The following is a 72089-nucleotide window of genomic DNA, read 5'->3' as shown; positions in this document are numbered from 1 at the left end:
CAAGCTCATTAAAATAAAGGGAAAAACTTAGGCTAGTTTTAATTTATTTATTCATTATATCCCAGTCTAGTTTTTATGAATTTAAAATCAACTACATATTTTATTTATAAATAATGTTTTTCCTTATACATAAAAAATCCTTTTGTTATTATTATGATTATTTGATTATTCAAATTTGATTAACAAATTTAATATTCCATTTTTTAGCTATTATTTTATTTAGTTTTTTCATAAGTTTAGGCTGTATTTTTCGTTTATATATTTGCTTGTAATAAAGATAATTTTATTCATTTATTGTTAAACTTAAAAAAATTATGTGTATAAAGATAAACAGTAATTTTTAATTGAGTTTGACGAAAAAGTATAAATACGATAAAATAAAATGTTTCCTTATTTATAGAAAACGACCAAAGGCTCTTTACTTGTTACACAAATTTCGAAATCAAGTGAAATGAAGTCTCCCTTAACTGTTTGTTTGTTTCTTGTTTCCTTATTTCGACATCATTTACTAAAATTGTTTTTATTAGCATTTTGATGCTAATTTTTGAGATGATTTATTGATCGTTCATTTTTAATCAAAACAATTCTATGTTTAAAATAGACACTTAAAATAACTTTATTTGATTTTAACTTTAGACCCCTACGCATGTTTTTGTTTATATTTTTAAATAGAATTATTTAGTTTTTTATATAAAAAAAATAAATAAAGTTGTTTCTTAAAGAAATTAATTAAAAAACAAGTCTGTTTATAAAAATAAAATTAATACTAAACATTTAAATGTTATCATTAAATATGTACTTCTACATACTTTTTTTCAGCTGTTTGATGATTTTTTCAAATTTTCATTTAAATCATCCTCAAAAAAAAGAGAATTAAAAACTTGTTTGAAAGATAAAACAGATGCCAAAAAGCAAAAACATTCTTTTAAACTTGGATCAAGCGGATTAAAAATGACTGGAAATGTACCAAACTTTTTCTCTTCTTTTCAAAACCAAGTTATTAGATATAATTTTGAATAAAAAGCTAATAAAAAATTTGTATAAAAATTAACGTTTTCAATTCTAAGATTAAAAAGATACATTTTTGAACGTTTCTATTTACTTACCTTCCAAAGTGATACAAAAATGTATTTTAAACATTACTGATAACATTTAAAAAAAGTTTTACTTTGTACTTAACTGATTTAGATAATAATATGTTTAAAAGTATAAGTAATATTATGTTACATTTGTTATATGTTTATTTTTATTTAGTTGCATAAGTTTCGTAAAATATATGTTTAAGGTGTTGTAAGCAAATTAAAAAAGAAAGTTGCCGTAGTGTAATTAAAAGCAAAGTTTCTCTAATTGAATTAAGTATTTTTGCCACAGATTAACATAGTTTTAATAAGAAATTAAGATTTGGTATTATTTTATCTTTATTTTTGTTTCGTAATAAGTTTTTTTATTTGCTTATATTATCGATAAACCTCATAAAACAGATTAGAATATAGTTTTAAAACGTTTTTAAAGTAACATCAAACAAAAATTAATAAGTATAATTAAGAATTAAATCTCTTTACTTTTTTCTACCTTAAACATAGTCAGTTATTATTGTGAGCTGTGACGAAATTTTTAGTTTAACAACAGATTGAAAAAACTGGAAACACTATTAGCAAAAGTAAATCTAACAATAGTTTGAAAAAACAGTCAATGAACTTAAATTTATTTAAACGTGATCTACCGAAATCATTAGAATTGAGTTCTGTAAAAAAATTCGTAAAGCCAAATGTTAGTTTTTTTCCTTTATGAATAATTTTTTAATAATATCAAAACCTAATCAAATTACATAAATTTACAACATTGTAAAGTGATTGTTATAAAAAAAAATCTTTAAATTTATTCAAAGTATTTTAATTTTAACAGTTAAAAAAAGCACAAAGTGAAATCTTCTCATCAAACAATGCATCTAAAAAGGTTACTTTTAAAGAACTCCCGAAACGTTGTAAATCATACAAATCGGTGCATACATTTTCTAAACATACTAATTCCGTTTTTGAAAAAGAAGTTGTGTCGTTCAAAGTAAGAAATGAGAACAAGTATTAAACTATTTATCAAGCATACTAGCTTTTCGACATTTCATATGGTATTTTGATGTTTTTTAATGTAATTATTGTTCAAAACAGGGATCGGCAAAATACTTCCCGCCAAGCAAAAATATCTAGCCCGCAACGTGTATTTTAATATTAAGTAATTTATGCTAGACGAGTAAAGTCAAATTTTATTCTTGTACAAATTATAAATGTTTTCTTATATTAACTCTTGAATAAAGAATAGTCACTATTTATTAACTAGTTTTTATACTGGTTTTAATATTTGGAATACAGAAAAAGAGTTAGTGAAAATCTTGATAGCAAAAATTTAAATAATATTTAGTAATAGAAATTAACTTTTAAAATTATATTAACACAACAGTTAAAAAAATTTAACATAGTTATTAATTTGATTTGTGATTAGCATAATACGGTATTGATATGCTTTTCTAAAGCGCTTAAAATTCCATTTAAGTGATATATCTTTTATAATAGAAAAAATATATTCAAGTATCAATGTATATTTGTATTGTCGGAAGGGATACTGCTGTATTTAAAAACCATTTGCAACTCTAAATCACTATATTTTTCATTTTAGTAAGTTTATTTAATGCTTAAACTTTTATAACTGTACTCAATTCTTTGTCATAAATGAAATGCAAAACTGTTGGAAGAATATTGAAATTTAAATAGATTACGACGTAATTATTCTATATTATAAAAAAATCTAGTTATTTAAACTAAAGTTAGAAACGAAAGTAAGTTAATTTATTGTTTAAAAAGCTTACTTTCCATATGCGGGTACTTAAGTGTTTTACTTCAGATTTTATTTTTTAGCATCGATTCTAAGCGATAAAACTCACCTCGAGTACACCTTTTAATAAATTCGAAGTTATATAAATAAAAACGAACGTACTCTTAATTTCCATCATTTAATTGAATGTCTACCGTGTCAAAACTCAAACATTGAGAAAAACTATTAAAGTTGCTTATTAATCTGGCTAGTTTTCTCAGGTAACTTGATTATGTTAGTCTGACTTAGACTTGTTTATTTTTTTTTGTAGCAGAACTCAAGCAAGCTTTGGAATTTTCTTTAATATAAGAATATTTTTTATGAAACTAAAGCAACTTAAAAAAAATATCTTAGATGTTATGTTCTCTTGTAACTATTATTATTTCTAAATATCCAAACTTGAATTTTTTTTTTATTTAACTCTTTTTTTCACTTTATTATAACCTCAGGTTGACTGAAGCTAGTTTTTGGTCATCCAGGTTGACTTTTTTGTTTTAAACAAAGGTCTCTGAAAAAATATCATAATTAAAAAGTAGTTTCATTCTTATATTCAGAGTATAGAAATCTTGAGTAAGTGGTTAAAATATTTATACATTTTTACCTTAAAGAAAAAGTTATTTAATAGTATATTAAATATAAAGCAGGAGTCGGTAGTCATATACAAGTTACAAGATGGATATTTTAAAACGTCTGACGCGTCGCTGCAATTTTTTAATATGAAATATAAGTAAAGTTTTCTGATTTTACGTTTATTAACCAAATCAATATGCTGAAAATGTGAATTTTTAAAAGTATAGATGTTTTTCTGCACCTTTAAAAGTTTCTGATTTTTATAATTAGAAGTATAAAATTACTTACAATTTATTAAGCGCTTCACAGAATTTTATGAATCTTATGTAGTAAAAACAGTTGTTTAGTTTTTTACAAAATGTTTACGCTCAATTGTCATAAACTATTACAAAAATTCTGCTAAACCAGAGGTCGGCAGCCTTTTATAAGTCGCGGGTAAATTTTATCAGAAAAATTTGCTCGCTTGCCGCACTATATAGAATAAGTCTTCTTAGGCCGAAATCTTTCTATAATAATCAATATAAAAATAACATTCTTAACCAAAAATATGATAAAGTAAGCAATAATAGAGTAAATATTAAACTAAGAGACTAATCGTAAGTTTTTACCCTGAAAACTTTTCTTTTGAATTAAAAAAGTACGTTGTCAGCTTAAAGGTACCTCGCGGTCTGCAGATTTTGGTTTTAATGACCGTATATGACCTTCGGGCCGTAGTTTGCTGATTCCTGCTAAACAATATTATGTAACCAAACAGCTCAAATCGTGAAGTGATCCTCGTTAGTAGAAATAAATTATTAAAGTATACAATATTTTAGTTAACTATAATTAGCAACAGATAAGTTTTTCACTTTATAAGTAAAACAAAAATAACAATTTATAGGAACAAATTTTGAAGAAATGAAAATTTTGTAGTTTGCATAATATGAGTAAATTATTAAACAATAACATTTTTGAAGTTATATTAGATTTTTATCTAAAAAAAGAAAGTTCTAGCTGATAATTTGATAATTCATTTACTTTTTTAAACTACCTTCGAACATTTTTAAAGGAGAAAAATGTCAGAAGTAAACTTTCAGATGAAATCAATATTCGTGAAGATGAAAATCAAAATGGTTATAAAGCTATTCTATTAATTAAGTCAAATTAGTATTTGTCTTTTAGATATTTACCTTATATTGTATAGTATAGTGTATATTAAATTCCTCGTTTAATTATAATAGGCATTGTATTATAAGAAAAGTATGATGTTGTCAAACGGTTTAAGTATTGCAAAATAATTGATTTCTCATTAGTTTTATGGGATTTTAAAAGTCTATAAATTTAGATAATTTGTTATTTTACATATTAATTATAATAAAAAGGGTCTATGAACAACGTGTTAAATATTGAAAAGTATACCTCGTATTAATTTTAACGGGATTTTATATCTCTCCATAATATTAACAGCCTTTTTCATGTTGAAGTTAGTCATTTCGTAGAAGAAAAAAACATGATTTCTTTAGTTTGATTTTATGGGTTTTGTTCAAAGTGCGAACTCAAGAGGAAGACTACTGTAATTAAATACATTATTTTTGTTTAAGTATATATAAGTTATAAATAGTAATAGAAATATAGATTTTGTTTTTATGAAGTTTTCCTGTAATTTTATTAAGTTGAGTTTGTGTTATAAACCCAGAAACACCTACCGAAGAAGTTTTGGATACTAGTCTCGACAGGTCGTTTATTGAAGGAGAAATCATTGATAATCAACCTTCGCAAAAAACAATGGAGTAAGACTTGCTTATTTCTATCAACTGAAAAATGTTTTCTATAAAACTAAATAGACTGACTTATTTTCAGAGAAGCAATGGATCTTGGTGTTGAAATGACACAAATAGTTGACGATTTTAATGAAGATGCGGTCCCACAAGCTCCACCCCCTTCCCAAACTACTTTTGAGAATACTAACAAAACAAACGCCCACCAAATACAAGTTTTTGATTGTGGAAGTCATAAACTATCTCTAATACTTTATATTAATTGTTCTTAACACCATAGATCCTTGAATTAGAGCATATTTTCGTTTTAATTGGACTGTCGAAATATGTTTTAGTTAATATTTATAACTCAAATTGTTTCTTTTTTAAGTTTAATTTTTATTGCCAAGTTTTTTCTCAGAATCTTCTATATACTATCATTAACAACAAACTCAAACTTTGCGTTTATAATTGAAATTAACATAATTTAGAAAAGCGAAAAGCTTATGTAATGAAAAATCTTTATTTAAGTTGTTAAATTTAACTTTTACTTGCAAGCTAAAATAGTTTGTTCATTTATTAAATATATTTTTAAAACATTGTTTTTCACTTATTTACAAATAAATCTCTTATACCTTTTTTACAGAATCCAGTTTCATCTCAGAATATTCACATTTCTCAAAGTAAGTGTTATGTAATTTAATGCATTCTAAGCTCAAAACTTTCTTTCTTTGAAAAGTTCCAATTAACTTCTATACAAAACTTAGTGTATCAAAATTTAGTATACTTTAAATTTTTAATTGGTTTGAAGACTTACTTTCTAGTTTTATTTATGTTTTAGCTTAAGATTATAATCTCAATGGATTAAATATTAGCCTAGTTTTTAAAACCAAGAAATATAGAATAATAACTTTAAATTAAAAGATGGGTCTATTAATCCTACAACTTCTGGTTTAATGGAGGAAAGCGTTGAAGATACTTGTAAATCTAAGAACATTAGCCAAAACTGCTTAAGTGTTAGTTTTTAAAGTTTCACTTTAGTTAGTGTTTTTGTAGTGGTAATGCAATCACTTTATTTTCTTCAGCCAAGTCCTATTGAAAATGCTGAATTTAAACAACTAATAACACCTTCTTCAAAAAGTTGGAATCAGTTTTCTGAAAAAGATGATGAGTTCGTTGTTCCGGCACCACCAAAATGTAAACTAAGATCGCCTAAAGACGTCAGTTGTCATAGCTCATATCAAACTAGCACGTTTAAAAACTTTTTCGACAATTCCTCCAGTCCTAACGAACAACAAAATGTCGAAAACTCAGGTTTTGAATTTTATTAGTTTAGAAAACTTTAAATTTTACAAAAGTTGTTATTTATACAGGTTTTGCTACATTGTTTTCATCTAGTGAACCTGAACAGTTGGATGAAAACTCAGAAAACTTTTCTTCGTTTAACTTTAATGCACCGGCTGAAGACCTTAACAAACCTGCTGGCTTTCCTTTTGATTTCAATAATCAAGATGAATCGCCCAGTAACGAAGGTGTTTTCGAATTTTCTGGAATGTTTGACACGTCCAACGAAGAAAAATTAAAAGGAGAAGATTTAAATTTTCAACAAATATTTGGCTCGAATGTCGGAGGTGCAAATGAGTCCAATGACCAATCAATTAGCTTTAATTTCGGTACCGAAAGTGCAGAAGATCAATCCGAAGATGAAAGTGCGCAAATAAAACTTTTTTAAAACTATGTTTTTTTTTTCTAAGTTACTTGTTTTTTGTTATGCCCTTATTTTGTTACAGAATATTTTGGAGACTTTCTAATTGTTTTACTTAGTTTCAATTTTTATTTGACTTAACGAACGAAAAATATTAAACGAAGCAGTACTTATTTAATACATACATTATTAGCCTCACTAAAAGACTCATTTATATATTTATAAGAAATCAGTTTTAGTTACTAGATTTATAAAGCTACGCCCCTGTATAATTATCTAATTTAAAATATTTCATTAGTTGTAACATAAATATTCTACATTATAGAATCTTTATACACTTAAACATTTTAATTAACTAATAACAAGTAGTTTTGATATATATGAAGGTGTACAACATATTATTGCAATTAAAATAAGAATCTTCTATACAATTACTATCACAAAAGATACTTACAAAAGCGTTTACTTTTTTTGTATAGATTTATAAAAAAGTAGTTAAGAGTTTTTAAGCATAGTAATTTATTATTAAAATTCATCCTGCAAAGTTTGAAGTTCAATTTGAAATGCTGAACTTAAGTTTAATGGGATTTCTAAAAGAAGTTATTCTAGTAGTTACAATTGTAGTGATTCAAAAGTGGTTAATAAGTTAATCCATTAAGTTTGGTGAAACTTAATAGCTCTTTTTTTGTTTTGAACGCTTTCTTCAATATGCGATAAAAATTTATAACATTTTCCTTGTTTATGTATTAACAGGGTTCGTGCGCGTCAGGCTAAATCAGTTTTTTTGAAAAACGTCAGGCTGAATCAGTTTTTTATTTAATAATTTGAGAATCTCAGTTTTTACCAGTTCAAATGCTTGAATATTTTTGATTTAAAAAAATTGAGACATCTTTTAAGATCAAATTGAGATGTCAATTTATTTCTAAATAAAGATTTACTTATCAAAAACAAAATCAGTCAGTATTTGTAAAAACAAATGCTTAAAACCTTTTGTTGGATCTCTAAATTTTTTTAAGAATCTTCATTAATATGTTTTGAGTAGATTATATACGTCATGGTTATGACAAATCATAAAAAAAAAAAAAGCTTAAACATTACAGTTTAGTTCAACTACTTGGCTGTTTGTTTGAATTTGTTTACATCAGCTGTGTTTTTCAGAGCTTAGTTGGTTGAACTGTTTTAATTTCTAATTTAAAGGCTTTATATTAAATACTTTTTAGATTAAAACTGTTAGCAGTTTATTCATATATTTTACTGATTGTTTAAAGTTATTAGAGATATTCTCAACACTAAAACTTAGCTTTAAGATATAAGTACTAAGTTTTGTGGGAGTATAAATTTTAGGTACATTTAATTTTTCTTTACAAGAACAAAATATTAAGTTTTTTTTAAATTTAAGTGTCAGCTTTTTAAATCTGATACAACATCAACAATCACTGTATTTATTTAGAGTTTAGGATTTATAATTATGTATCAATTTTAAGTACTAGTCAAAATACAATAGTAAACAATTTTTACTTATTTTAATACTCGTGTTATTTTAGCGTTTCATTTTAAATTTAAATAAAACACGACAACGCTCATCCTTTTTTTTAAATCTTCTGGTTATAATGTTTTTACTTCTTAGTGTTATTAAAACGAACAATAGTGTTTAGTAATATATTTTTAAATTAGAACTTTATTAATTATAACACTTATTTTAAAACTTATCACTGATTTTGTTATGTTAAGGGCATTGGAGGGGTGGTCAATCACCTTTTTCACAATTTAGTATTATTTTAATGAGTTGTAACTAAGCTATGAGTTGCTTTTTGCAAATTTTTAAAGCTCAAAATATTTTTGAGATAAAGCTGGTTGAAGTCAGAGACTACAATAGTACTAGTCAATACCTAAAATGACTTTTAAAGGGCATTTTCCTCATTTTGAAAAAATGTCAGGCTAAATTGGTCTCAGTCAGGCTAAATGAAAAAAATTTCGCGCACGAACCCTGTATTAACTATAGCATTTTTCGTATAAGTTAGTATATATAAACCTAGTAACAACACTATAAGTAGATTTAAATGATATCCCAATCCAAGCTACGTATGTCTAATTTACACTCGTTTAACAGTTTACACCACCCAAACTTCATTATTAATTACAATTATTTCGACTTAGAAGTTTAAAATCTAGATTTATTACTCGAAATAGTTACTGATTAATAGTTCTTATTTATTCTAGTGAAAAAAATTAGGCATCAAACTTGAGAACGCTCAGTTTCCACCAAAATAAATTCTACCGAGGAAAATTACAACTGAGTTAAGCCTACTTAAAATAATTCAAAAGAAAAAAATCAATCCAACTAGTTTAGCATTAAGAATAATTCTGATCTGTTTAAGTTTTAATCCAGCTGGTTTTACGTTGGTAATCAGGTTATATATTTAAAATCGATAAGTTTATAACTACAGTAACCTACCAAATAGGCACGAACTTCTGGTATGGTACGCACTTTTTAGCCAAAAAATGTTGTGTTCAAAAAATAAAAACAAACCTAAAAGTATTACATATTAATATACATTATAGTGAATTAATTTGAACCAAATGAATCAGATAAAAAAAACAAATTGTATATCTTACAATATTTAAAATTAACATACTTCAGTTTATTTATAGAAAATAATGAACAAGAAATTTACGTGATTTATGCATAAGAAAAAAAAATACGTTTAAGTCATAAAAATTTAGATAAAAGAATTAATGAACAGTGCAATAAAAATTTACATAACGAGTGATTGAAACATAAGTGTAAAAGGCGTAAGAAAATATAAAATAAAATTTAAATTAGTAAACAAAATGAACAGTGTATCTAACATTTACACATCCCATGTTAGATTTTGCTTTAAGAGTTATTTGTTATCTTAATTGGCTTGAAACACCTTTGTATTAGGCTTAATGAAGGTAATAAAATACCAAAATTTTCTAGGTACGCACTTTTCAATGTGTTCAAAGTGCGTACCTAGTTGGCAGGTTACTGTATTTTATTCAAACTCTTTTTTTTTGATATCTCTTAAAAACGTTTTATTATATTTAAGTGCTTTTACAATTAATTTTGAAGTGATAAAACACAAATAATACTTTTGTTAGGCTTTTATCTCCATTTAGCTATACTATGCGAGAAAACTTTCATACTAACAATTTCAGCCTGTTCTACAAATATAAATCAATTATGTTTCAAACGTTTATTTCTTTTGAAAATTTGTCTATAGACTATTTATGAACACTAGTGATACAACTAGGAATATTTATTGTGGATACACAATAGTCTACGGTCCTTCAAGCGAATGTCTTTCACTGCGATGTTATTTTATGTAAAAAGCAACTTGATCAAGGAAGCTGACAGGAAAAATTTATTAACAAAATGACTAAATTTCAATAAAAATTAATTTACCCAAACAATTTTTTGTTAACTATTTTCTTTTTTTTTTACTAAAAGTTAATTTATTTACATCACTTATTAAGTTTTTACTAAATATTTATATAAGCTAAATAAAAAAAGTTATTATTTGAAACTTCAATTACCCAGAGAAAGACAACACACCTTTTATTTAGTATTGTAGTAGCAATAGTCTTAGATAAGCTCTATCGCATTTAATTAAACAGAAAATTCTAGAATGAGCTTGAGGTAAACTTAGGACAACTTTTAAATAAATTACTACATATTATCAATATTAAAATAGTTTTTTTTTAATAGAATAAATTTCTGGAATGACATGCTTATTTAGATTTTAGGCTTTTTTCCTACTCGACCAGGTTTTTGTCCTCCATATAAAACTAAGTATTAAATTTTGCTCGGGTGCAAGACAATTCAAACCACGGTATTTCATACTTTGTTTGGTGTTTTGTGATTTTTTCGTATGATGCTTTTTAATAATTCAGTTTAAAAATTGACCATTTTTATACTTTACATAAAGATGTATCAAATGAGGGTAGCTGTCTAAATTGAACGAGCGTACAAAATTGCACGAGTTCACAAAATTGCTTGAAGATACTTTTGCACGAGCAGACACTTTTGCACGGAGAGAATTTTGCTCGGGTTATTTTTTTTTTGTTATTTACTTTTAATTTAATATTTATTTTTACTATCGCTGTTACCCCTAACTCTTACTCTCAGTCGGTAAGTTTTTATTTTTTTGTATTTTTTTTTTTACTATCACTGTTACTCCTAACCAATGATGGTAACAAGCGTCGCAAATTAAATATATCACTCTTTAAAAACCCCCGACAGTAGGATTTTTTGATCTCAAATGTAGATAAACATTTACAAAACACTTTTAAAAGTTATTGTTTTTCTTTAAGATTGATATCTCATAATCTAAATATCTTTAATAATTTAAGCAAAATTATTTTTAGTTTCATCATTAAAATAGTTGGTTTATATTACAGCCACAAATTTATACTATGTAGTTATTTCTTTAAAAGAATACAGCCTATAATTTACAACTCTCATTTGTGGACAAAGCATGCACAAAACAAAACTTATTTTTATTTACTATAAGTTATACATTCAAGTCTGTTGTAAATTTAAGAACTTATGTATTTAACTTCAATAAAAAAATTAATAGTCAATAAATTATAATTTTGAATAAATCATAATGTTACAAAATAATATTATTTTATACTTTAAAAGTTGTTTTATTCTTTTTTTGAAGTTTCAAGCTAAAAATAACTTAAGAAGAACTTCTTTTTTTTTTTGAAAAATATTAAAATAAAATTATAAAAATTTTACATTTAAGTATAAAAATAATTAAGTTTATTCTATATTAATACTTATGTAGTTTTTGTAAATATATTACAACAAAAGTAATAAAGATTAAGTAGTTTAATCTTTTAATTAATGAGTAAAAGTTAAAAATATGAGTAAAAATTAGCTATAATTTGTTACTTTAGCTTTCTAGTTACCATAGAGATAAAACAGCTGTAATTAGTGGTTTTCAAGTTTTACTATGCCTGCCTCTTACCCTCGGTTGGTAGCTTTATTATTTTTTTGTTATACTTTTTACTATCACTGTTAAGCCTAACCCTCGTTCAGTAACTTTTTTTTTTAATTATACTTTTCTGTACTTTCTCACTCTCGTGCAAAATTGTCTTCGCGCAATTTTGTTCTCGTGCGATTTCGTCCCTCGTACAATTTTGTCTGCGTGTAATTTAGACCCGTTCCCATCAAATTAGACTGTTTTTTTTTGTCGAAATTTGAGTTTGACTAAGCTTTTATTTAATCTTTACTAGGATAGCTTTCATTCAATCTTAGGTTATAATTTTCGCAGCTAGCTTTACTTTAATAAAACATTTAAATTTTTATACGTTACGACCAAGGACGTAGCTAACTCGAAAAAGATATTTATCAAAAAATAAATTTTTAATGACTAGAAAAAATTGGTAACTAGGCAAATACCATTAGATTACAACAAGACTTAATTTAGATGTATTTAATTCGTTTAGTTATTGCAACACTAAAAGTGCTAAAGAGTACATATACGTCAAAATCATATCTCAGAAAGGCAAAACTTAATACAAATGAATACTAAAAGCTAAGAAAGCAAGGGCATTATTAAGCTGAAAAATTGAAACAAAAGCAAGTTTTTCGCACAAAAGTATGTAACAACAGTCGGATTTACATCTGCAAATTTGCAGAAACGTACCAAGCTACGTGCAAGGTTACGACTAAGTAGTTACAATTGAAAATTTAAGCTAATTTTATAAAATTATTGAAGTATATAATGCTTCAAATTTAAATGAAAGAATTGGTTTATCAAAATGATATATCAGGCTTTTTTACGTAAAATATTTTAAAATAACTATAACACGAATATTAAAGTTGAGTATAACTTTATAAATCCAATAATATGTTTGTCTTATAGGAAACTCGTAAATTTTTTTTTAAGATATGGTCAGAAAATTTTTAAAACTTACTAAAATATGAATATATAAGTTTTTTTAAACTAATATTTTACCATTATCATCGTATTGATTAGACCTGAACCAATATTTTTTGAATTTACACAATTTTTTTGAGATGTGTCGATTTTATTTTTTTTTAAGAATTTAAACTGTCTTAATCTGAATAGTCATGTAACCTATTTTGGATTTTTAGGACCTATAGTTATAAACTCTTTTCAGAAAAATTATTTTTTTATTAAACAAATTACTGTTTGTATTAACTTCTCATTTAAATTAGTTTCACACCAAAGCAAAAATACTTTCATACTATTTTTCTAGCACTTATTCTTAACATAATAAACTTCTTAAAATAAAAATTAATAAAAAAACTTCGCTAAAAAAATCATTAACTTTAATAAATAATCTACGTTTAGATAAGTTTATACTACAAAATACAATTCGTAAAATAAGTGAATTAAAGCTTTACAAGCTAATGTCCAAAGGTAAAAGCTTAGTAGTTTTGTTGTACTGCTACTTCAACAAAGTTTTATACGATTTATAACATGTTAAAGTATAAACAAATATGTCTTTTATTAAAAAAAATGTAAACTAAAAAACTTTGTATTTACTTGATTCTTTTTCAAAAGTTAAATGAAATTCAAAACAGTTCTAAGGATTGATTAAAATTTAAATTAATTATGACGTAGTTATGCAAAGTTATAAAAAACAGGCTACTCGAATTAAATTAACAACGAGAATTAACTTCGTCAAATGAATATTATTATGTAAGTTATAACTATTCAAAATGTAAATTTAAGCGTTTTCTAATAAAGATCCTAGCGAAATAAGTTCACTGAATATATAATAATAACAAATTTAAACAGTACTCTTTTTTTATTATACTAACACATGTACACTTTAACGGAGCTCTGTAAAAAAGTAAATACTGTAAGGAAAGAATTGAAGCTAAAATAGGTATATATATATATATATATATATATATATGTGTTTATTAAAAATAAGAATAAATACTATAGATTATTGTAAATTAATGATTATAAATTGATACAATATATAATTTAAATTCGACTGTTATAAAATTATATAATATTTGTAATTAAAGTCTAAATTAGACAAAGTAAAGTAAAATACAAAATAAAATAACAAATCATAATATAAAGCACTCACATGAAAGTTAAATTAATACTGATTCAAAAGATTAAACCGTTGTTAAACATTCATGAATTATGACATTTTTTAATATTAATGTATAAGACTATATTGTGACGTAATTATTGATGCTTTATGAATGTTTAACAATTAGGTAGAAACCGGTCGTAGGTTGTCTCGGATACTGTTGTTGATGGTCGTGTGGTTAAGTTCATTATTTATTATTGATTTCGCGAAGCATCTCAACTTTGTTGATGATGGCCGTAATAAATACTGGTTAAAACTGATTTAACTATAATCTTACAACAAGATGACAATGTGTGAGACGTTGGGCTGTTAATGATTTAGCAGTGTCAATTTTTTCAACTTTAACCACAAACGGACGGTTCAGTACTTTGTACTTAAACCCAGTTAGGTCTCAATAGCGGTTCCTGGCGACTATGCCTGCCTGATTAGTCCTAACTACGACTCCGTGCAAAAGTGTCAATTGGTGCTCAAGTGGCACTCTGTGCTAAAGGGACGCCTTGCTTTTCTGACCCGTTACCCATACTGTTATACGTAAAATACAAATTGATGAACATGTTTCAGTATAAATGCATTTAACAAAACAAATAAAGTTGTAACTTTAAAGAATTACCATTTAAAGTTTTATTTGTATTTTTTTAAAATTATTGTTTTAATGTTTTGTGTACTTCAAAGTTTATTTTAAGCCAGAAGTCGGAGGACTGCGGGCCAAATGCCCCCTTAAAGCAAAAGTCTGCAGCCCACGACGTACTTTTTAGCTAAATGGTAAGAACTTAAATTCGGCTCTTTATACCATACCAATATATTTTTTAATGCTTTATTTTTGCTTATTTTATCATACTTTTAATTAATTCTTTTTTTTACTGAAAATACCTCAAGTAACTGCGACCCACGAAAAAAACTTCTATGTAAAGTTGGCTTGGCGCAAATTTTGCTATTGAAAATGACTCTTTAATTATAAAAGACTGCCAACCCACTGGATAAAACTTTTATTTTAAAGCTTAACTGTGAATCGATTAACACGACATGTTTAAAACAATTGAAAACTGAGGCTCTTTAAAATCAAAACAGCTAAAAGGTTTTTTAAACAACTCTCATGCAAAAAAAAACATTATTTATAATATATGAAGAAAAAAACTAAATTTGTTACATATATTTTAAACCAAACGTTTCAAATCTAATCAAGTATAGAACTTTAAAACTTCATTATATTGCTAAAAGACTTCTTCATTTTTCTTTGGTTTTCGATGGCAGTATTTTTATTTTCTAATACAACAAGATCTTCCCGTAATATTTTTAATTTTTTTCTGAAATGATCAGCTACTGTAGGATTTCTTTAAAAAAAAATTATTAGTTTAACAAACAATAGTCTCTGATATAATTAACCTTATAATAATAAAAAACTTACGATGTTTTGTTTCTTTCTATTTGCTGTTCTAGCTGCTTTATATGTTTCTTTTTATTCGAAATAACTACTTGTATTTCTTGATTACGAATTTGTTGATCTTTACGTTTGCTTCCAGTTGATTTTTTACTTGGTGCGTTTACAGCTTTTTTAACACCTCCAATTGTTTGGTTTAAAAAGTTAAAAACGCTGCCTGATTTCACTAATTCCTTTTTTTCGGATGATTTCTTTTTCAAAAAGATGTTTTGTTTATAAAAACATATATATATATATATATATATATACATTTAAGTTATTTACTTGATAAATCAAATCTTTCACACTGAGCCCACCTTAAGGGCTTTGTTAAAAAAAAGGTTTATTTCAAGATGTAAAACTTAAAAAACTCGAGTTTCGTGCTTATGCACTCATCAAAACAAGTTCAAAATTTTTATAAATAAATATATATACATATAATTAATCACATAGTGTAAAATTAAAAACAGAACATATTGAAACAGTTGTACTGTTATCAATTTTATACTTTAAACAACAAAGTATTTATTAGCCCTTTAAGTGGGCTCGGTGAAAATAGATTAGTTAATTTAATTCTGTTATACAGGATTGCAAAAGATTTTTTGTAAATTTTTTCCAGGTTTTCTGAATTTCTTTCAGGTTGTCTTGATTAGTATAACAACATTAAAAAGATACTGTAAAGCTACTTTAAATGTGTTTTTTAATGAAATATTTTTGTTTGATACAATCATTTTTTATTCTTATAATAAGTCTTTCGGATATTATCGAAGTTTTGTTGCTTTAAATGTAAAAATAGCTTAAAAATTCCAGGTTTTTTAATGAAGTAGTTCGAAATTCCAGGTTTTTTCAGGTTTTTCGGCAACCCTGTATATTAAATTAAGAAATAATTCAGAACAAAAACAATGATTTTGGAATAAACACTTTAAAACTAACTGTGAAATACCTAAAACATAAGTTTACTATGGTCTGCGTATACAAATGAACTAAACAGTAAATAAGTTAAAGTAAACAAAAAGCAAAAAAACATTGGGTTATATAAGAATTATACAATAAGTTACAAAAGACACACAATTCAAAAACACTAAATATATTTCGAGCAATTCTTATCAGTAAGAGTACAAAACTAACAAGTACCAAGATTTTACAAACTTATATAGTAACCAAGTAATCATAAAGTAATCAAGAGGTTAATAAAAGACAAAAGCAATTAGTAACAGTTAAAATCAAATAAGTCCATCTACGTTATAATTGATCTACAGTAAAACTAAACATAAATAAAATTAAAACAATCCTTATAAAATATTACGAAAATAAATATACAGTATAGTCAAAATCTGTTTGCTAACATAAAACAAGTTTACTTAACAAAAAACAAATGGCTTCTAATTGAATCAAATCGAAAACATTACCACAAGTTTTAAAAACTTTAAATCTATTCATACTGTTTGCACAAGTTGGATTATTAACTAAATGTTCTGCTATATATTAACGTTCAGATGCGTTTAAAACTTTGACCGGTATATTATCTTTATTGTCTGCAAAGCAAAAATTTTCAACACTTTTTGGTACATGCTCTTTAATCCTTTTCCTCAGATGTCTTGTCAGTAACCCAATATAATTTGCTGCACAACAGCAGCTGTATTGGTAGATTACCATACTTTTATTTAAGTTTGTTACTGGATCTTTACCACCTGGTGTTAATACTGGCTTTGAGGTGAAAACGATTCTAGGGTTTGCTGCATAATAAGTATTTCTTATTAATTGTCTAATTTTCTTTTCTAACATCTCTGAGCTCAGAATTACGCATCTAAACGTTCATCTATTGCAGAACATTTAGTTAATAATCCAACTTGTGCAAACAGCCATAATATAAATAGATTTAAAATAATTAAAATTATTACTTTATGATTACTTGGTTACTATTTAAGTTTGTAAAATCTTATTACTTGTTATCTTTGTACTCTACTGACGAGAATTGCTCGAAATATATTTAGTGTTTATGAAATTGTGTGTCTTTTGTAACTTATTATATAATTACTGGTCACTTATGTTCCATTATCTAATATAAGAATAACTTGTAAAACTTTAGTTAAATATACTTCAATAAAATAAAATCACTTTTTTATTCAAGCTTTCTTCTTTTTTCCTTTTTTGATCAGCACAATAATCTAACGATTTCCCTGGAGGCAGTATAACGATAGGTACAGGTATTTTTCTTCCCTGGCCATTTTTACCCAAACCAGAACCTTCAATGTATCTAGTTAAAAAAAAAAGTTAAAAAATACAAGAACACTTTGATACATTTGAAAACTTTTTTTTTTTACAAACCCCATTTTTTTCATCAATTTAAGCCCCATTCCTTTTGTGTGTTGCTCCCAAGCCCCTAATTCTTTTAATTCATTTACTTCGTTCGAAGGACCTAAATATAATAAATGCTTGAGTTATAGTTATTTAAACCAACACTATTAAAATAAAATAAACTTAAGGGCATAGGGGGATAAACCACTACTTTAAATTTAGTCTTATTTTTACATAATTAGATAAGCTACTTGTTACTTTTTACCGATTGTTAAAATTCAAAGGAACTTTTGAGATATAAGCAATTAAAGTTAGAGGGTTCTATAGGTTCTTTATGGAAGGCGGAAACTGAAAAAGCAAAAATTTACTATTTTACTAAAAATATATCTTCTCCTTCAGTTTTACAGCAATTGTTTTAAAACTTTTTCAAAATAATTTTTCATAAGTTTTAAATAAGTTGTAGGAAACACATTTTTTTCAATAAAACGTAAATTTGAAAAAAAAATAATTTTTTATTACTTTTTTCAAAATTCCACTTTCTACTAGTCGTTTGTAATATTGAAAAGTACATTTCCTGAAAATTTGAATTAAATTGCTTTTAAAATGAAAGAAGAAATAGATTTTTAGTAAATATTTCAAAATCCCGAGAAAATTGGTCTTATATATTTTTTATTCCATACGGTTGTATCGGAGTTTTTTACAAAACTCGTTATATAATAACCTATAGAGATTGTAGGTCAATTAAATAATAACTTGTAAGGTTATAAGGTGTAGTGTAAAACCATACTATAAAGCAGAATTAAACTTAAATTTAACTTACAACTAAATAATACTTAAAGGTATTCTATGCTACTTATTAAAACTAGTATTTATTTTGAACTTAAATCGAAAATCAGTTATATGGAAATAACGTTGTTTAAAAAGAACTTTACAATAAGAAACAATATAAATAATAATTAAGTTCAATTCTAGAACTACATCTTTAAGGTGTGGACTCAAATCTCTTCACATCCTCTCTATGGCTGGTTTATATAGCTCTCTTCCCAATTTTATTCAACATTACACCAGAAAATCTTGCTTTCTAGTTGACTGATTTTATATTATTCAATATTAAACTAAATAGAATAGCAAGTGAAACTGGTATTCAATTACAATATCTCAAAAGTTTATTGAAATTTTTTAGTTCTATAAAAAGTATCTTATAGTATATTACTCTAAGCTTTGAAATAAAAGCCAAAGTTAATTTTTGTAAAAAACATAAATAATTAATGTTCAACCCCCCTATGCCTTTAACATACCAGTTATCAAACATATACAAAATAATTTATTTATACATATTAGTTTGGTAGAAAAACAAGTGTACTGTGGGCAGATAGTTTGTATTACAACTTTTTTTTACAAAATACCAATAAAAAAACAACTACCTCATTAGATTTACAGATTAAGATGTTGTAAAAACAAACTTTTCAGAACTTAACTACCTTTATGAGAATAAGAAGTGCTTAGTACAGAATATCCGTCATTCACTTTTTTTTCTTCATCTTGAGAGCAAAGATCGTGTTGGGGTAGTACTTCGTCAATACTTAACTCAGATTTCAAATTTGTACTTGTAAAACTATTTTAAAACGTTATAATTAGTCTTATATCTTTAAAATTAATTAACCTTTTTACAAATTTAGTAAGAACTATAAACTCTTAATCAATATTAAATAACTTATTTATTTAATTTATTAAATAATTATTAAATAACTTAGAAATTAATATCCAGTTGTATTTATATATATTCTTTTTATACAGATTAACAGTTACTAAAATTGATATATAATTTTTTAGTTCTTGTATAACATTTATGAATATATTTTAAATGTAGTGTTCAAATAAATTAAATATTATTGTTTACTAATAATGAAAATTTAAAACCAAATTAGAAACCTAACAGTACACTTCATAATGTCTTCTTTGACACTTTCAATGACTGCACTTGCCCATAAACCATTTTCTTGCTTTGCCAGGCACAAATGGTTTTCTTTGAAATTGTTTTCATAATCAGCATCAATGTATTTATGCAGTTTTGTTATTTCCACTTCATATCCGTGAGAATACTTGCACGTTATGTCTTCATAACTTTTTTAGATTTTTTTAATAAAATTATGAATTTGAATGCGCAAAACTATATTTATTCTTATAAATTCTGGATATATATCTTAAATCAGGGTTTCCTAAAGTGGGCAATTAATAAAATTCAAAAGGAAAAAAATAGTGGTAGTGACGAAAACTTGAAAAGGTAATTAACCGGAAAATTGATGATTTCAAAAAAATAAATAATTACATTTCTTTCAACGGGGCGATTATGAAAATAAGTTTTGAAAACCTCGGCTAAATAGCTTTGTAATGGTTGATATAACTAGTTTAAATTAAAAGTTTTTTATCGCTATAATTACTCACGTTGCAAAACAAGTTTCAAATTACCTGCAATCATTTTCTAAAAAGTATTTACAAGGTTTCATCTTGTCCATTACAGGATTAAGAAAGAAAACAGAAACGCATTTTTCACAAATGACATTAGAAATCATTGCGTTGTGATACTGCTCACCGCTCCACTCAGTAAAGTATGGTGCTCTGCATTTAACGCCTGAAAGATCACTAGCTTCCGACAATGATTCGAGAAATTCATCATTTAGTTTGTCTGTAACAACCAAGTTTGAGTGATTCAAGTTGCTTAGCTCTTCATTGTTGGTAGATTGCTAAAAAGCAAGTAGTGTTACATTATAGTAATCATATGGTTGCCAAAGTAATCTGAAATAAACTTACTGACCATACAGAAAAATTATTAAAATTTAAGTTTACAATAAAATTTTACGCTACCTACTTCTAAATTATTTTACAGTATTTTTTGTTGCTATATTACACTATTTTTTTTTTTTGAAAATTAATTAAGTAGATATTTGTGGTCTCAACTCTCAAGTAATCACATATAATAAAGAAATTAAAGTTATAACAACTTAAAGTTTTTTATATATTTATTCTTTTAGATTGTATAAAACTTACCTAGAAAATGCACGGTAGAAAGTATAAACAAGATAAGCAATATTATGCTAAAAAAAACATTGAAACTTTTTTACAAACACGAAAATAGTTTTACTAATTGTCAAGAAAGTTTTATAGATAATTGTTTTAGTTTATAGAAATAATATAAATGAGTTACTGTAAGATTCATTGTTTTTTAGTTCAAAGTTTAAGATATATATTTAAAAAAAAACTGTACGAAATGCAAGTTTATAATTTGAAATTAGTTTTTTATCCATTATTTAGGTGAAGATACTATTGAAAATGTTATAAAACAGAACTGTTAACTGATTATAAACTGTATAAAAGTGTTATGCAGCAACTATTTGTAGTTCTTTTTGTATTTTTCTCTAAAACTATTAAAAAATCAAACTTGAATCAACCTATTAATGTAAGTTTTAATTTAAATCATAGTTGAAAACTACCAATTCAACAAAACTACCAATTAAAGTTTCTGATTTTACTAACTATGTGGCAGCAATGTTAATTGCTTCTCTAAATTAGTTAAATATATAAGTCGTTATAAAATTTAACAAAGTGCTCTAAAATTTTTAAATACATACCTATAAATACATACCTATAAATAATCACTCAATATAGATAATTTTGTGTAAATGCCTATTTAGTTTAGTTTTTTCCTAGAGTTAATATCTAATTGAAATAACGCAAATTAGAGATAGTAATAGGTGCTAAAATATTCTAAATAAAAAACTTCAAAACAAAATATATTTTAAACGAAAATATAAATTACCAATGAACTAGATTTAAACTAAATTAAATACCATATAACATTCAGCCTTTTGTTCTAAATTTAGTGTACAAAGTAGGTGATATAAGTAAGTGTAAAATTGAAAATTTTTGATATTTAGCAAAATATTAAAATACTTTCAAAAGTGTTATAACAATCAATCTACTTGCTCCTCGTCATTTCGATAAGGATCAACTTCTTCAAGAATTTTTTTCATAACTTCATCTTCCTGAGATTTTACATTTTCTTCAAGAAGCGCAATCAGCTCGATGAGTTGACTACGAACTTGGTATATTTCGTCGTTAGTTGCTCCTGTAGATATAGCAAGTTCCACCTACAAACAACAGTTTAGTAAAGCACAAAAACTAGAAAGCTAAAATTTTAGCTAAAACAAAGTTAGTTAATAGCACATTAGTACAAAGTTACAAATTCTATAGATGAATTTTCAAAATCATTAAGTATAGTTGTATTAAATGGTTACATTACAATTCAAATTAAGTAACAAAACGTTTATTAGTATGACTAAAATTTCACTACCTTACAGCAGATCTTCAGCTACAATAAATAAACGACGATCTAAAACACTTTATATATAGAGATACAATGGTAATTATAAATGATTAGTAATATTAAAAATTAATAAATACTTATAAGTATTAGTAAAAGTTAAGAAAAATTTCAAAGAAATACGACTAAACTAAATTAAGCATTTACGACGAAATCAAATAAAATAAAAAAGTTAAAAATAATCAAAAAAGAACGATATAAAAAACATAAACTATAACGCAATAAAATAAAATTGAATTAAAAATAAGACGATTTGAAGTGAGGGCACATAGCAGCGAGCTCTGTTCATTGACTCAATGATTTTTTGTTAGACTCTGTGATGGACATTCTTTCCAAGTTACATACACTACACGCCTCTGGTTTCGGGGGGTTGTTGCATGTGGTTTTATACTTGATTACCCATGAGATGTTGCTGTAATTTAAAATGTTTCTCTTCATTTACGCTAACAACGTTGTTTGGGTGAATTTGTTAGGGTTGAAGCTGGACTTATGCTGGTTGTATCTGGTCGTGAAAGATACACCAGTGGAGCCTATGTACTCTTAAGTTATGTTAAGGTGTAAATATGTGGCTTTATATATATATATATATATAAAAAGGTTTATTCAAAGATGCAAAACTCGAAGAACTCAAGTTTCGTGAAATAAAGCACAAAACAAAATCACTAATGAAGGTAAAAAAATTTTTGCATAAATAGATTATGACGTAATTTTGAAACTATCAAAAATCGTGCAAAACGGCTTGTGCAAAAACTAATCTACCAACAGACAATAAACCAGCGAAAATTCATATAACTTCAGTGAGTAACTACATATTAGGACAGATAATTGGAAGAGGTAAAGATAAAATTAAGATGCAAATTGAAATTTAGGTTATTTTAAGATGAAATTAAAACTTGTTAAACTTTAAAAGCGACTTTTTTATATGTCTACAAGACGATACAAACTCGCTTCTTTTGTTCAAACATCTTTTGTCTTTCAGTGCATATACAACGGCTGATGCTTCTTTGAGACACAGCCTACATATCGGGCTATTGCCGTCGGCTATAGGCTGTGCTCTTTTTATAACTTCCCAGGATATTTCGTAGTCAATGCCGCTGCGCTTTAAGCCACAAACATACTTCGAAAGTTCAGTGTCATTTTCATATATGCCGCCTTTAAAAGATTTTTTATGATTGGCATACCTGAATCTAAACTGAGTCGAGCACAAGCCGACATAGAACCTCGTCTTAACGCCAGAGTTAACTGTGAAGTCAACTCTGCTCAACTCGTCTCAACTCGCCAGAGCATATATGAAAATGACACTGAACTTTCGAAGTATGTTTGTGGCTTAAAGCGCAGCGGCATTGACTACGAAATATCCTGGGAAGTTATAAAAAGAGCACAGCCTATAGCCGACGGCAATAGCCCGATATGTAGGCTGTGTCTCAAAGAAGCATCAGCCGTTGTATATGCACTGAAAGACAAAAGATGTTTGAACAAAAGAAGCGAGTTTGTATCGTCTTGTAGACATATAAAAAAGTCGCTTTTAAAGTTTAACAAGTTTTAATTTCATCTTAAAATAACCTAAATTTCAATTTGCATCTTAATTTTATCTTTACCTCTTCCAATTATCTGTCCTAATATGTAGTTACTCACTGAAGTTATATGAATTTTCGCTGGTTTATTGTCTGTTGGTAGATTAGTTTTTGCACAAGCCGTTTTGCACGATTTTTGATAGTTTCAAAATTACGTCATAATCTATTTATGCAAAAAATTTTTTACCTTCATTAGTGATTTTGTTTTGTGCTTTATTTTAAACTTGTTTTGAAGCTGATGAGTGAGTAATCACGAAACTTGAGTTCTTCGAGTTTTGCATCTTTGAATAAACCTTTTTATTAACAAAGCCCTCAAGGTGGGCTCAGTGTGAAAAATTTAATTTATTAAGTTAAATAACTTAATTCTATATATATATATATATACATATATAAAATAAGGTTAATGTTTAAACGTAAACACTTTCAACTGAGCCCACTTGAAGGGCTTTTAAATAATTTATTCAAATGGCGATTTTAAAAATTCTGGAACATATGTTTCACAAAGCTTTAATTTTTCATAAAGCTTTGATCATCAGCCAGTTAAATTCAAAATAAAAAGCACTGTACTAAACAAAGATACAAAAGTTATGCAAAAAAACAAAAAACAGTATGACGTAATATTGTACATTACAAATTATATATATATATCTTTTTGTAGATACGACCGTTTAACGGACGTTGTATGACATTTGTGCAGTTGCAGAGTTTAGCCGTCGAGCTTGATTTGGATAGCAATTTTTTATTATGTGCTTGGATGTTTGATTTCAGCTTAGTATAACAGCTAGAAGTGATCTTGGTCGTGCTTTTGTTAAATATCTTGTGCAGCTTGGAATTTTGAGGAAAATACGTATTTATATGCTTGAGAAACTGTTTTCCAACTTGGGTTTTGACTGAGTTACAGTAAAGGGGGTGAAAGTATATAATGTTTCTTATTCTACACTATTTCTTACTGGGATGGGTACATTTTAATTCATCGAGTGGATGGAAGCATCTTTTTATTAAGGTGTCGTTATAAGGTTGCTTAGCAGCATAAAATTTGTTTTTGTTAGAAAATAATTTGCAAAGGCGGTTATAAACCATGGGGCTGATTGCTTTTCTTACAGGTTTTGGATTGTTGGGTTGGTTGTAGATTTATAGGATTTTGATTTTTGTTTTCTATAGGGTTGGTATATGGCTCCTCTTAAACACATAGAGATGTCGAGGAAATTAGTAAAAAACATATATTTTTCAATAGTTATTTTGGATCTGTGGGTGCTAAATATTTCCCTGATCTTTTGGATGTTCTTTCTTGTTCAAATTTAGAGGCTTTAGGCAGGACAGCTAATTAGTCGTCGCTGTATAAGCCATAAGATCCATGTTTGAGTACTTCTTACAGGTGTTCAACAAGGAAGAGTCCTACTAAATCAAATACCTCAGCCCCAATGTAACTTCTCATCGTGACGTCGAATAAGTTATCATCTTTCTTTACACAGTTAGAACCATTGTTGTCGGTAAGAATGCTTAAGCCTTATGGATGCCTTGATGTTGTCTAGGACGTTTTTGGCAACTTTACTTAGGTCTGATTTATTGGGATTTAATAATCGACATTCTACCTTACTACAAGAACGCATCTTTTACGGATACAAAAGCTTGAGATGAGCAATTTTTTAAATTTTACCTTTCATTATCCTGTTAAGTATGATTTATGAGCCTCTGTGTTTTACAGTTTTTATGCAGTCATCAATAGATTTTTTGTAGTTTTTTGTTATATTTTCATGTAGTAGGTTTTCGTACTCATTTTTATTTTTTAAATGAAAATTTCTAGTTTTATTGCTAGGGTTTACAACTTAATCAGATGATTTGATTTTCATATTGTCCTTGGACATTTGCTATTGAAACTTTGAAGTGGAACATCTGAATTGTATGTTTTTTATCATTAAAAATAATTTCTGATCGAATCGTTTTAGTTCGTCTCAATGGTTGCTGAGTGTTTAGTGGAAAAGCAGTTTGTTTTTCAAGCTTGGTTCATAAACGCCTTTGCAAATTATCCGCTAACAAAAACATTTTTGATGCCGCTAAACAACCTTATAATTAGTGATCTACCTGATCTACTAATTAGGATCCGGCCGGATCCGGATCTTTAATTTAAATTAGGATCCGGATCCTAAATATTTTAAGCTTTATGTAGTGTTAAAAAAGAACAAACTTAGAAAAATTAATTATTATATTACCACTAGTTTAGTAAAAGATGTTTAATCAAATTTGTTTAAAAAAAGCAGTGTTACTGTTAAACTATTTTTTTTGAACGCTGACAAAAAAAAGTTAAACATCGTACAAACAAGACAAAAAAAATATATCTATACATGATCTTATTTTAAATTTTAAGATATGGTTTGAAGCTACTTGTACGATTGAACTTTATTTTTGTACCTTGTATGGTGTAAAGAAAAAGAAATAAAATGTCAAAATGCTAAAAAAATAGAAAACTTTAGTTTTTTTTGTGATAAGCTAAAATAAACTTTATATACACAATTTTGAAATAAAAGATGAAGATTAACTTTTTTAGCAACTTTTTAGAGATATATAAGTAAGAAATTTAGTAAATAACATTTAATTATATCCACACGTCACTATAAAGCTACAAAAAAACCTATTCAAGCTTAAAGATGTGATAGAGAAATAAAAGTTTTTCGCCGCTCTTTGGAAGCAAACGATTTTGCCTTTGCTCCTACAAGTTACCAGCTTCAGAAAATAACCTTTTTAGAGTAAACAAAAGTAGAGGTACCGAAAGACGCTTCCTTACAAACCTGGCGATTTGTGGGTATCTTTTCTTGTTTGTCTTCTACTAAGAAAAAGCTACTTTAATTTGTTAAAGTAATTTTTTTTCAGCAAAAAAAAACCTTAATTTCTGTCTCAATCTTTTTATCAACTGAATCTTGTTGCTCACATCGAGAGTGGCTGTACTTTTTTCTGTTTCAAACGTGGAGTAGAACGATAAAAAATCATTGGCGACATAATTTGTAGATATCTGAGTTTTAGGACTATTAGGCGGTATTAGAGAATAGTGACTACTTTGACTAGTCTCACGACAACTTTGCATATTTACTTCTAATTTCAACAGCTTTTCAACCTCCTGTTTGACATTAGGAGGAAAAAGTAAAGTCGATACCGTGGATCAAAAGCTGTAGTAACTAACAACAAGTTATTATGATGAAGGTTTAAGTTTAAGCTGTTATATGTAGTATAAAACCTTCTTTTGAAAACTCCTTTTTCTTCTGCCAAGGTTGCTAAGATTGTAGAGCTACTTTGACCTGATGGACTATTCGCTTTAATTTTAAATCAAGATGCTGTTGAACACAACTTTAAAATGAAAAAATACAAAATGTATACATGGGTCTAAGTAATAAGATTATGCGGATTAATACAAAATTTGAAAAGTTTTTCTCAAAACTAGATGTCTTTTTTAAGGGTCGATTTATTAAGATTATTGTGGTAAAATAATAATAGTTTTAAAATTAAAAAAGATAATTCACAACAGTCCAGAACTTGAAATATTGGAATTCAATTGGTCAGAATTTGAAAAGTGTTTCATCTGTGTTAAACTTTAATAATCAGTATAATAAATCCATTAATCTTATACACTTTATTACTTAAAAAAACTAGTAGAAGTATTTTTTCAGTATTACTCACTTAATCATAAAATAAATATAATTCAATTGTAATAAAAACGTTTAACTTACTTGCTTTAACTGCTCTCGAGTAGAATCAAGATTTTTTCTAGCTTCTTCCATAACTTTGAACGTATTTAGAAAACTAATTCGTAAACTTAATCTTTTATGAAGGAGAAAATTTAGTCTTTGCTAAATATTACTCATATTCTTTTCAAAATAATAAAAAATATTTTATAAAACCGTATAAAATGTTCTATTTTAGATAAAATGTAAACTATAAAAAACCTTTTATAAGTCACTATTTTTCTCACTAATTTCTTTAAAAAAATAGTAATACTGTAAAAATTTTTATTCTGAAAAAAAAAATGACTTGAAATAAAAACCAGTATGTTAAAAAAATATTACTATAACAAAAACAAAATTAACATTTATTATATTGGCTAAGAAAATTATTATCAGGGTTGTAACTAGTTTTTTCAAAATTTCAAAAGTGTTTTTTAATAAAAAAAATTTTTGATGATGACAATTTTTTTTTTATTAATATGACAGAGTTTTTGAATCAAATCGAAATTTTACTACAGAACATGTGGAAAATGTTAAATTTCTAGGTTTTTTTCAAAATTTCTCAAATTCCAGTTTTTTTTGCCTAAATTGTCAAATTCTAGGTTTTTCCAGGTAAAATTACAACCCTGTAGTATAACCTTAAGCTAAATAAAGAATTACATAAAAAATACCTAAATTCTCTATTATAATAAACAATTATTTAACAAAACAAATCTAGGCTTTAAAAAACATTTAAATAAATCGTTAAGCACGTAGTAAGTATTAATATATTACAGACTTTTTTGAAATAAGAGTTAATAAATTTTGAGATCGCGGATTCTACTAGAACAACTTTTACTGAGACTTTTTCTGTAAACTTTAAATTTAACCAACTAAGAGAGTTTGTTTTTAAACATTTTAAAATTTTTCGGAAAAATTAAAGTTATTGAAAATAAAAATCAAATTACTATAATTATTTCGTCTGTGTTATTTTAAAATTCAATTTAAAGCAGTTTTTTACTCATTTATTAAACTAAGTCAACTTAAATAAGTGTGAAAAGTTTTAATATTTTTTGAAAAATATATATATATCGAATTTTTTAAAAGTATAAAATGGTTTATATTAGCATATTCTTTACCAAATAAAACAAAAATGTAAAATATGCATAAAATAATAGATATATGGAAAAAATAATTACGTTATCTTCGTTAATTCGTGTAAGTTTTATAAAACAAATCTAAATATTAATTGCTTTATTTCTTACTAAATTCTTATCAGATTGTTATTTCGGCATTCAATCAATGTTTATTAAAATGGTAAAACAAATAAATATTACTTAAGATAATGCTTTTTATATACAATGTCCTACAAAAATTAATTATACTTAGATTAACAAAATATCAACTTTAGCAATGAATGGTTCAAAATTAAAAACGGTGAAATAATTTTAACGCTAAGGAAATATAAAAGCTAATTTAACAGTCAATATCCATTTTTTAAATTAGGATTTTTTAAATATGTTGTTTAAAATCAGTAAAAATGATCACAGTATAATTTATAATTGAAAAAAAAATGAAAAATATATGCTTCTATACATATATAAATGTTAAATATTGTTTTAAGTTTAAGTACTTCTATAAAATCAGTAAATATTTTATTAATTAGTTAAATCCACTCGAAAATTATTTTTTTAAATATTTGAAAAAATAAAATAAGTCTAAAACTAAAAACAATAAGTTATGTTTAGTACATACTTTTTTTAAAACAACTGATTAATATCAAAATTATAAGATTTGTAAAATTCCTAAAACACTATATAGTGATTAGTTTAAGCTTTTTTTGTTTAAAATATATAATATACTATTTATCGAACAGTTTGAACTTAAATTAATAACTTATTAAACAGATGCTGAAGTTCTTTAAAAAAAAATTCAAATAACAAATGTCTACAAACGCGATTACATTTTGTAAAGTCTTAAACGAAAGCATTGAGACTTTATAAACATAATTATTACTAAAAAATGTTTCTTGTGCCGTGGGTAACTACTGCGAGAGATTTTACTTCAAAAGTTTACTTTCAAACAATCAAGTTGACAAACTGAGTCATTTTTGAATATAATAGTTTTTAAAAGCTATCTTATTTCTTTTTCCAACAGCTATATATTGATGTTTGATACAATTACGACGAACGGAAACTAATCTGAATCCTTGTGGGTCATTACCAAGTGGACATCCTATTGCACTTGTTACTATTATTTGAACCTGTAGTTATAGTTTTTTCAAACTTAGTAAATAACATAGTTTATTATTTAAACAATTTAAAACTACTTATTACGTGAAAATCCGGCTTTGTAAAAATAATGCAAATTACATAAGCTTTTTAGGTGTATACAGGTCTATATTTCTCTATATACACTAATAATTATTTTAAAACAATATTTTTAAGTTATTTATTTAAATATGTGTTTAAGCATATAAACAAAAGTGAAAAATTTTAAGGTTAGGAAAGTACTTACAAAAAATATTATATTTAGAATAAATACAACGCTAAAAGTTATAATAGTATGACAATAATTAATAAAAGTAAGGTTTCATTTGAAACTTTATAAACAAAGTATTTTTTAAACCTTTTTGTTTTGATCAGTTGATGTGTACACTTCATTCAAGTTTCGGTGTAAATGTCCACAAAAAATATGAAAGACATCATTGTTAGCTAAATTTTCTAAAAATTTTATATCTTCATTAGATTTTTCATCAACTTGAAATAATGAATCATGCTGGTGCAATAACAAAATTATGTGTTGGGGCTTTTGGTCCATATTACTAACACTAAAAAAAAACCATCTAAAGTAGTTGATTAATTACTTACTTTAAAAAGTAGCCAAAGTTGGTTAGTGTCAGCTGTGAACTAGAAATATAAAACTGATTGGTTATTAAAATATTTATAAAAACATGGTCTGATAGCAGTAAACTTCGTAAAAAAACACTTTATAATATCAAAAAAAAATGTTCAAGAGCTAAAGTATTTAAAATGTTTGTAAAACAATGTTTGCTACATTCTATTTGCTTTTTAAAGAAATTTTTAAGACATTTTTACCTCAAAAAATAAAACAAAAGTTATACTTCAAAAACTATTCTAAGAAGAAAATCATGTGTACCAAAACACTTTGAAAAACTATTTTAAAAATTTGATAATTAAAATTCTGGTTAGAAAAAACAATTATTATTTTATTAACTTTATTATTATACATTAAACTATGCTAAACATTTCAGCTAGTTGATTTTCTAAACTAATTTAGAGCATGACTGTAGTATGCTGGACACTATAAAACAGGGTTTCCTAAGCTCATTTTCATAATAGCCCCTTTTTCAGATTTAAAATAATAAAAAAAGATTGCTGCTAACCTTCATTACAAATACATAACCCAAATATCTAGCGAACGTTTTAAATTTCCCATCAAACATCACTCTGACCATTTTTTACTCTTTATTTCATGGTTGCCACTGATCAAGCTGAGAAAAATTTCCTGACTTTTTCCTGACTTTTTACCAAAATTTTCCTGACTTTTCTAAATCAAACTCTTAAATTAAACTTATTTTAAAATACATACTCTAGCACTTGAAACTATATTAAGTTTTCAATCTAATTTTGGTACAGGTTAAAAACAACAGTTTTTTGCTGAGTTCTATCATCAAACTTCCAGTACATCACTTAAACCATCTGTGTATGATTGATGTTTGTAATAAGCAGCTCTATCAGCAAAATACTTGTATTATTACCTTATAAACACAGCTTGTCTGAAAAAAGACACAATTTTTTAGTATTCCCTAGCATAAATGTAACTAGATAAACAAACGACATATAAGGAACTTTACAATTAAAACCTTGAATTAATAACGAACTTTCACAACTAAAATCTTAAAACAATAACAAATGTTTACAGTTGAAACGTTAAAACAATAATGAACACGTTTTTTTAGAATTTCCTAGCATAAATGTATCTAAGTAAACGAAACAACATATAAGGAACTTTTACAATTAAAACCTTAAATCAATAAGGAACTTTAACAACTCAACAAACCTTAAAACAATAACGAACTTTTACAGTTAAAACATTAAAACAATAAGAAACTTAATCAAATACTGTTTATTAAATGTATGCACTAAAATTTATTTTCTTCGTTTTTTATTAGCACTTCAACCTCTTCATCTAATGAAGATATGGTTTACTTCATCTGAACTGCATTCCGCTTCATTTTCTTGGCAGTTAGAATCATTTGCCTCATTTTATTTAAATTGCTCTCATCTGCTGCCCCTACACTTGTTGAAGAGAATATTTTCTCTAAATAATTTAGTATAAAATTTGTAACAAATAAATATACTCTTATTTACTTTAAAAACTTAAGTTACTCTACAAAATATACAAATAATAAGTAAACTTAAACTTGGCATATACCTCTCTTATAACTTATTTTTTAAATTTAAACAACTTTGAAAAAATTATAAAGAGGTAAAGTATACACATTAACTTGTTACATAAAATACTAAACTAACTGTTTAGTTATAAAGAACACAATTATTTACTTAAACAAAAAACACTTTGATTCTAAAACTATGCTAGATAAACTTTTGTGTATATATCACAGTTTCACTATGGAAGTGTCCTTGCTACAGATCATCAATACTAAAACGCTTACAAAATCTGCTTGTTCAAGTAGGGTACTTGATCAATATCTTAATAGAAAATTTTTGCAGTTTTGTAAAGGATATTTTACTTATTTATACCAGGTGAAGGCATTGGAAATAAAATCAAATATTTTTGTAAATTTCTAGGAAAATTTTGGAGTTTTTTTCTGACTTTAAAAAACTTTTAATTAATTTTTACCATTTGAAGGCTTTAGAAAACAAGGAATTTTGTAAATTTAAACTGACAAAATCTGACTTTTTATTTTTATTTTATCAAATTTCCTGACTTTTCCTGACTTTTTTTTTAAACCCCCCATTTTTTACTGACTTTTCCTGACTTTTGTCATTTTTTAAAAATTTTCCTGACTTTTCCTGACCGAGTGGCAACCCTGTTATTTACAAACTCCAGAATATATAGTGTAGGCTAGTTTTTGCTGCTTTACTAGATACTGCCACCTTGTGGCCAAAACTTGGATTATACATCGCATTTTCTTTCTTTATACGGCTGTAAAAAGTGTTAAAAAAGCGATTATGGACAACTATAGCCATTGATTGAAGAAAAAGTATATATAAACTATTATACTAGTAGAAAATAAGTAAAACTGAAATATAATGAATTACAATAAACAAATAACAACAACTTACAAATCAAAAATGTGTTTCTTGCGATCACAAATCTTAATTTCAGCAGTCAAATAAAAATTTGAGTATTATCTACAATCACAGCTAGCAGCAAGGCCGAAAATTTTACCAACAATTGAAATAACACTCTTTAATTAACAAAACATCAATGGTAGCAAAATTAATCAAAAAATTTTAAATACTGAAAACGGAGTCAAATAAGTTTCATTCAGGCTTTTAACATATACATAGTTTAAAATTTACAAAAAATCTCTAACTAGTCTGATTTTTTCAAAATTTTGAAACAAGACTCAGTGTCTGGCAACATGATAATAACTTTTTATGACTCTATTTACATTGTGGGTACATAAAAAAATATTTTACAATGTACGGTTTATATACAATGAAACACAGTGATTACACAACACTAAGAAAAATAGCAGTATCAATTAATATTGTTACTAAAAAAGAAATTTATTACAATTTATTTACATATACAACATACTATAAATTTCTAAATCATTCAAAAAATTAAATACTAAAATAATCATTTCAGGGCTATCTTAATATTTTTTATTTCATTACTATAGATTCTAAAAACGTCTACCAGATATCTAATGCGGGAGCGGTAAATACATGGTTAATGCAAAGACATGTCTTTTTATTGGTTTGATTTTTGATTCACAAGCAGCTATGTAATATCATCAACATTTAATTATTAATTTTCTTTGAGATATTTATCCCAGTACACTTTCTGTTAGTCAACCATTTTTGTTGAAAAAATACAATACAACTGTATGGAATAAAAAATTACATAGCTGATTTTTTCTTAATTTTGAATAATTAGCTAAAAATCTATCTAATTTTTTATTATAAAATATATTACTTGAAACTTTTAAGAAATGTTCCGTTCAATATTACAAACAACTTATTTAAAGCACATTTTTGAATTTATTTTATGACCAAAATTAATAAAAATCGATTTTTTTTTGTTTTTTTTTATAAAGAAAGATAATTGTTTTCTACAAGTTGTTCAAAATTTATTAAAGATTACTCTCAAAATGTTTTAAAACAATTATTCAAAAACTAAAGGAGTAAATAGATTTTTTGGAAAAAACAAGTTTTCCAAAAATAACACAAACATTTATATCTCAAAAAATGACTTTTACCTAGTTAAGCAGTAAAAACTGTATAAGAGGTAAAGCATCACAAAAAATCTTGAAAAAACAAGGTGGACCACTTATAATAGGGGAGGGCAACGTGCCTGTCGCATTCAACTTAAATTTTTGTAAATATTGGGAATGAAAATGACTGGCCTGTCAATGTTTACGAAATTTAAGTGGAATCCGGCCTGCAAAAGATAAAACTGCTGCCCGCAACCATGTAAAGCTGGCCCACTACAACAATTTTTTTAATTTACACTAGATATTCTAGAATTTGAAGTGAAGAGCCAAAAAAGGTCTTGGGTAATTGAGGAACTTTTAACTGATATGAAAATTACTCAAAATATATTCTAATTAATAGTTAACTTTATGTAAACAAATGAACTAAACTAATATAAAATCTGAAAAAAAATACTTCATTAATAGTTTTTTGAACCAATCCATCTGTTTTTCAGCCTGATGTATTTTTACCCATCGCATCATGTATTGAGAGTTTAGAATAACAAACAAAACTCCATCATAGCACATAGTGTAGTAATCCTGTCCAAAGTGTTGATTGTACCAATTAATAGTAGAATCATTTGGTTTGTTACCTATGTCATGGTTGCCACAAACCCAATAAACTGGTATCGAACTTTCTTTTAAAATTTCTTTTAAATCAACAACTTGCTGCACTCGTATGTTATTGTTAATATCTAAAAACGATATAAAATACATTAAAACAGCAAAAGTATTTTTGTTAACAAAAGGTACTTATAAAATTTATAACAGTATTTCATAATTAAAGTATACTTGTTGTATATATTAAAAAGCACCTTATAATTAAAAACTTTTTTTTTTAAATACAAAAGATAATATTTAGTTTTTGAACACTTAATTAGCTCATTATAGTATTTTGTATATACTTGTTAGTATATGCTTTTAAAATTGTTTAATATTTGTAAATAAATTAAATGTACTACAACAAGGAATTATTGTTTATGAATAGTCTTCAAAAGTAACAAATGTTATTAAGTGTTCAATTCACAGTTACAAGTATAAAACACTGGATGAATCAAGTGATGTTGTATGTGCCCTGCTTAATATTATAGGTTGATTGGTGGGATTAATCAAGAGAGGTGACTAGCATTCATTTTCAGATAGAAGGTTTTCAAGGTAGGGTCAAATAATTTACCAAAAATGCAAGAGTTCACTTATCATCTGTACAGAAGAAAAGGAAAGTTATTTTACCATTGTTAAAAAAAATTTGACTTGAAAAATTAAAAGAGTCAGTTTTCATAACTAAAAGTTTAATTGGATAATTCAAGAAAAAAATCAATTATAATCTTAAGAAATAATAATTACTGAGAGTAAACCAAAACTCTTCATTGATATCTTCAGGAATTCATAACTTATAGTAGAGATGGGCTGGGCAACGTTTTCAGTCAGCGGGCCAGATGTAAAAAAATAGTTCTTGGCTGGCAGGAGCATTTAAACTTCATTTAATTCATGAAAATTACTCAATCATTCAATGCATTTCAAAAAAATATATTAATTCTATATGACTTTTTTTTATATATCTACTGTAAGTTTCAAATCTCTTGTAAATTGTACTAAAGACTTTTTTTGATCTTTATTTTAAATACAAGAATATCTAGTGTAAGCTTCAAATTTTTGTTTAGCAAACTAGATTTACGTGCTTGCAGGGCTTTTCACGGGCTGAATTTTGTTTAAGTTTTATTAACATTGTAGGCCAGTCATTTTCACTCTGCAGAACAGATCCAACCCGGGAGTTTTACCTTGACCACCCTCATTTACAAGTCAGTGTTTACATAACTGGTAAATTTGTACAGATAAACCTGTTTGAAAACTTACCATCAAATAGTATGATTTATTCTTCTGAGTTGCTCCATTCTTGAACAGAGATTATTAAAGAACTTTTAGTGATAAATATTTATCAACTAGATTTTAAAAAAGGGTTATAAAGTCACATGATGATAAACTTAAGAAACCTAAGTTGTATGGAATGGAGAAGTTTCCTACGTTTCTTAAGTTACTATATATTGGTAGCATATTGCAGTTCTTTCAGAAGAAAATAAAAGTTGATAAGCAATAAAAGTTAAACAAAATTAAACCCAGATTTTCTTTCAACTTAGTTCTTAAACTGCTTTAAACTGCTAGAGGTTTATGTTCTTTTTGTGAGACAGAAACTGACTAGTAGTAGTGTTTTTTCTTTAAATTGCCATCCAATGCTGGGCTAGTTTTGACGTACATTTCAAACTAGCCTGAGTTTTGCTGAGATTAAATAATTTAAATTGTCCTGAGTATACTAAGTGTGTGGCAACTCTGCTTTTTTGCATGTACTAACTAATTTAGAATAAATTAACCAATTTCTTAATCAAAAATTTTCTTTACTCTATACCACATATTATCTATTACTTTTCCTAAGAAACCTATATTACCTCAACTCTTTAATTTTTCATAGATCAATTTTAGCCATTTTGTTCAATTTGACACTCAACCAAAAATTAAAATGCATTTGCACACAAGGAGATTGCAACTCTTTACATTAAAAAAAACATATTTCATATATCTTTAGGGAAAAGATAAATTTTAAATATAGTAGTCTTTTTTTTTTTGCTCTTTTAGACTTCTTACAAATGAATTTACAAACTGTGATTGTTCATATTTAAAAAATAAGCTTATTTTAAAACAACTGTTAAAAGAAACTTATAGCTTGGATGAATTATACAAAGTAAAACTAAATTGAAAAAAGGGAAAAATAACCCCTTTTACCTTAAGCTTATAAAAAACTAGTAAAAGGCTAAACTTTCAAACAGTCGTTTGCTTTAGTTGGCTAACAGCTGGGTAGGCTAACAATTTTTAAGTGCTGTCTTTTTATATGACTTGTCAAGCACAAAAAAATAACTCCAACATTTGGGGGTTTGATGCATGTTAGTAAACCCCTCCCCAAAACCCTTAATTTACTATAATTATTTTAAAACCGTAAATCTACTACAAAAATATTCTTAGGAATTTTTTAACAAAACTATTAATTTAACAATATAACTTTAATGTCTAACTGACTTGGATAAGCATTTACCATATCTCCGCCAACAAACATAAACTTAGGTAATGGATTCATTGAATTGATCATCTTTACAGCTTTCTTCATTATATATTTTTCTTCCTCCCACTTTTCACCTAAACAAATATAGTAATTAAGTACCACTTGAAAGTTAAAGTAAATATATTTTCCATTTTCAAAAATTTCATAAAACTTAAAGCTTTTCGAATTTTATTTCTGATTCTTCTCCAAAAATTAAAAGATATATTAAAAAATTTTGAATAATAACAGAAAATTCATTTTAAACATTAAATTCAAAACAAAAACCGATTTTTACGCAAGATATGTTGACGATATTGTTATAATTATGAAAAATGACAATGAGTTAAATAGTTTCTATTACGCAATAAATTCACTGCATTCAATTCAAACATTTACTCTAGAAAAACCTGCCATTAATAAATTACCGTTTTTAGATACAAAAGTTAAACTAGTTTTAACCACATTCCACATAAATATTTATAGAAAACCAACGGATACCAACCTACTAATACAATACACAAGTGTATGCCCAAAAGCATGGAAGCTAGGTCTGTTGGACTGTTATTTAAATAGAGCACTAAATTTATGTATAAGCTTTGTAGATTAAAAAAAGAACTTTTAAAAATTACAAAAATACTGTTAAAGATACTACAAATATCCTGAACCATTATACGAGCTAGAATAAATAATTTTATTTCAACCCACAAAATAAACAAATTAACTTTTAAACAAGAGCAAAAAACAAATACAGATAAAAACTCTGAAATCGAACGAAGTTCGTACGTTACAACTAATTATATAGGAAATTGCTCATTAAGATTTTAAAAACGAATAAGAACTGTTTTTGAAAAACATTGCATAATAATAATAATAATAATAATAATAATAACGATAACGATGATGATGATAACAATAATAACAATAAAAATAACAATAACAGTAACAGTAACAGTAACAGTAATAATATTAATAATAATAATAATAATAATAATAATAATAATAATAATAATAATAATAATAATAATAATAATACTAGTAATAAATTTTCTGAACACTTTAACATTAAAAGCAAGTGTTCCAAAATATTTTATGCCAATGTCATAATTAAGCATACCTGTTCTGTAGATCAGAACATCCCCTATATTTTGGAGACCTCGCGTCAAATTTTTAGAAGAGTGGCTGACCACAAAGGAAAGAATAAACGCACTGCTACTTTTGAGCATATATTAAATATTGTCAAAACTCCAATATTGATAACAATTTCAATAAAAGGTGTGCCTGAGTTGAGCTTTATAGTTTGGGAGTCAATGCTCATATAAAAAGAAAAACCAAAACTAAATACACAAGTTTCCAGAAATAAAAAAATAACCCTTCTAACTGTTTATTAACTAAACTATTCTTAGAGCTTTTTTAAGACTCCGTAGATCTGTTCTTAAATTTATTTGAGAGCAGTGAAACGCCGTTAGTTGGAATAAAGTTTCAACACAAAAACATCTGTGGTAAACTATTTTTATTAATTTTTGTTTTACTAAAATATTATCTAGTTTAGTAAAACTGCGCCAAATTTAGTTTGATGTTTTTCAACCAATATTCAAAACTGTTTAACATTTAATTTAATTTTTGAAGAAGAATCAGAAAAAAAAATTTGAAAAACTTAAAGTTTAAAAAAATACTTGAAAATGGAAAATGTATTTATGTTAAGCTGCAGTGGTACTTAGATACAGTAAAATTCCTTTCCATCAAGAATTTAAAAATATAGTATTATTGTATAAATTAGCAATTCACTTAAAATATATAGTAAATATTATTATCATTATATCAAAAATAACTTTAAGAAACTTTATAACTAAAATTTACAAAACAAAAAAAAATTATGGACATTTATAGCAAAAAAAATGAAAAAAATCCTAAAAGTTGTTTGTAGTTTAACAGAAAAATCTAAAAATGATTTCTTAGAAACTGAAGAAGGAAATGGATATCTATCAAAATAGATATTTCTTATTAGTTTGTGATTTCAATAAGAAACCTTAACAATTTTTATCTCTTAGATATAAAAGGTTACTTTAATTAATAAAAAAATAGTGAAATCTTGTAGTTTAGCTGTTAATGAGAAAACTAAGACAAGCTTTACAGAAAGTTTTAACCCCACTGTGGACCAGCAACTAAAATATTTAAAAATCTTTTTTGCATTCTAGCACATTTAGGGTTTCAAAAAAATATTTAATTCCAATAACAACGGAAGTAATACAAGATGGTGCAAGGCTACTTTAGGCTATTTACTTTAAGCAAATTTTGATCGCTTTAAGAATTAAAACTTAATAAAAAACAACTTTCACATAAAAAAAAAATTACTAATTTTCATTATTTAAAATAAAGTAGCTTTGTAAGCTTAGTTAGTAGTATTATCAACTTTCTTCAATAAAAAAACACATATAAATCATATTTTTTAAACTTATACACTCATATTAGTTTAAAACTTGTAAAAAAAATGTTGGTTATTTAAAAATATAACAACTGTAACAAACTTTAGATTCAGGTTATGGTAGTAATATTTTTTGTAAAATAAAAGTTAAAACCAAAACAAGAAGTAAACTAGTATTAAATTTCAAAGCTTAATTAAAATTATGACTATAAAGTAAAATATCAAAATTATAATTTGTTTATATTATTAGAATTGCATATCAGCTTTAAAAATCGATAGTTATGTTTTGTTTAATAAAAGAAGTTTTGGCTTACAGTTGTCTAAGTTATAGAGAAATCTCCTTATTTATTAAACAAAATTGAAAAGCCATTTAGCACCCCCTGGAATGCTGCCTCTCACCACCAAGGGGTGCAGGCACCCCTGGTTGGGAAACCCTGCTGTAGAGCAAGTTTAAGCAAAATGTAGCCCGGGAGCCGCATGCAGCTAATAAAGAGTATAAATGCCCACAAAAATATCTTAAAGTTTACACTATATATTTTGAAGATTATAATAAACAAAGTAAAAGTTTCAGGTATAATTGACTGGAAATTTAAAACTTACATTAAATATTTTGGATCTGTTATGAAGAGTAAAAACTAAAACTGTACTCTGCCACTACCAAACACATACTTACCTGTGCTGTAGAGCTAATCTAAAAATCTAATCTAATAATTTTAGTAGAAAGTGTTTTTTATAATTTGATAGTTTATAACTACTAAAAATTTACACGATATTACAAAATTAATTAAAAAAAGAGTTTAATTGCCTAACTAACTTTAGTTAACCTACTATTTAACAAAAAAAAGCATGACTTAAACTTATTTTAAAACTTATTAATTAATGCCTGATAAATTTTGTTTTAACAAGATTTTTTTATTTTGTTAAGTAATTTAATGAATACAAACTTGAAGTCAATTAAAATTTAGTAATTGAAAAGGTTTACAACTATTTTATTTTACACAAAGTTTAATTTAATTTTTGATTTTAAGTTAAAAGAAATTTGGGTCCTTTTCGCAACCTCTTTGGCCATAATAACTATTTAACACTAAATAAACATATTAAAGTAGTTTTAAGCAGAAGTATTACAAAACTACCGTAAATTTCATCATTGAATTTTGCACAAGTTAGGATTTTGAGACAACAAAACCAGTCTGAGTTTAATCAAGGTAGCCTGGGTTTATTACAAAATTTAAAAAATAATATGAGTCTAAACCAAAAAATATATACAGGATTCCCACTAACTAAAGTTTCAAAAAAAATAGGGAAATCCATAAAATATAGAAAATTTTTAGGGAAATTATCAAAAAAAACTTTAAACTTTAATTGTTACGATCATATTTTTAAGGTATAAAGTAAAATATGTCATTAAGCGTTTATAAGCACAGTTTTAATAAATATTTATGTAAGTTCAATGGCTTTTGGGCTAACTTTAGTTAAATAAGCAAACATTAGACAAATTGTATTTAAAAACAAAAACAAAAATTTATCTGCTAGGTGGTGCTATAGAGTCTCAGTTTGTACAGAGATTGCAAGGAATTTGATTTTAAAATTCTTTTTTTTTTCACCACAAGGTGTCCCTGTTTTGGCTTTCAAATTTCAATCACCAATCACAAAAAGGTTATTTCTAGGGATTTCTAGAGATTTTCACATATTTTTAATTTTTTCTAGGGATTTATAGGGATTTTTCAGAATAATGCAAACTTATAGGGATACTGGTAACCCTGTATATTATCAAGTCTTTATACTAAAAATACTAAAACTATTACAAAAGGGCTGAGTTTTTTTTTTAATCAAACTAGCCTAAGTTATCATCAGTAGCATATGTGTGTGGAAAGCATGATAAAACTTGTCAAAACTTTTTCATCAAATGAAGTTTAAAACAAGTAAAAGTATAAAAAAAGTTTGTGAATTATAAAAAATGTAAATTAGCTATATAACTTTAAGTGAAAAACTAAAAAATTGTAATGAAAATTTTATTAAAAATCTGAATAATCAATTACATAAACTAAACTTTCTGCAACTTATTTAGGATTCTACAAACCTAATTAAAATCGAATTGTTGTTCTAATCTTAAACTAAACACTTTTTTCTATTTTAATTTAATTAATTAGATTATTTTAGAACTTGGTTTATTTAAATGTAAATAATAAACCATAGAGAGGGCAGCTGTATGTCAGTTTTCAAGGTCTAAAGTATTACTCTGCTTAAAAAAATAAAAAAACTAACCAGATCCTTTTTCAAATACTTGATTAATAAAACCTAGTTGAGGATCAGTAATGTATATAAAACTAAAATTTTTCTTCCACAAAAAATTTTGAGTTCCTGTAATTAATGGAATAAATTAAGTTTTTTACTAAAATTTTTTCTTTTAATCTATAAAGGTAATCAACAACAACACTGTTTGATGACATAAACATTATCAAAGTATATAAAAAAATTAAAACTTCTTTAAATAACTTAATTAGTTATTAAGTTTCATATTAAACTTATAACTACATAATTTTAAACTTAAGTTGTACTTCAAACAAAAAGTTACAATTATTAAAATAGTATTGGATTATAAAAGTTATTAAAAAAAATTGAATCAAAGTTTTAGAAAATATATTTTAAATGAAATTAAATAGTAACATGCTAAAAAATAACTAACATTATATTTCAGAATTTGTTTTACATATTATAAAATACAATATTTATATACTGAATTTTTACTTGAATCAGTCCAGGACACAGTCAAATTTTTGTTAGTTTGTGATTCAATTACAGCATTTACAACCCATCCTCAGTAAACTTTCAATAAACTAATAGAACTAAAACACATTTATGCAACTAAGTAAAAAATGGTAAAAAAGTATACTATGACTTAGTAATTCTAAACTGTGTATAAAATCTATTAGTAAAATCCTAGAAGATTTTTAGAAAGTTATAATGATATTTTTGTATGCATAAGTAAATTTAAATGAAATGAAAAAAAAACAAAAACTTTTCAGATATAAACCTTAAATTAAAAACTATCTTAGTAAGGACTGTTTGACGTAAATTATTATTCAATAAATACTTACTGTTATTGATGAAAAACTTTTTTTAAACAAAACTTAAAGTAAGTATAAAAACCTATTTTAATAAGAAACTGTTTCTTACAAACTTCTCATCTTAACAGTTTTGAATTACTAAGTCATAGTATATTTTTTCACCATTTTTTACTTAGTTGCATAAATGTGTTTTAGATACATTAGTTTATTGAAAGTTTATCGAGGACGGGTTGTAAACCTGAAAATGTTCTAAACTTATATGTTGTGCAATAAATATTTGTAGATTTTTCAAAACAATCATTTGATTTTTTGAACTTAATATAGTAAAACTAAATGAATTGATTTAAAAAACTGATATAGAAAATTTAATTTAACTAAATAAAACAAACTTACTTTCTTCAAAGACTTTAGAAGTTGAACTTTTACAACTAAATTTAATAGCATGATTTTCTGTAATGCGTCTGAATTTATTTTGACTCAGAATTGATTTCATTAATGAAAAAAACAACTTAATCATTATTTTTAAACTATCCTGCATTTTAAAACAAAAAATTAGTAGAACAATACAATGACAAAACTAAGCAGATTTTTACTGTTATCAAACTTTATAATAATCAAGATTGTTTCATTTTCTGAAGGCAATTCAAAGCAAAATATTTAATTTTTTACTTTTAGGGAAGTATTTTTAAGCCCTAAAAAAGCTTCAAGTTGTGTTCAAAAGTGATTATAAAATGCAATTGGGTTGGTTTACTTTTAAACCTTGTCCCCCAAACTTTTTTGGGAAACAAGTCAAGTGTATACTGTAATGAAGCTAAAAAATGTGAACTATAATTTTTTAGCTTCATTCTTTTTTAATTAATCAAAAATAAAAATAAACAAGAAAATAAAAAGTTTATTAAAAGTAAATAATTTAAAAAAAAAAACAAGAAAAAATTACCAACTGAGGATTAGGGGTATAGTGATAGTAAAAAAAATAACTATTTTAAAATTTTGTAATAGACTTTCTATGAAAACTTGATGAAGACTGGTTAGAAATAAAGGAAAACATTTATTTTTAATAAAATAGTCGTTTTTGGTTTACTCTTACCATATGGAACCTATTGAGGTCACTGACTTTGATTGCTTATATCTCAAAAGTTAATTTGAATTTTGGTTATTGAGTACAAATGTCCACACTCATTTCATTTCAATATTATTTATTTTTGTATTGTTATTCATTGTTTTATTATTTACTTAACACCAGGGTCAAATTAGTGTAATTAATTACTACCTGTAAAGCTTGATGTCTTTTTTCAAAAAAACATGATGTCATTTTAACTTCAATGACATTTAATTGCTAACTATAAGATTATCAAAAGTTTCATTAAAACGGCCAAATTCCAACTGTTTCTATGATAAAAAAGCTCTTAAAAATAAGAACAAGTATTTTCACTCTATAAAATCTAAGAACGAGTTGGTAATTAAAAATTTAACATATACTTAAAAATATTTTTTAATAATTTGCAACTTAATCTTTTTAGTCTTGTAACTTTTTTAATACTCTTACAACACAAAAAAAATTAAACATTTACTACTTAATTTTTTATAATACTTTGCATGTTATTTACTTTTAATCTGTAAAAGCTCATTTTACTTTAACAAAACAAAATTATTTAGTTTTAGTATTTTTGTTATATGGTTTAATGATGATAACGGTTTAAATTGATGTGCCCAGCTCGCTAACTCATTAGAGCATTTGACTTTTAATCCAACGTTCGTGTTGTTGGTTTCTAGCCCTACATTAAAAAATTCCAGGACAATGTTGTAAACTGTATCTAAATGGTGTACAAATCATTAATCAAAGGGCTCCTTCTTAGACCAGGTCTTTGGACCAAATATTTTGAGGGTTTTTTTTGTTAAACTTATATAATAAGATGAAATAAACTAAAATGATATTACATTAAAAGATGTTTTACTATCTAAGTTGATGAGAGTTGTTTACAGGTAGTGGTAAAGTATACTTATTTGTTCCTGGCTTTAAGTATTAATGAAGTAACAAATACCAATACAAAAATAAACAAAAATAAAAATGAAACGTGTGCGGAAGTTTCTTAATTGATAACCTGATTTTATCAAGCAATTAAAAGTGTCTGATAGCTCAGATAAAACTCTACAATTTAAGATCAACTTGTAAAAATCAAGTTGGACTCCCCTATGCCCTTAATAGATGTTTACTTTATTCAGTATTTCAAGTTAAAAACAATAACCATAAAAATAAATAAAACAAATTAGTTTTTTTATCTTACCCAAACACTTTTCAAAAGTACTTACAAAAATTTCAATAAATTTCAAGTAGAAATCAACATGTAAATTTGAATCTACATTTAGTTAAACAGGGTAATACCCACCTCACACACTGAGAAATTTAGACTAGTACAGCCTGAACTTCAGAGGTCTGCAAACTCCAGCAAAAACCTAAAACTAAAAACAAACTTTTATAAAACAATAAAAAATGTTTTAGTAAAAAACTTTAAAATACCCTCTTATTTTGATAAATGTTACTTACTGACTTTTGCTTCATTATAGCTCGTTTCATCCCAATTTTGGCTTAAAATATTATTTTCTTAATGATTACTTACCCTTCGCCGATAGCGGATTCAGATTTGATCGGGAGGGAATTGTGAGGGTTGGAATGGAAGTGAGATTTCCCTAAGGTACATTAGCTAGTTTACATTTACTTAAATTGTTTTATTAAAACTAAAATTTAAATTAATTATATAAAAATAGCGCAAAACTCAATCAGAGGGAACTTATACTAACCGAAAAAAAATCTATTTAGAAAGTTTGTAATCTGTATATAGCTTGAAAGAAGAAATTATTTGTCTAATTTTACAACTGATTTTTTTTTAAGTTTTTTTCTTAATTATATAAATTTTAAAAGGTACTATTGTATGACATTGATGTAAAATTATACTCCTTTCAATTTAATCGTCTATATATCAATGCATGCATTAGAATTATGTTTGAAAACTTTTTTAATTAAAGAATCTTTTTAAAAGACGAGTTTCAAATAAATAGTAACAACAGTTTTCTTATTTATATTTTAAATTTTACTCCATATTTTTATATTCACAAATGCAAAAGAAATCAATTTTGTAATTATTAAGTGCCGTGTGCAAAGCCAGGTGAGAATGTTAGCTGGCTATTAAAAACATGTCGAGACACATACAGCTTCCAACATGTCGATTCATCTGCAACTGTCAACATGTCAAGTCTCTTGCAACTGTCCACATGTCAAGCCACCTGCAAAAGAGAGAGTAAAAATGTATATATACGATGAAGCACATCGACAAACAGGTTATTATACTTCAACTACCCTACAGAGCGGGCCCAGGCCGCTTCAACGGGGCGACTCTTCCTTTGTGGAAGTAGTTGCAGCTTTTCACGTGTAAAAGGTTTTGGTTTTTTGAAAGTGAGTATACAATTAACGTTAAAAGTTTGTGGTAAGAATCTATTGAGTTTTATTGAAACGATAGTTTTTATTTCTCGTGTGGTTTAATTGCTAGCAAAAAATTGAGAACTGCTTTAATTTTTATGTGCAGGTTTTTTGTCATCTGTATTTTTTTAGTGCTAAATGTGCACAAAAACTTTAACGCAAAACTTTCAAGTTTAAAAAAGCCACTAATCACCGCATATAAGCCGCCATACGAGCGCATGTAAGCCGCAAAGAAAGCGCATTTAACTCCAACTGGAATTATTTTTGCACTAAAGCATGAATTGCTCATTATCAGCCGCAAAGTCACTTAGACATTCATTTATTTTGCAGCAAAAAAATCAATCTTGATTAAAGTGCTCCAGTACTAGTAATAAAACAGGTTATAACTTTTGTTTCGTATTACTACTCAGAAAATAGCTTCAAATTTTTATAAAGTGTGCTGAGAATGTTTTTTTAAATTTGTGGGACTGCTGAACTTAAAAAGACCGTTTTATTCGAGTTTATATAGCAAAATTAAATCTTTTCTACAAAACACTTTCATTTCAGTTGCAAAAAGTCGTTATGTATGCGGTACCTATTCCGCCCTGAAGGTAAAACCTCCACTTAAGAACAATCGGAGCCGATCATTCCTAACCCGCTATCATTTCCAACCCGATCACTTCTAACCCGATCATTTCTAACCCGATCACTTCTAACCCAATCATCTCTAACCCGATCACTTCAAACTTGATCACTTCTAACTTGATCACTTCTAACCCGATTACTTCTAACCCGATCATTTCTAACCCGATCACTTCTAACCCGATCATTTATAACCCGATTTAATCCAATCATTTATACTCAAATCATTTCTAACCCGATCATTTATAACCTGATCATTTCTAGCCTGATCGTTTCTAACCCATTTAACTTCTTTATTTTGTTTTTATTTTTTAATCTGAATTTCTTGCAAAATCAAACTAGTCTTAATAAGGATATTAAAACAATAAAGCAATTTTAAATTTTAGTTTTTATAAAACATAATGATTTTAATGTGTTACGTAAAAAATATTTTTAGTAAAAATTTTAATTTTAGTATTAACTTAACATAAATTAAATTTATTTTTATTACGTCATTTTTTTATTTTTCATCCTACTCATAATTGCAATTAATTTTTTTTCTTTTTTGGTTTTTTAAAACCACTTTAACAGACGTTTTTCGTTAATGATATACAATTTTAAAAATTGTTTATTTTACAATATTATAAACTCTTCTTTGTAGGATTTTAAAGTAAGTAGTTATAACTATATAAAACTTTGATCTTATTGTAATTCACGTGATTATAATGATTTTTAAAAGTAAACCTCGAAAATTGTAATGTTCAGATACATAAACTTTTATGATACGGTCTAAATACTACATTGTAAGTCTGACGTAAATTTTGTATTATTGCTGACTAATGTATTAATGTTTTATACAAGCTTAGTGTCAAGTTTCATCTTGATAATTTATACAAATATTTCTCAATTTTCATAGGCCTATTAACATAATAGTATTCAAACAAACATTAAGAGAAGTTAAATACTTCTATTACATTAACTTAAAAAAAGATTTTCAGATATAACCTAGCTATTAAAACCGTTATGTCATATAACAAACTGAAATAGTATGTTACGTCGATTGTCCGTCTTGATTTCACATCATTAATAAATCCCTACTGAGTCCTAGAGCAAAAAAAAAGTCTCTAATAATTAAACGGACATGTTTATTTGTATAACAAGTCCGAGGATAATTAAATCTCGCCAAGGTAATCTTCTTCAAAACTTTCACTTAAATTTGTATATTATACGAAATGTTTTAACTACGACTTAAATTAGTACTTTAGTTGACAAATATTTCTTTAGAATTTACTTTATTATGAACAGTTGAAACAAAGTAAGTTTAAAAGAAATAAGAACTAAAAAAATATTGAAATAGAATAATTAATTAATTATAGTTAAATGTTAAATTAAATACAATTAGGAGCAAGTGTTATAAAAACTCCATCAAGTTTTTTGCTTCTTTTTTCAACTATTTTTTCAGACGATTATCAAACGCAACATTTTAATTTTTATTCATTACAGTAAAGCCAGCTTGAAGTCTATTGAAATTATTTTTGGTGTTTTTTTGCACCTCTAAATTTCTATAATTTTCTTGAGTATTTTCTTCATTAGAAATTTTAACCTATATAATAGGTTTGACAATAGAAACAATTTTTATTATTTTATTATGAGTTCTTAAGTTATATAAATTAAGCTAATAACTTATATTTATAACTCAAATTTAATGATCGCTACATAATCTAAAGTTTTTGTGTTTTTAGAAACCTGTGAAATAATAACTTTTGAAAGAATGAATGCAGCCATAGTTATCATTCAGTTTAAACGTGGAATTAGCTTTAAAACTAAGCTAATCTTTGGAAAACAATCGAACAACTTGATTATGTTAACTTGATTAAGATAAGATACTTTATATTAGAAACTATCAGTTATTTACTAAATTTTAAAACTATAAACTATTGCTTTAATTTGTATGATTTTGTTCATTCTATAGTTTGCTTTCATTAGCAGCGCCTTTCCTCTGTAATTAATATACCATTTTTCAATGTTTTCGATAGATATTTATTTGATCTGTATTTTTAATGTACTTTGGACTTAGGGTTTTAAATTTAGTGGTTAGTCAATAAACTAAATTTTTTGTTTCTTTTTTACAAATGTCTGTACCTTAATTCTAAAAATATTTATTTCAGTTGTATCAATTATACTTTGGAAAAGCTACAAAAACAATTGATAAAAAAACAATGAAATACCAAACGGTTGCACAAATGTGCAAAACTTAGCTCTAAAAGTCAGGATTATATTGTTTACAGGTTGATGTTTGAACATAAAGAAAAATTATTCATGTATAATTTTAGTTTGTTTTAATCCTGACATTGTGGTATGATCTAAAATATTAGTCAGCAATAATACAACATTTACGTCAGACTTACAATAATGTTTTTAGACCGTAATATCAAGGTTTTTGTATCTGAGTATTACAAATGTACAGGTTTATTTTAAAAATTCGCCTATGGTAAAACTATTATAGTCACGTGAATTACAACAATATATAATTTAAATATAATACTATAACTGCTTACTTTAAAATACTACAAAAAAGAGTTCAAAATATTGTAAAGTAATGATTTAGTGCAGTGCTTCTGAAATGGGGTTCCGCGGAACCCGAGGGTTCCGCGACGCCTCTCAGGGGTTCCGCGAAGCCTTTCGAAATTTAAATATTATATTAAACATTTTATGTAAAATTAGATTAGGGGTTCCGCGGAAAAGTTGAACTTTGGAAAAGGGTTCCGCCACTAGAAAAAGGTTCAGAAGCACTGATTTAGTGAATTGTATATGATTACCGAAAAACGTCTGTTAAAGTAGATTGAAATAACAAAAAAGTATGAAATAATGAAAAAAAAAGAAATTATGTGTAGCATGAAAAATCAAAAAATGAGGCAACAAAAATAAATTAAAATTATGTTAGTCAATACTAAAATTAAAATTTATACTAAAATATTGTTTATGTAACACATTAAAATCATTATGTTTTAAAGTAAATAAAAACATAATTTTCTTTTTACTGTTTTAAAAACTTTATTAAGACTAGTATGTTTTTGCATGAAATACAGATTAAAAAGTAAAAATAAACAAGTAAAATAGGTTAGAAACGATCACGCTAGAAGTGATCGAGTTAGAAATGATCGGGTTAGAAATGATCGGGCTAGAAGTGATTGGGTTAGAAGTAATCGGGTTACAGGTGATCGGGTTAGAAATGATCGGGTTAGAAGTGATCGGGTTAATTGTGATCGGGTTAGATATGATCGGTTTAGAAGTGATCGGGTTAAAAACGATCGGGTTAGAAGTGATCGGGTTAGAAGTGACCGGGTTAGAAATAATAGCGGGTTAGAAATGATCGGCTCCCATGACAGCTATATATCTTGTTCAGGGTTTACTATCGTTTCTAACTCGCTATCATTTCTAACCCGATCATTTCTAACCCGATCACTTCTAATCCGATCACTTCTAACCCGATAACTTCTAACCCGATTACTTCTGACTCGATCATTTCTAACCCGATCACTTCTAACCCGATCACTTTTCACCCGATCACTTCTAACCCGATCATTTCTATCCCGATCACTTCTAACCCGATCACTTCTAACCCGATCATTTCTAACCCGATCATTTATATCCCGATCACTTCTAACCCGGTCAATTCTAACCCAATCATTTCTAACCAGATCATTTCTAACCCGATCATTTCTAACAAGATCATTTCTAACCCGATTTAACCCAATCATTTCTAACCCGATCATATCTAACCTGATTATTTCTAACCCGATCGTTTCTAATCCGATCTAACCCGACAACTCGATCTGTATTAATATGTTAATCTATTATTGTTTCAAAAAAATAATTTGTTTAAAAAAAAAATTATCTCAACAAAGTTGTTTTTTTATTGAAATCTAGTTTATTTTTTTAAAATAAAACCTAATGTTCAAATAACTTTAGTTAATATTTAATTTATGATAATTATCGCTATTGTAAGTTTGTTGTCCTACGCTAGACCCAGGCATCAAAATCTGGGCCACTTAAACTGAATGGCACATAACGAAGAGAAGAGAATTTACATACTTTAAATTCAAAAACTACAGTTTTATTTAATTTTTTATATTAACATTAAAAAAATCAACACTTTAGTATAATACTAATTAACTTATTTCTGATTTGAAGTAGAAGGTATTTTAAAAATTTGGTTTTAAATTTATAATAAGCAACTAAAACGTCAACTTTTTCAACAATCAATGAGTTTCAACAAAACCAAACACAGCCGCACAATCTTTCATTATAGAATTAACTTCTAAATCATTTTCAACAAAAACCATATCTACAAAATTCAGCAACACATGTTGAGACGATTAAGTGAATTATTTCAACGATTTTAGTGCAACAGTCAGCAAAACAATCTGAATCACCCACTTTTACATTACAATAAAGTTCAAGGTTACTTTTACTAAATTCATTTAGAACATTTCAGAATGTCAGAATTCAAACAAACTACAAAAATTCATAAATATTTTTTTTTCTTTTTCAAACATCAACCGGATATACACATACTGACTTTTAGAGTTAGGTTCTGCACATTTTTGCAACCGTTTTGTGTTTCATTGTTTTTTTTATCAATTGTTTTTGTAGCTTTGCCAAAGCATAATCAATACAATTAAAATAAACATTATTGGAATTAAGGTACAGACAGTTGTAAAAAAGAAATCAAAAATTTAAGTTTATTGACTAAGCACTAATTTTAAAACCTAAAGACCGAGGCACATTAAGAATAGACGTCAAATAAATATCTATCGAAAACATTGAAAAATGGTTTATTGTTTACAGAAAAAAGGTGGTGCTAATATAATCAAACTACAGGATGAACATATTAAATCTTACATATTACATATTAAATCAATGGTTATAAGTTTAAAAATTAATTACTAATAGTTTCTTAAGTTAATCAAGTAAACTTAAATCAGAGTTGTTTAATTTTTTTTGCAAAGATTAGTTTAAAAGCTAACTCCACATTCAAACTGAAAGATAATTTTGACTGCATACATAATTTTAAAAGTTATTATTTCAAAGGTTTCAAAACACACAAAAGCTTTAGATTATTTAGCGATCATTAAATATGAGTTTTAAATATAAGTTATTAGATTAGTTTGTATAACTTGAAACTTATAATAAGATATTAAAAATTGTTTGTATTGTGACACCTACTATATAGGTTTAAATTTTAATGAAGAAAAAACTCAAGACATTTATAGAAATTAAGAGGTGAAAAAAACACCGAAAATAATTTCAATAGACTTCAAGCTGGCTTTACTGAAATGAATAAAAAGTAAATATGCGATGCTGTGTGTAATAATCGTCTGAAAAAATAGTTTATTAAAGTAAACAAAGAACTTAAATGAGTTTTTATAAGCTTTTGCTCCTAGTTATACTTAATTTAACTATAATCAATTTGTTATTCTATTTCAAAAAGTTTTTTTTTAGTTCTAATATTGCTTTTACTTACGTTATTACAAATCTTTATTAAAAAGTAAATTTTAAAGAGATATTTATCAACTAAAATACTAATTTAAGTCGTAATTGAAACATTTCGTACAACATATAAATTAAAGTGAAAGTTTTGAAGAAGATTACCTAGGCGAGATTTAATTAACCTCCGACTTGTTATACAAATAAACATGTCTGTTTAGTTATTATTGACTTTTTTTGCTCTAGAACTAAGTAGGAACTTTTTAAAGATGTGAAATCAAGACGGTCAATCGACGTAACATACTTTTGCGGTTTGTTATACGATATAACTGTTTGAATGGTTTGCTATCATTTCTAACTCGCTATCATTTCTAACCCGATCACTTCTACCCCGATCACTTCTAACCCGATCATTTCTAACCCGATCACTTTTAACCCGATCACTTCTAACCTGATCACTTCTAACCCGATCACTTCTAACCCAATCATTTCTAACACGATCATTTCTAACCCGATCATTTCTAACCTGATCATATCTAACCCGATCATATCTAACCCGATCTGACCCGACAATTATTAACCCGATCTGTATTAATATGTTTGTTTATTATTGTTTTTAAATTAGGGTTTGTTTTAAAAACAAATTAATCTCAACAAAGTTGTTTTTGATAATTTTAGTTAGTTTTTAAATATAATAAAATATATTTAAATATAATAAATTTATATATAATACTATAAAATTATATTAAATTTTATATAATTTAAATTTAATGTTCAGACAGCTTTTGTTAAAATTTAGTTTTTGATATTCATTGCTGTTGGAAGTTTTTTATTCTACGCTTGATCTAGGCATCAAAGCTAAGCCACTTAAACTGAATGACACTTAACAAAGAGACGCAAATTTATATACCTTAAAATAAAAAACTATAGTACTATCTAATATTTGTGGATTAACAGCAAAAAACATAAATACTTTAGTATAATATACTAGTTGACTTATTTGTGATTTGAAAGAAAAGGATTTAAAAAAATTTGGTTTTAACTCCAAAATAAGCAAGTTTAACATCAATTCTTTCATCGATCAGTGAGCTCCAATAAAACCAAAAACAGTTGCACAATCTTTCAATTTAGAATTAAACTCCTATTTCTTTTCAACAAAAAAAAAGTTCTTTTAAAAATTCAGCAACACATATTGAGACGATTTAGTAAATTATTTCAACGATTTAGTGCAGCAATCAACAAAATAGTCTGAATTACGCACTTCTTCATTAAAAGAAGTTACATAGATACTTTTATAAAATTCTTTTAGAAAATACTAGAATGTCAGAATTCAGACAAACTACATAAGCTCATGAATAAAATTTATTCTTGTTGAAATATCAATCAGATATACACATCCTGACTTTTAGAGTTAGGTTCTGTACATTTGTGCAACCGTTTGGTATTTCATTGATTTTTTATTAATTGTTTTTGTCGCTTTGCCAAAGCATAACTGATTCAATTTAAATAAACATTATTGGAATTAAGGTACAGACAATTGTAAAAAAAATAAAAAAATTAAGTGGATTGACTAACTACTAAATTTAAAGTCCTAAGCACATTAGGAATACAAGCTAAATAAATATCTATCAAAAATATTGAAAAACCTTTTATTATTTAAAGAGTATTCATTTCGGCCATCATCAACGAAGTTGAGATGTTTTATGCAATCGATAATAAACGATTTTTTCAAATTTACCTACAAACGGTCGCTTCAGTACTTCGTACTTAACCCCGCTTGTTTAAGATCACAATAGCGGTTTCTCGCGACTATTCCTGCCTGATGAGTCCAAATAAGGACGAAACCGATCGTAGGATTGTCTCGGATGCTATTGTTGTTGATCTTGCGGTAAAGTTCATTGTTTATTATTTAAAAAGGAAAGCCGCTGCTAATAAAATCAAACTATAGAATGAACCAAATTCTACATATTATATCAATGGTTTAGACTTTAGATGGTTTATTTTTGTGGTAATAATTATGTTAAAAATGGTTTATTATTTAACTGTAGTTAATTAGTTTTAAAAAAGAATTAGGAAAAGTATAAGTCTTCTGTATTCTAAAGATTAAATATTAAGTTTTGATAGTCGTCAATGTAAGAAATATAATGAGTATTGCAGCGGTTAAAGACTATTATCTACTTTTTTTTTGAAAATATTCTTTATTTTTCACAATTAATATACATTTTTTAAGTATGGAGACCAGATTGGCAAATTTAGGGCGAATTTATATGAAATACAACTTTTTAAGAATAACAATATCAGTTTCTATAAAACTTGAAATAATACACTTAATAAAATTTAGTTATCGTATTTAGTATGGTCGTTTCATTTAAAATTATCATTATAAAATTTTAAGTTCTTAAAACGAAAATGTATACTGTACAATAAGTGAAAAGTAGAGGTAGATGTTTTTAAACATTTTGAACCCGTCATTGACTAGAACTTAAACCTAATTTTCTTTCTTTTAGCCAATGGTAAATTATATTTAGAGATTAAATAAGACTTATTATATAATAAACTTAAGTATAAAAGTTAAGTGCCGAAAACTTATTATTTTGCTTTTTTTTCAAAATATGATGTAATAGAGCAAAACAAATTTACATTTATCATGAAAATTTAAAAGTTTTCAAAATTTAAAATTGCTAAAGCGGTTTCTCACGATTAATAATAGATGCTTCTTTAAAAAATTTCTTGATATCTTTTAAAAGTTAATTTGTCACAGGTTTCCAAAAACTCAAAAACTTAAGATTATTTAGTGATAATTAAATATGTATGAAACATAAGCATAAGTTACTTAATAAATTTATCTACTTTTAAAACTTTTAATAAAATTGTTTTGTCTTGTAAAACTGTAGTATAGGTTTTAATTTATAATGAAGAAAAAACTCATGACTTTTATAGAAAACTAGAGGTGCAAAAAAACACTGAGAATAAAGTCAATAGACTTCAAGCTGGCTTTACTGTAATGAATAAAAAGTAAATATGTTGCGTGTAATAATTGTCTGAATAAATAGTTGATTAAAGGAAACAAAAACTTGATGTAGTTTTTATAAAATTCTGCTCCTAGTTATACTTAATTTAATTATAATTAATTTATTACTCTATTTAAAAATATTTTTTCAGTACTTATTTTGTTTTTACTTACGTTATTTCAACTGTTCATAACAAAGTAAATTTTAATAAAATTTTTGTCAAGTAAAGTACTAATTTAAGTCGTAATTAAAACATTTTGTATATTATATATATTTAAGTGAATTGTGTAAAGAAGATTACCTGGGCGAGATTTAATTAACCTCGGACTTCTTATACAAATAAACATGTCTGTTTAATTGTTAGTTACTTTTTTGCTCTAGGACTAAGTAGGAATTAATTAATGATGTGAAATCAAGACGTTCAATCGACGTAAAATACTTTTGCGGTTTGTTATATGACATAACGGTTTTAATAGCTAGGTTATACCTAAAAATCAGGCTTTTTTACTTCAAATAACAAAATTATTTATTTTCTCCTAGTATTTGTTTGAATTCCATTATCTTAATAGGCCTATGCAATTTGTATAACAATTTGTAAAAGTTAGTAAAATAAAACTAAAATCTAACCTACTATAAACGTTAATACACTAGTCAGCAATAATACAACATTTACAACAGACTTACAATGTAGTTTTCTGACCGTAGTATAAAAGTTTTTGTATATGAATACTATTGTAAAGATTTACTTTTATAAATTTGCTTATGTTAAAATTATTATAGTCACGTGAATATATTATAAGATCCAACTTAGATATAGTTATAAGTGCTTACTTTAAAATCCTACAAAAAATAGTTCAAAACATTTTAAAGTAAACAATTTAGTGAATTGTATATTATTAACGAAAAACGTCTGTTTAAGTAGATTGAAAGAACAAAAAAAATATGAAATAATGAAAAAAAAATTTAAATTAATTGTAGAATGAAATATCAGAAAATAAGGTGGTAAAAATAAATAAAACCTATGTTAAGCTAATACTAAAATTAAAGTTTATACTAACAATGTTTTTTACTTAACACATAAAAATCATAATGTTTTAAACAAAGTAATAAAAAAAAACGTTAATAATTTTATTAAGACTAGTTTGTTTTAGAATGAAATCTAGATTAAAAAATAAAATAAACAAGTAAGATGAGTTAGAAATGATCAGGTTAGAAGTGATCGGGTTAGAAATGATTGGGCTAAACTGGGTTAGAAATAATCGGGTTAGAAATGATCTTGTTTGAAATGATCGGGTTAGAAGTGATCGGGTTATAAGTGATCGGGTTATAAGTGATCGGGTTATAAATGATCAGGTAAGATATGATCAGGTTAGAAGTGATCGGGTTAAAAGTAATCGAGTTAGAATTGATCGGGTTAGAAGTAATCGAGTTAGAAGTGATTGGGTTAGAAGTGATCGGGTTAGAAATGATCGGGTTAGAAGTGAACGGGTTAGAAGTGATCGGGTTAGAAGTGATCGGGTTAGAAGTGATCGGGTTAGAAATGATCGGGTTAGAAGTAATCGGGTTAGAAGTGAACGGGTTAGAAATGATAGCGGGTTAGAAATGATCGGCTCCCGTTTAAATACCTAGGTTATACCTAAAAATCCAGCTTTTCCACTTAATATAACAAAAATATTTAATATCTATTAATGTTTACTTGAATTTTATTATCTTAATAAATGCAAGTTGTAGAACAATTTATATAAGTTATTGTGATGAAACTTAATTCTAATCTTTTATAAAACATTAATACATTAGTCAGAAATAGTACTACATTTGCGTCAGACTTGCAATGTAGTTTTTAGACCGTAATTTAAAGTCTTTGTATCTGAATATTATAGCTGTCTAGCTTTATTTTTGAAAATTTGCTTATGTTATAATTATTATAATTACGTGAATTACAATAAGATCTATCTTTTGTATAGTTATAACTGCTTACTTTAAAATCCTACAAAGAAGAGTTCAAAATATTTTAAAGTAAACGGTTTAGTAAATTGTATATGATTAACGAAAACGTCTGTTAAAGAAGTCTAAAAAACAAAAAAAATATGAAATAATTAAAATAAATTAAACTTATGTGTAGAATAAAAATTAAAAAGTGATGTAAAAAAAAAATTAAAATTATTTTATCTTAATACTAAAATTAAAATTTATACAAAAAATATTTTATACGTAACACATTAAAATCCTTATGTTTTATAATAACTAAAAATTAAAAATATTTTTATTATTTTAATAATTTTATTAAGATTATTTTGTTTTTGCAAAATACCCTGATAAAAAAAATTAAAATAATATAATTTAGCATAATGGGTTAGATGAATCAGGCTAGAAGTGATCGGGTTAGAAGTAATCGGGTTAGAGATGATTGAGTTAGAAATGATCGGGTTAGAAATGATCGGGCTGGAAGTGATCGGGTTAGAAGTGATCGGGTTACAAGTGATCGGGTTACAAGTGATCGGGTTAGAAGTGATCGGGATAGAAATGATCGGGTTAGAAGTAATCAGGTTATAAACGATCGGGTTAGAAATGATCGGGTTAGAAATGATTAGGTTAGAAGTGATCGGGTTAGAAGTGATCGGGTTAGAAATGATCGGGTTAGAAGTAATCAGGTTAGAAACGATCAAGTTAGAAATGATCGGGTTAGAAGTGATCGGGTTAGAAGTGATCGGGTTAGAAGTGATTGGGTTAGAAATGATCGGGTTAGAAGTGACCGGGTTAGAAATTATAGCGGGTTAGAAATGATCGGCTCCTCTTGTTCAGAAGTAGAAGCACTTATAAAATGAAGCCGACCAAGTCATTTATTAATAGTCTGCAAGTCAACCAAAGTCAAACATTAACATTTACAGTAAGTCAAAGCAAAGTTTAAACTTTGTAAATAACTTTTAAAAATGAAATATTTAACCGTTTATATATGTATAAATATTATTTAAACATAAAAAAAACTGTTTATTGTATTAAGTTAAAATTTGCATATGATATAAAGTTTTCTTAATTATAAAAATATCCTGTAAAATTATCTATTATTTATTTTGCTTAAGTTATTTTATATGACTTAAGTATACTTATTGAGTTTAGGAATTAAATTGTTAGTTTTTAATTTTTACTGCATGAGTTAAGTAGTTTTAGAGTAAATATTTCAGAATAAAAACTAATTTAATAATGTCAAGTTCATAAGCCTATTGTATAAACACTTAAAAGAAAGTTGTTTACAATAAGATAAAAAATGTTATTATGGTTTGTTTAAACAAAATATCTGTTACTTTTTGCGTCAATGCCTTTGCGTTTTTAGTCCTTGATAATTTTGTCGGTGATTCTCGTTTTTGGTTTCTTTAGTGATTGCTTGTAAATCTTGCAGACAAAAATAAATTTATAGTTTAAAATTATTTTAGTTTTTTTTATTATTTAATTGTCGATGGCAACAAAACTCTATTACATGGTTTCCCAAAGTGGGCGATATCGCCCCCCTGGGAGCGATTTTAGTAAGTCGGGGGGCGATAACTAGTAAGGGGCGAAAGGGGGGGGGGGGGCATTTTAAAACTTTGGGCAGTCATAAAATTTTTACTTTCTATCTTACTATTTTACTAATTTTAGCTTGCTATTAAATATTTGACCCTGAGGTAAAACTTAAATAAAATAATTCCATTTTATTTACGTTAAAAAAAAAATAATCAAAAAAATAAATGCGTATGACTCCTATTTTCAAGCAAATTACATATTTTTATTTATACTTTTCTCATTTTACAACTACATAGGTCATAGAGTATAGACGATCGGAATCCCTCTCACCGTTTCATAACCTGACATATATGCTATTTGGGATCATAAATGGTTTGTAAAAGTCTATGTTATCTATAATTAACTATCACCTCATGATACATCCAATTGTTTTTTGAAAAGACTTTTAGTTAGACTAAAAATAAAATTATACATTGTTTGGAAACCTGGAAAAACCTCGAATTTGAAAATTTAGGCAAAAAAAAACCTGGAATATTTGACTAATTTGGAACCAGATATAGAAAAATTGCAAACAGTAATGAAGCTCATCATTCACATTAGATTAGACTTTTATTAAGTTATTTATTCTACAACAGGTTTGCTTAATGCCTAATGAAAAATAATTACGGTAGACTTCCTCTTGAGTTCGCACTTTTCACCCAAAAAAGTTAAAATTTATATTTTCTTAAATTCAACTTAAATGAAGTATTTTACTAAGTAAGTATTAATAAAACAAAAGTTTTATTGTATTTAATAACTTTTATAGATCTATTATTTTACATTAATGTTTATTTTATGGTTTAGTGGATTTTATGTTTATTCATAACATTATTGCACTATTACACATTTAAATTTGCCATTTTGTAAAAAAATTATAATTATTTTTTGAGTTTGCACTTTTTGATTTTGTTCAAAGTGCTAACTCAAGCGGAAGTCTACTGTATTTATAAAGTGGTTTTTGTTTTAAAGTTGTTAATAGTTGTATTTTTACTTGGTTAATTTTGTAGTTTATATTTGTCGTTTTAATTATTGTTAGAAATAAGGTTTAGTTTTTTAAAGGTTATTCCAAGTCAAATACTATTTCATGGTATTCTACTACGAAGCATGTAGTTTAAAAAGTTTGAAATTATTTTTTATACTTTACAACTAACTTGCTTATAATATCTCTAAGCATTGAAACATATAATTTTACTGCATTAACAGAAGCTATTGATGTAACCACTTTTCATGTGAGATAATCAATCAGTCGGTCAACTTCCTCAAACTAGATCAGCAATGATGTTTTAATATTTATTTCATTGTGTGTAAAATAAACTGTTCATTCTTTTGTAGTGTTTTTAATCTCTGGTATAGTAATTTTAGAATATGCTTATTTATAAAATAATTTAAGTATTTTGTGCGGCTTAAATAAGTTACTTAGCGTTAGCATTAACTTTTAAATGTCCGAAATTCGTTGTATGAGATAATATTATAATGTCAGGTTTCAGTTAAGATTTTAGATGGGTAACGTACGGTCCAGATCCATTCAAATTTCGGCCCGCTAAGTAGCTTGAAAACAATTTGTGCAAAACAAATAAATTTTAGTTTTTTGATGCTTATTATTTTTAAATACGCTTTCAATTTGGTTTTCAGTTCACAGTAGTACTTCCTAGATCACAATCAAAATGTTACTAAATTGTTTTATTACAATTTTGCTCGAGTTTTTTATATTTTTTATTGTTATTTTTTTGAATTATGGAACCCGCAAGTACACTTTTTTAACAAGGCGACACTAGAAAATTTTTTTTTAGTAAATATGACTTGCTGACTACAGAGTTATCCACCACTAACCTAAAGGTTTCATTAGTTTCAATACAAATCGTTACTAAATAGAATTGATTACAGATTATATAAGGCTTTTTAATAACTAAGTATTTTAAAACACTTTACAGGGCTTATAAGAAAGCAACTGTAAATTAATTTATCCAGCCCTGTAAATTACTTTGAACACAGCCCAAAAAAGCGTGCATAAAAAGTACCAGACTAAATTACATTTCGAACACAACTTTTTTAGCTCAAAAAAGCGTACTCAAGAGAAAATTACTTTATAAAACTATGGGGGGCAATTTTTTTTCAAATTTCTGAAAAGGGGGCGATTTAGTAAATAAGTTTGAGAAACCCTGCTCTATTTTATCATGTAATTTTTTTTTGCAAACTGTGAAAAAAAAAAAAATTTTTACAGAAAAGAGCCGATGTTGGACATTGATTTGAAATTATACTCTTTTCACTTCAATCGTCCATATATCGATGCATGCATTACAATTATGTTTTAAAACTTTTTTAATTAAGAAATCTTTTTAAAACACGAGTTTCAAATAAATAATAACAACAGTTTTTTAATTTATATTTTAAATTCTATTCGATATTTTTTGACTGACAATAGCAAAAATATTCAATTTTGTAGTTATTAAGTGCCGTGTGCAAAGCCAGGTGAGAATGTTAGCTGGCTATTAAAAACATGTCGAGACACATACAGCTTCCAACATGTCGATTTATCTGCAACTGTCAACATGTCAAGTCTCCTGCAACTGTCCACATGTCAAGCCACCTGCAAAAGAGAGAGTAAAAATATATATAAACGATGAAGTACATCGACAAACAGGTTATTATACTTCAACTACCCTACGGAGCGGACCTAGGCCGTTTTAACGGGGCGACTCTTCCTTCGTTGAAGTAGTTGCAGCTTTTCACGTGGGACTTCGAGGCCGGAGACGTGAATGGCAGTACGATACAAAATAATTGGCTTGAGACTGCGCGGCCGCAGAGGTTATTTATAAAACGATATAAAACAGCTTACGTAGGACTTAAAGGCCGAAGACGTAAGCTGTGGTACGATATAAAGCAATTTTGATAGAATTTTTACGTTCAGAAATATTGTCTTTTCCATCTTTATCGATATTGAAGTTCGTATAAGATTAATGTGTAGAAAACTCAAGCGTCGCGCACCATTTTGTATTTTTTGTTTGTGAAAGTAATAAATTGTACATAGTTTTTGTTGTTTATTTAATAACTTAATTAAGTTGCTATACCTATTTATGCCCGTTAAAGATAGAGATAAAACAATATCATTTTAATTACTTATAAATAGATACGGTTAGCAATACTATGATAGCGATTTTTACACATACTACATTATAAATATTTTGTACAAAATTAAAAGCTAAAAAAACTTTACCAGGACAAATAGTTTTATGATTCAACACTTATTTTTAAGAATTTATAAAGTTAAGACTAATCAGAGGTATAATTAGAGATATTTTTACTATATTGTCTAAAATTTACTTTAAAAAGTAAATAATGATTAAGTAATTTGATCAAAAAAATTAAAAAAAACTAGAAATAGCTACATGACAATATAAAAAACGACAATTCAAATTCTTTAAATTAATATTCTTTAAGCTAAAACTCAAACTTTCGAGATATATCGAAACGTATCTTAAGTTTGATTTAAACTAAATTGTACAACCAAATAGTAATGACATATGAACGTGTAAAAATGAATTAACAGTATTAAAAGAGATGTAATAGTAAACAATTACCTAAAACCCTAAAATATCAGAATAAATAGGTCGGAACTTAAATTTATTAGAATTTGTTATGTCGTGCATAGTACATTACACTAAAAATAAACAGGTTTTAACAAGTGTTTGTGGTAATGAAAAACAATTATTTTTTTTCATAAAAAAGATTCTGAGTATTATATGATATCTAAACTTCCTAAAACACAGTTTAGAAAAATTTATAAAAATCTTAAATAATTAAAAGTCTATTATAGTGGTAAATAAAACATACTAAACAGTAAAATCTAAAACATTTATGCTAATAAAAAAGAGTTTTGTTAAAAACTATTTGCGTAAAATACCAACTCCTTAAATTTTCTAATGAATTTTGCTTCGTTGGTTTTAAGGTTTGAAGACTTTTGATGTCATTTCTGATAATTCATTAATGTTAACATTTTATTGTAGTGTTTTATTAATAGTTTTTAAACGTTATAATCTAATGAAATTACCAAAATTTTGATAAATAAACTTTTATAGCTTTTACTTATAAACCTTTTTCAAAACAAGGTTCGATTGTTGGCTTAAATCGTGATATTTTCTAAATTGGATTTAAACATTTTATACACACTGCTAAAAAATAAATGACCAGTATTGCCTATATTCTAAATTAACTGAGTGTGAACTACACTTTAAAAAAAGCAAAAAATTTCATTAAGTACTTAAAAAGTTTCAATCAAAACAAAGCCATGGATAAGTAGGCAAAGTATAACTTATAAAAAGATCATTTTATGTTTCAAATAAGGGCAAAATAAAATTTAATTAAACTAATCATTTACTACCGGATTAAAATATTTACATACATAATAATTTTAATATAAAATTATCTTCTAATTAAAAATACATCTGATTTTTTAGACTTGAGTTTAGATTTTTAAAAGCTTACTTTACTTACTTTGATAAAGTTTTTTTTTCAATTTATACACTTTCAACAACTCTCAAATACATTTTAGAAAACACTGTATTTACACTGTAATACTGTACTAATTTAGCAAAAAAAAATTGCGTAAGAAAAAATTTAGTTGTAGAAAACATTTATAGTAAAAATTTTGCGTCCCGCGAGCATGTAAATTTGGCCCGCTGAGCAAAAATTTTTTAAGTTAAATTTTTTTCGTTGATTTGGTTTAATTTGATTAGTTTCAGTTTAAGTCGCTGTTAACATTTTCAAACAAACTTTACTGCTTTGGCTTAAAAATGGTTAAAAAGACAGACTAGCGTTCAAGCAGTGTTTTTATCTAAGTTTCATAATAATTTTTTTTTACAATAGCAACTTATGATCTGAAAAATAAAGTATTTAAAATAAAAAGTATTGTAAAAAGTACTTGGATTTAGTAAATTATTTATATACTATCTATTTAGTAAATAAATTAAATGCAAATGTTTTCCGTAGTGTACAAAAGTAATACACATAAATTCAGTAAAATGTAATTTCTTACCAATTTAGGTATTTTGTTTAACATATAATTTAAACTCAAGCTTCTCTTATAGATTTTTTATCATTATATGTTATATTTGAGTGTACACACAAACAATTAAAATAACACAGTAATAAGAAATATGGTTTATATTATTTTAGTTTTGTCATATTTTTATTTTTTTAGATGTTTTTTGTGCATTTTAAATTAGTTTTTATGCATACTAATTTTATAGTCAGATACTCATTTTTTAAACAACTTTTTTATTTCAGACTAAAGTTAGATTAAGTGTAGGTTAAGCACAATTTTCTATTAATAATGTTTTTACATATAATATCTAAGTGTGTACAGACACATGTAAAACATTTTATATGACATATACTAAAACAGTTTTTGTTTACTTGAGTTAGAAAACTGTATGAGTTAAAGTGCTCAATATATAAGAGCTTAATTATTAAATTTTAAATTGTTAAATATTGTTACTTAAAAAGCTCTGAAGAATTTTTTAGGAGAAACAATATCAGCGAAAGTAACAATCGTTGAATAAAGTTTTAATAGTTTTTGTTTAGTATAAGTTTCCTTTTTTCAAATAGTGTTTTTTGGCAAGTTAAGTTAATTTCTATTACTGGCATACTAATGTACACAGATATACTTTTTGGAACTACCTATTTATTACAAACTATATTTAGGATAGGAAATTTATAAGGTCTGTGGATTGTTAATCGAATTAATTTAAATTTAGCAAATGAACAACTAACATTGCCTCACACTCAGTCTAAGTCAGGCTAGTTTGAAGAATTTTAAAATGTCATGCCAGTTAAGGCATTTTTGTATTAGTTTTTGGCTTGAAATGCTAAAATCTTGTTTCAAAACAAAATCAGATTACCATCATGTTTTCAGCAACAATTTCAGTAGCAACATTGTTTGTGACGAAAACTTACTATCAACGCCCATTAAATTGTTGCGTTGCAACATTGATTTCAAAATTTATTTACCTATTGTTGTGCTTTGCATTGGAACTACACCTATAAATTCTTCTAAATAGTTAAAGTTAGTAAAAACACCTCTATTAGATATTCTCAGGTGAGAAGTACCTGTTGTATCATTGCTCTCATCTCAACAGATCGATGAAAGTCCTAATTTGATTTATGCGGTTTTATAATCTTCGGACCTTTCCTAAACACAACTTTTTAGTTTCATTGAACAAATGAATAAAATGCTTCTTTTACCGCCAACACAATTTTTTTTTAAATGTTCTTAGTTCTCAACGGTTTCCCCTTTATAGTAATTACTTTCGCTACTTTATAACTTACCATGAAACTTTTTTCTGATCATTCTGTAGTTACTGGAGATAATCATGTGCTGTGTTGAAATTGGCTTAAAAATTTGTTTTTTCGTTTCACGCAACAGCTCCTAACTAACTTTTTTAGTTCTTAAAGTTTTGTCTTAAATTCACATATACTCTTATTTCAAACGCGAAATGTTTTTATTGTAGATAAAGCAATAATGATTTGCTATAATGCTCAATAAGTGTAAGTTTTTCTACTCCAATAATAAATCATTAAATTCTTATACTTTTTTTTTAGATATTTTTGAATCTTATCAATCCATTCCAGCTGATTTGTAATATTTCGTTTTTTGTGTATATTGATTTTACTGTTAATAAACTTCTTTATTTCTTTATTTTGTGAATTTTTTTATATAGAGTTGCCAAATAAGCAGGCTAATATAAAAATTTGAAAGCTTGATATTTTGCAGGTTTTTGGCTTTTTAATTTTTAATAAACTTAGTCTCATTTGATGTAACTCAGAAAACTTTCTTGAAATGTAGCAACTATATAAAAAACTATTTAATTACTAATAAGGTGTTTTATTGAAGTAGTCTACCATCAATTATGTCAAAAACTTTACTCTAGTTTTTAATATACAAATGGATTTAAATTTATCTAGTTAACTAATTACTGTTTTTTTTTAACTTTACAAAACAGTTTAAACGTAAAAGTTATTTTCAAAAATAAACAATAATTAAAATAAAAATGGTTGATAATATAAAAAATGTATAAAAGTCACCCATAAATATTTTTATTCTCGGTTTTTATACAGAGAAAGGTTGTAAAAAATATTTAAAGTTACCAAGTTAAACTAATTAAGTGATTAAAACAGTGCATAGTTTATAAAGACTATTAAGACTTTATTAGTCAGCGTAAATTTAAGTCCGATAAATAAGTAAAATGTAATTAGGCATTCTATGTACAGCTAGAAATCTATAAAAAAATATACTGAATAAAAGTAAAACTTTCTTTTGCTGTGACTAAAGTTAAAATCATTAAATTATTTAAATTTCACTAAAACTGCGGCCTGCGAAGATTTTAAAACTTGAAATTTGGCCCACGAGCACCAACTGCCTGCCGACCCCTGATTTACAAGCATGTTTTGTTTAACAGGCTTCATTTTGTTGAAAGTAGTACAGAAAAACGTTTTATACATTAATAATGCAACACTGAACATATTTACATTTCATAAAAGTAAAGAAGTGAAAGTTTTATCAGCGTCTAATAATTAAAAAATTAAACCATTTTAGTTAAAGAAGTACTTAAGATATATGAAATTAGAATAATATCTAAAAAAAGGAAAATGCACGAAAAACTTAAAATTATTGTAGTTATAAAATATTATATTACCCTAATAAACTGGTATTAACAGCTGTTTTTTACTATTTCTATTTTAAGCATTATTGGAGTTTAAATGAAATAATAATAATAATAATAATAATAATAATAATAATAATAATAATAATAATAATAATAATAATAATAATAATAATAATAATAATAATAATAATATTAATAATAATAATAATAATAATAATAATAATAATAATAATAATAATAATAATAATAATAATAATAATAATAATAATAATAATAATAATAACAATAATAATAATATTTATAATAATAATAATAATAATAATAATAATAATATTTATAATAATAATAATAATAATAATAATAATAATAATAATAATAATAATAATAATAATAATAATAATAATAATAATATTTATAATAATAATAATAATAATAATAATAATAATAATAATAATAATAAGAATAATAATAATAATAATAATAATAATAATAATAATAATAACAATAACAATAACAATAACAATAACAATAACAATAACAATAACAATAACAATAACAATAACAATAACAATAACAATAATAATAATAATAATAATAATAATAATAATAATAATAATAATAATAATAATAATAATAAAAATAATAATAATAATAATAATAATAACAATAACAATAACAATAACAATAACAATAACAATAACAATAACAATAATAATAATAATAATAATAATAATAATAATAATAATAATAATAATAATAATAATAATAATAATAATAATAATAATAATAATAATAATAATAATAATAATAATAATAATAATAACAATAATAATAACAATAATAATAATAAGAATATTAATAATAATAATAAAAAGAAGTAGAAATGATTATTTAATACAACATTTACAAGTTTAAAATATATTAAAAAGAAAAACTAGGATAAAATTGGGAGTTTTAAAGCATGTCAACTGCATATGCAAAATTTTCATATGAAATGAGTTGATCTTACAATTTTGTACTACATACCAGTAATTATTATTCTTAATAACTATTAAATAGTAATATCTGTCAACTTAAATGCACAAAAAACTTTTATGAAACTGTTTAAAATTGAAAAATACTAATTAATCATACAATATTGTTAAACTAGTTATACTTTTTATTTAAAAATGTTTAAAAGATACAAATTTGTGAACAAATTCTTCATATGCAAATAGATATGCATAAAGTCAAATAAGTTTTATATGTACTAGTAACTAGGCTCATGATTTTAAAAACATCTTTTCGTAATTCAGAACTTATTTTCCTACATGTGTTTTTTCGTGTGAGTTTTATGCCATTTCGTATAACTTTTATGATCACGATAACTACAAAAAAATTTGAGTTCATAACGATAAACCATGTGTTTTCTTAACTCTTGTTTTGTTTTAAAAGCTCTTCCATCTGAACAAACGGAGCATTTAAAAGATTTAAAATCACTGCAGGGGCGTGTCTAGACTTTTTTAAAAGCGGGTTCACAGTTTTTCTTTGTTCTTAATTTGCGTTTTAAGTATGCATTTCTTAGGTATGCACTGCCAGTTAAGTACGCAATATTTAGCCAAAAAGTCTGTGCTTAAAATGCTTTTTTTCTGCTTAGAATAAAATAAACATATAGTAGTAATAGAAAAATATTATATTTTTTTATTTATTATACTGTATTAAACTTAGATAAGTCAAAACTAGAAAAACAAGAAAAAAGTTATGAACTTACAAATTGTATATCGAAATTCAAATATTTTATTTAAAACAAAAGTACTTCAGATATAACTAACTTACTATATAAAAAATTAACTTTTTTATCAGGAAACAATATTATAAAATAATTAAAACTAGAATAAATTTTTATAAAGAGAATTTCAATTTTGAATTAAATGTTAGTATAGATGGAGTGTTTACAAATTCTTCTTTAAAATTTTAACTCTTTACATTTATATATCGATTTATAAAAAAAAAAGTTTTTTAAGTAATTTAATCTATAAAAATTGAAATTTCACTAAGAAATTTTTACTTCATTATTTTTATAAAACGTTGTAAGTTTTATAAAAATAATGAAGTATAAGTCATAAAGGAAGCACTAAAGTTGATCAAGTTTCGTTTATGTTGGTAAGTTAAATGATACACATGGATTCTAATGATGGTTTTGAAATCTCTTTGAGTTGAAAATTTCAAAAAATCAAGAATCAATTTTGTGGCCAACAGATATACAAAAATAAAGCAACTTAAATAAAAATATTAAAATACTATTAAATGATAGAAGAATAAATTGCCAGGTGGTGTAGTTGTCTAAAGATAATTTTGAAAACTCTCTGAATTGTATTTTTCAAGGTTTAAACCCAGTTGGTTGACACATAAACAAATAAAATAAATGTTTCAGTACAAACACAATATTATTATATAAGAACATAACACAAAAGCTCTACACAACATTATTACATACAATAAACTAAGTAAAATAAAACTTTAGTGATTATATTGGACATTTTAAAGTAAAATTGTACTTACTAGTTCAAAAACAACACTTAATCAAAAGTTATTTACACTAAGTAACAATTTGTAATGGGAATTCAACATTCAACATTCATTATTCAAAGTTTATCAAATAACCAAAACAAAGTCAATAAACAACGTTTTTAGTGATATTCGAAGAATATTTTTTTATTTTCAGGGGGTTCACAGGAAACCAGTCAAAACACGCCCCTGGAAAAGCTACTGTCTTAATTATAAAATTCTTCTGTTTCCTTATCATGACTGACATCTATCAATATTTTCTTAATAATTAAAATTAGTTTACATTGATTTGATTATTATGATACACTTTTTTTTTTCTAATTTAAAAACAATCATTAAAACATTACTGAGCATTAATTATACAATAAGATTCACAAAACATACAATTCAGTAAACTAAATATATTTGGATAAGTTCTCATCAGTAGAGTACAAAGGTTAAAACAGACAAGATTTTACAAACTTATATAGTAACAGAGTATGTAATCATAAAGTAATCAAGAGAGTAACAAAAGATAAAAACAGTCAATAATATTCAAAATCATTTAAACTTGCTTAAATTATAATTAACCTATAGTGAAACTATACATAAGTATAATTACAATAACAGACTTTTAAAGTATTATAAAAATTAAAAAACTGTATTATCAAATTTTTTTCGCTCACATAAAATAGGTTTCCTCATGTTGACTCATATTCTCCAAAGCTAACGAACTGTTTCTTTCCATCTAGAACTTCCTTAATTAGATATTTACATCTACACTTACAAATGCTTTACTTAAATCCAAAAAGACTGCACAAACTGCGTTTCCTTTGTCAAAATTAAACAGAGCCCCTTCAACAAATTCAGACAAAGCTAAAGTGGTGAAATGATTCTGTCGAAAGCCAAACTGAGAATTATTTATAACTTTATTTTTAGAAAAAAAAAACTGTATAGTCGATTATAGATCAAATTTTTTATTATCATATCTAAATTAGATAGAAGTGAAATGGGTCTTTCCTGGTAATGTTTTTAATCCTGATTTAAAAATTGGTACCACTTTTGCAATTTTTAGGCTACTTGGATAAAGACTTTTATAAAAAGCTTGGTCAATAAATTTGCTTAGTATTGGGGATATAAGATTGTTTACTTTCTTAAGGATCTTTACAGAAATACTATCCTGACCACTGGTTTTGTTAGGATCTAAACTCTTGATAATATTAATTCCTTCAATCGCTGTAGCATCAAACAAAAATATTACTAATATTTCTGAGATTGTCAGTAAAACCTAGTGGGTTACCTTTTTGTGTTGATGTTTTCTTTACAATGCTAGAAAAATGAATGTTAAGTTTGTTTACTATGTCTAACGGTTTTATATAAGATTTTTGATTCACATCTAGTTTATGTGGAAAATGGCTGTCTTTCTTTCGTCTACTAGTGATGTTATTTATTACTTTCCAAATGTTAAGAGAAAGTTAAAACATATTATTGTTATTAATTTATTTTTTAAAGGTTTTTACTTTGTTAAAGTTAAATAGCACGCATTAAAAGCTTTATACTTCATTTATATTTATAGCAATTTAACACTTTAAACTTAATTGTTTTTTTAAGTTTTATCTTTCATTGTTTAACGAACTTTAAGTCTAAAAATTAACTGTATGCTTATATAAAAATATCGTAGAAGTTTATATACTAATTAAAGAAACATTTGTGCGAGCTACAGATATAAATCAAATAAGTTTTAGTTTTGAAATATTTAAATTATAGTCCGTTTAACATATGTTTAGATTTTTATAAAACAAAGAGAGTTCAACTACTAGAGGAGAAATAATACATTTATTATTCCATTTCCCACCCAAATCAATTCCCACCTGATCAAATTTCACCCGAATCATTTTCCACTCGCTTAATTCCCACCCGAATAAATTCCCTCCTGAATCAAATCCGTTATCGAATTTGAATTAATTTATCGTTGTACAAGTTAAAAATTTCAATGCAAAAAGAACTCACATTAAATTCATTTTTGAAGAATTCAAAAATTTTAATAAAAAAGGAACTCAAATTAAAATTGTATTTTTTATTTTTCCTACAAAAATTTAAGATTAATTAAATTGATGTGAAGCATAATTCTTTTAATTAAAGTTTTGATAGTAAAATTGTTACTGTTACTAGTTTTATCGTGTTTAAGTTTAACATAGGTTTTATTTGTTGATTAACATTTGGTAACATTAACATTTCTTTGTTGATTGATAATTTTAAATAATTACGGCTCGCTGGCAGTAGAAAATTAGCCTGTTACTTGTAAAAGGTTTTTATTTCTAGTAAAATTTAATCAAGCACATATTAGTTTTTTAGTATCGGAACAATTCTTTATAATGGTAACTGATTTATATCTAATTAAATATACTTTTGTACAAATTGGAAAATTGACACTTATAAAAGTTTAGTTTTCATTGTTCAGTCAAAGAATAAAACATTTTAGCAACATAGTTTTCTTTAATGAAACTTAAAATTGATATTATTGCTGATTTTATTATACTCCTGATCTAAATTAATTTTGTTCGTTGATTGCTAAATTACTTTTTTAATAATTGCGGCTGGCAAACACCTTTTTCTGGGAAAATTGGCTAGTTTCTTGTAAAAGGCTTTTATAGCTTTTTATATAATAAGAAGCTTAAGAAAAATTAAGCTTAACATTTTATAACTACAAAGATTGTTTTTTCATTACAATATGTTTCACTATTTATTTGAAAATAAGGTATGCTTAAAATAATTCTAAACGACTAATAAAAACATACAGTTACACAAAGACTGTTGTTGTAGATCAGAGGTCGGCAATTTGTGGCCGCGAGCATATTTTTATTTTGAATTAAATTTGAACCGCTATAGAAAAATCTGCTGCCCACGACAATGTAAATATGGACCGCCGCAAAATACCTTTTTAAAGTCGATTTTTTTTTATAGTAAAAATATGTAATTGATATTTTTATTTTTTGTCACAGGAAAACGTTTAAAATCCATTAAAAAATTTACTGCTTATGCTTAGAAATGTGAAAAAGAAAGATTGGCTTTCTTGCAATGTTTTTTCTTAATTTAGATATTAATTTTCTTCTTTTAACAGCAACTGGTGAACTAAAAACTATTTTAAAATGTAATTAGATTCAGTATGTTATTTATAAAATAAATGTTAAAAAAATTAACTAAATGCGAATGTTTTCTATTTTGTACAAAAGTAATGCACATTAATGAACGAAAATTCGATTTCTTTAAAACTAAGGTGTTTTGATTAGCATGTAACTTATACTTTAATTTTTATAAATGATATGTTATAATGTGCTATATTTAAATGTACACAGAATAATGAAAATTGTATTTGATAAAAAATGTC

The 72089-nt window shown here is 25.7% G+C and overlaps 2 protein-coding genes across 2 annotated transcripts; both read right to left on the bottom strand.

The window, feature by feature from the left end:
- Positions 1-14807: 14807 nt before the first annotated feature.
- LOC145829735 (zinc finger CCCH-type with G patch domain-containing protein-like) lies at positions 14808-27516 on the bottom strand. Its single transcript, XM_082937604.1, has 9 exons — positions 27379-27516; positions 21685-21852; positions 20174-20448; positions 19637-19828; positions 19186-19319; positions 17735-17825; positions 17525-17663; positions 15395-15618; positions 14808-15320 (listed from the first exon to the last, which is right to left on the bottom strand). The coding sequence occupies exons 1-9, from the start codon at positions 27427-27429 to the stop codon at positions 15182-15184; spliced, it is 1413 nt and encodes a 470-aa protein (XP_082793730.1). The 5' UTR covers positions 27430-27516; the 3' UTR covers positions 14808-15181.
- Positions 27517-29232: 1716 nt separating this feature from the next.
- On the bottom strand, positions 29233-42918 carry LOC145829655 (serine/threonine-protein phosphatase CPPED1-like). Its single transcript, XM_082937506.1, has 6 exons — positions 42795-42918; positions 41599-41694; positions 36890-37006; positions 34239-34518; positions 29980-30181; positions 29233-29614 (listed from the first exon to the last, which is right to left on the bottom strand). Exons 1-6 carry the CDS (start codon positions 42916-42918, stop codon positions 29456-29458), a joined length of 978 nt encoding a protein of 325 aa, XP_082793632.1. The 3' UTR covers positions 29233-29455.
- Between the last annotated feature and the right edge of the window lie 29171 nt (positions 42919-72089).

Source organism: Thalia democratica, chromosome 2 (genome assembly GCF_965202585.1).
Source record: "Thalia democratica chromosome 2, ktThaDemo2.hap1.1, whole genome shotgun sequence".
In the NCBI taxonomy this organism is placed as follows: domain Eukaryota; kingdom Metazoa; phylum Chordata; class Thaliacea; order Salpida; family Salpidae; genus Thalia; species Thalia democratica.
Note: the sequence above shows the minus strand (reverse complement) of the source record. Positions and strands in the feature narration are given on the sequence as shown.

Excerpts from the sequence above, each read along its gene's own strand:
- LOC145829735 (XM_082937604.1), bottom strand. The coding sequence starts at position 27,429 with ATGGAAGAAGCTAGAAAAAATCTTGATTCTACTCGAGAGCAGTTAAAG. Across the intron at positions 15,619-17,524 it reads AAGAAAGCTTGAATAAAAAA|AAATCATCCGAAAAAAAGGA; the intron begins GTGATTTTATTT and ends TTTTTGAAAAAG. Across the intron at positions 15,321-15,394 it reads ATAGAAAGAAACAAAACATC|AAATCCTACAGTAGCTGATC; the intron begins GTAAGTTTTTTA and ends TTTTTTTTAAAG.
- LOC145829655 (XM_082937506.1), bottom strand. The coding sequence starts at position 42,918 with ATGATTAAGTTGTTTTTTTCATTAATGAAATCAATTCTGAGTCAAAAT. Across the intron at positions 30,182-34,238 it reads TTCAAAAAACTATTAATGAA|TGTTAGTAATATGGACCAAA; the intron begins GTATTTTTTTTC and ends GTTTTTTTTTAG. Across the intron at positions 29,615-29,979 it reads CAACTGATCAAAACAAAAAG|GTTCAAATAATAGTAACAAG; the intron begins GTTTAAAAAATA and ends CTATAACTACAG.